Genomic DNA, 72,089 nt, shown 5'->3' on the forward strand with positions numbered 1-72,089 from the left:
CAACAATAGATGAAACTTGGCTTCTTAATCGTTTCTTGATATTATCATACCAGTTCTGAACTGATGTTTAATTTTTAATATTCATGTTTATTAATTTTATTTTAACTGTGAACACAAGGTACTGTGGATCACAGACTGAGTTCTTATAAATTACCTCATAGTAAATAAGTTTATCACCTCACTCCCCTTGACCCTAGACCTTATTCTGGGAGTGACTTGGCAAAAGCCAGGTCAAATGTTCTATGCTAGCAGCTGGATATTCCATAGGTGAGAAACAGACATTTTTTTCTCCATTTATGTTCAGAAAAAAGGCAGCCATCACATTCCTCCTGAAAGAAGAGAAAAAAATTTTGTGGATGGAATAATGATCCCTTTGAGATTAGATAGAAAAGATCCTGACTTCTCACTCTAACCTTTTGAAATGTAAATACATCCTTCTGGGTGCTAGACAAATCACTGGGTATCTTTTAAACTTCTAAGACACAAAGATGTCTTCGAGGTCTGGGCTTCATCTTTCCTAAAATGGAAATACTTTAAGGAGATATTGTTCTAGTCTCCCTGACACCTTGAGTCTTAATGTAAAAACCTAGTCCAAACTATAACCATTTGGCACTCTCAGATCAGAGCAATCAAGCAGATAAATGGCCACAGATCTAATTCTCATAAGTGAAGAGTAAAATATTCCTAGGGAAAGGGAAAACATTGTATATACTGTAAAATGTCTATGAGTCAGGAAGCTAGGACATTATATAAGAGTACTGAGGAATACAGAGAGCTTTTATTTCTCCACAACAGGCTACATCTAGACATCTACCAGAAAATGTTTAAGCCATTGTAATCACATATCTTTTATTAGCATGAAAATATAACTCCAAGTTCATAAAATGTTTGACTTTAAAGTAACAAAAATTTAGATAAAATCTAGCTTCCAGCTCAAAGGACTAGTGACTATCACAGCGCTAGAAACATATGAAACAATCAATACAGGATTACTGAATGCATGGAGAAATTAATGTGTTCATAAAAAGCAAATAGAAGCCACCCAAAATAACCCACATTACACAGCCAGCAAAGGTAGAAGCACAGGACTCAATATAATGGTTGCCTGAATAAATGCTTCCACTTTTACTGTCCTGTTTGGATTGCCCCTACTGTCTTGGTTTTATTTCAATACTAATCCCACACATTTGCATTTCTCTTTGAAAACATTCAATATTACCATCCTCAATATTCACCTAATGCAGGAATCAGCTTAAATATAGCTTATTCAGGGACAAATTGCAAGGTCATCTTAACTAAGTTAAATTATTTTACTATTTATTGCTTTAATACTGTTTATTTAACTTTCAGCAGCAATTATCACATTAAAATTGCCTATTAAAATCAACTAACATTACAGCTGGGTTGAAAGCTTGGTAAGAACCAGGGACACATTCGTGTTACAACTGACTGAATTCCCAGCATTTAGCTCAGTCAGTGCCTAACTTCTTTATTTTTTAAAAAATTAATTCCTCTGTCTCTTTTATTTTTCTTTCACAAAATGTTATTCATTATTTCCCAACAACAGTCAGAAAATGATCTGCTGTAACTTTGGTGGCATTTTTAAAATTGCATTATTTTCTAGCCATGAATCATTGTCCTATGGTTGTCTACTTTGCGACATAGCAGTGGACAAAATTACACTCCACAAAAAAAAGAGACGAAAGCAGATGATATAGCCCTAGAGAACTGATTTCCTGCTTCAAATACGTTTCCTGATTGAAGATTGCACACCTAGGAGGTGAGATGAGAGAGCTATTCTATAAAAGTGTCCAGCAGATGTACTGCAGTAATTCCCACTGTATTCATCATTTACTGAATTGCTCACACACCAGAGGTATAATCCAATGTAAATGATCTCATCACCCATCAGTATGAGGGCTCAAAAATTCAGCTTGGCCTCAAGCTAAAACTTGACATTTCAAGGTTTTCAAATCCACAGTAAGTAAGCAGTATGTTGATGACTTCCAAACGTCTCTTCTGAAACAGCACCAGCTTTTGAGAAATGCAGGTGTTTGGGATCTAGAAATAGAAGTGGCCAGCTGCCCTTGAGGTGCTTGGGGCACAGTTCCATATTTCCTACCCCTGATTTGGCCCTGAGCAAGGAACATTTTGTGCAGAAAATAATAGAGTTGACACCATTTGCATTCTGCTCATACAAATACTAAAGAATTAAATTTAAAAGGTTCATTTTAAAAGTATCCCTTCTTGCAGTTTCACTGGCATTGCTCTATGTGGAAGACATAAGGCATTCTCATGCTGTGAAATCAGAAGAACACAGAGACTCTCCAGATTGGCAGAGAATTTGAGAGACCACTCATGCATGAACACACTCCAAATAAAGGGGTATTGGACCTGAGGTAAGTTCACTAGCCCTTCTGAGTTGTGTTTCTTGAACTATGAAAGGAGAGAACCAGGCTAAATCATTTTACATATTCTTTCTGTATTTAACATTTTCTGATGTCATGATTCTGGCCAAGATTACACTGAGAATAATTTCACTCAGGAACATTATTGATCACCTCCTTCATTAATTCCATGTAAATTTTGTGGTATATTTATTGGACAAAACTTCGGCTTGTCATATATACCTGCAATCTAGGTTTTCTTGTACCATAGCACTTCCCAGCGGTGTGATCTTGACCAAAACACTTATTCTCCTAAATTTTCAGATTTTTTTTTTTTACTGTAAAATGGAAACAAAAATAATTCCATAAGGTTAAAGACAAAACTAGATGATAAGTTCCTGGAGATAACTAATTTTTCAAGAGATGTTCATTCTTTCTTTAACACAATCCCCTTAACAGCTTGTATTTTCAAGCATCTAAAATATATATAAAAAATTACAATAAACACATTTTTATTATGTATTTAACTCATTTCTAGTGGCTCCTGGGTTTTTTCCATTGCAAGCTGCATTTTCTCACTTCCTTATCTACCCCCTGATTGCAATTTACAGCATTACTTTATTCTATAATGTTATGCCATAATGTTAAGCTCATCATTCTTAGCTCCAAATGACAGATAATCAACTTGAATTACCTAAGAATAAAAGGGGTTAAGGTGTTTATTGAAATGACATTGCAGTGGCCTGACAAAGGAAAATCAATAGGTACTAAATAACTCAAAAACCTATGGTTTTAAAATCTTTCTCTTTCTCTCTCCCCTCCACTAGCAGTTATTTCTTATCTTCAGGATTATCCACATTACAGCGAATAAGCCTGCTGGCAATTCTTGTCATAGTCTTATAACTAGTTAACAGGAAAAAAAATAGAACTTCTCTTTCCTAGCTTCAGTATTTAACAAAAAATGCAAATTATTCTGATTGGTCTACTTTGATCATATGTTTACTGCCTGGACCAATCACAGAAGTCAGAACTGTGATCTTATAAATGGCTCAACTTAAGCTACACACCCCCTGTAGCAAGTGGAGATAGAGTCTGTTTCAGCAAGAGGTGAGGTAAAATGTGCAAAATAAACAACACTGTCAGGTGTTCTTGGAGCTTTGTGAAGTGACTAATTGCAATCCTAGCTGTGGACCTCTAGGAGAATAAAACTAAACATATACCAAACAGAATTGCTTATAAAATATCCTATATCCTACTATCTCCTTATGATTTGGAAATTATAATTGGGGGAGAGAATGGATATAAAGTGTTTGTGTTTGTTATTGAATATTATTTTTCCTTTTTGATATGGTAAATGGGAAAAATTACTATAGATAGCCATTTGTAGAAACATGCCTTAATTTCAAGGACATAAAGAAAACCATTTTACTTCTTCAAATGTTTCCTCAATAACATCTAAATTCCCTTTAGTGGGTAAACTCAACAGTCTTGATTTTACATGAAATAGATACTATCCTAGAGGATATAGCTCACTGAGAAATTCAAATAAAGGTAGAAATGATTGAGTCAACTTCTTTTCCAAAAACGAAGTGTAGATGAAAAGTAGAGGAGAGTCTGTATAGGGTTACGTAAAAGGGAGTGGTGTGAGGTATACAATTAAAGATATGATTGAAGATTTGAATGGGAATAGAAAAAGACTGTCTTATTAACTGACTAAAAATAGTTCTGTCCATTAATAACCAAGGATGCACTGAGCTTTCTAAAACTATTGCTCATTTTCTAATTAAACCCAAAAGTATTCTTGTGAAGTGTCTAAGAGCCAGCGGTAATTATCCCCATTTTGTGAATAAAGGAACACAGTGCCTGAAAGGTGAAGCAGTTTAAGTGTATAATCAAATCAGTAACACTTAAGAACAGACTCAGAAGGTGATGAATAGAGTATGCCTTTTTATTTTATTTTATTTTATTTTATTTTACTTTATTTTATTTTACTTTATTTTATTTTATTTTATTTTACTTTTGCGTGTAGAGATGCCAGTACATAGGCAAGTCAGCTGGAGTATGGAAGACAGAAAGTTGGAAGTAGAAAACTTAGATTTAAGTGCGGTTTTCCCACATGCAAAGACCAGAACTTGGGCAAGGCACTTTCACTTTATTTCATTATCTATGAACCGGAAATAACTGATCACTTTATAGCACTGTAGAGATAATTAAATGAGACATGGAGAAGAGGTGATGGGGAACTCATCGTTCCTCCTTTTCTTGCCAACTCTTTCTGCAATGACAGTGTTCCTCTTTGACCAGGGCCAAGAAGTTATTTCAGGCCTCAATCTTAGCAGGTGGCACTTCCAAGGTTTCACAAGGTGTAGTGCCCATGAATGTTACAGTTCCTAGCCATGACCTGAGCACTCTAAAATGTGAAGTCTGCCTGTTGAAATGTAAAGATCTTTTTCTTCCTGTATCAGAACCTTTGGGACAGTTTAAAGAACATTCTGGGTAAGTTCTAAGTCAATTTTCTTGACCCTTTCATTTTACAGACATGGAAGCCCAGAGAGGGTATATGTCATGTCATACCCAACTTAACAGTAAATTAATGAAAAAATTAAGGCCAATTAGATACTCTTTATTCTAAGATCATAGTCCTATCATGTATAGTTTTATATTTTTAAAGATATTCTTTCTCCAGGTATATGAAAGTATTTTAGTCTATTTACATTACTAAAAAGGAGTACTTGAGGCTGGGTAATTTATAAAGAAAACATGTTTTTTTGGCTCACAATTCTATAGACTGTACAAAAAGTGTGGCACTGGCATCTGCTTTTGGTGAGGGTCTCAGGAAGTTTACAATTATGGTGCAAGGTAAAGGAGGAGCAGGAGCATCACATGGCAAAAGGGGGAGTGAGAAAGAAAGTGGGGTGCCACACTCTTTTAAACAACCAGATCTCAAGTGGACTCGAGTAAGAGCTCACCTGTTACTGTGAGAAGGGTACTAAGCCATTCATTCATGAGGGATCTGCCCCCATGACCCAAACACACCCCACTAGGCCCCACTCCAACATTGGAGATTACCTTTCAACATGAGCTTTGGAGCAGACACACATCCAAACAATCTCAGTAAGGAAGATAGGTTGAAGCACTTTTAGTAACACAAAAAATAAAAGTTCAGCATAGGTTCCCTGAGCCAATTATATTTCTCCTTGCTAGAAACTAAACTAGCAAGAAGTCTAACTATAGTATCTCAGCTCCATACTCTACAATACAAAAAATGGTATAGAAGACAGCTGGAATTGTGCCAAGATGCCAATAGAAAGTCTGGCACAAAAGCCAAGGGATGTATGTCATACACATAGATTCCTCTGCATGGTACAGCCCAGCTCATTAGAATTTCACTTGTGGTTTGAGGTCAGAACTTTGAGTATTAATGTTCATTTGTGCAAAGTCTCTCTCACATATCTTCTCTTCAGAGCCCTTGTAGAAGTGGCTCAATATCAAGAATCAGGTAATCCTTGATCCCAGGACTAATACCAACTTATAGCCCTAAATAGAACTAACATACACAAAAACCCCTTGTGAAACATAAGGCATAGCCTAAAACTTTACTCCTAAATCCAGGCTTTCCCTTAGGCTTTCTCAGCTTTAAGGAAGAAAGTGAAATGTTTTCATTTCCTTTAACATTTTCCTACTGAGCCAATTACAGTTTCACCACTCAGGGAATACTGGCTGAAGATATTCTCTCTTATAATGACACAAAGGAAAAAGGCTGGTGAACCTGTGTAGACCATAATAAACCAAACCTCCAAATAGGCTGATCCAACATCAAAATAATTTCCAAAAATGACATAATGTTTTGAAAATTAAAGTGATTCTTTTTCTGCTAATTATCTGTTACTCTTTATTGTCATCTATTTAGTCCATACCATTTGGAAGAGTGATGATTAAGTAGAAGACTTAATCATCAATCGACAATTGACAATCGTCAGTCAACAAATTGACGAGATAAATTCTTAGCCTTTGAATTTCAAAATATGAGTTTGAAATACATGACAGAGACAAATTTTTGAAGGAAAAAAGCTCTTAATTTGTAAGAAACTTAGCTTTGAATAAAAAGACCAGAATCCTGACAGATTCAAAGCATAAAGTCTATACAAAAGCGATAGACATGGAAGAATAAGTGATCAGTCTGATAGTGTTTTTTGCATGAACTCGTGCTAAATGAAGAATTAGAATTTAGACAGAGCCAAAGGGAAGAAATTAGATCTTTGTGTATGCCCAAAGAAAAGTACTTGCACTGTGTCTTTTTATTCATGTCTTCCCTAAACTGATTCCCAGTGTGATGTGGGCAATGAGACTTCTAATTGAATTTTAGGATCCAAGAACTCAAGGAGCAACTGAACTTCAACCTGGGTGAATTTCTGAGACTTTTAAAGTCTTGATAAGCATCCTTCTGCCAGCATGGTGTAGAGACCTATAATGGCTTCCTAGAACTGTTCTGTCAAAATACCACAAACTCGGTGACTTAAAGCAATAGAAGGTTATTATATCACAGTTTTGGAGGCTAAAAGTCCAAAATCAAAGTGTTAGCATGGCCATGCTATCTCTGAGATTCTGAGTAGAATGCTTTCTTGCCTCTTCTTAGCATCTGGCAGCGGCCAGCATCCTCGGTGCTTCTTGTCTTTGTAGATTCATCACTCCAACAGCTACCTCTGTCATCACATGGCTGTCATCCACCTGTGTGTCTCTGTCTTTACATCATCTTCTTATAAAGACACTAGTTATATTGGATTAAGGCCAATTCTAATGACCTCATCTTAATTGGATTACATCTATGAAGACACTATTTCCAAATCAGATGACACTCACAGATACCAGGCAGGGTCTGAGACTTATATCTTTTGTGGGGAATATAATTACAGGGTCATAGAATAAAAATGTTTGTCCTATATGTTTATACAAATGTCCTTTCAAACCTGAAGAGAGTTTTTGTAGGCCAGAGGAAGACTTGAAAACAATTATTTCTGTACCCCACCTCAACAGTAATATGGAAATAGCAACAGACAGGTTTGGAACTAGTAAGCACTCATTAACAGGATAAAGTATATGCGGCTGTCATTTATGCGCCCAAAGACCATTTGAGAACATGAATTTCTCAGCAGATTAAAGCACAGAGACAATGAGGCCCACAGATAAGATGGGATAATGTAAATTTAAGAGAATATCAGTGTGGAAGTTAACTAAGAATTATTAGATTCCGCTATACTTAATTTATCTTAATGCCTTCATGATACTCGAAGCCCTCTACAAAGTAGATCTTATATGGTCCCTAGAGAGAAAAAGCTTTCTTTTTTTTATTTCTTCTAAAAAAAAAAACTGGATACATGTGCAGAACGTGCAGGTTTGTTACACAGGTCTATGTGTGCCACTGTGATTTGCTGTACCTATTGACTCATCCTCTAAGTTCCCTCCCTCACTCACCACCCCCCAATAGGCCATGGTGTGTGTTGTTCCCTTCTCTGTGTCCATGTGTTCTCAGTGTTCCCACTTATAAGTGAGAACATGCAGTGTTTGGTTTCCTGTTCCTGTGTTAGTTTGCTGAGAATGATGGTTTCCAGCTTCATCCATGTCCCTGCAAAGGACATGATATCATTCTTTTTTTATGGCTGCATAGTATTCCGTGGTGTATATGTGCCATATTTTCTCTATCCAGTCTATCATTGATGGGCATTTGGGTTGGTTCCATGTCTTTGCTATTGTAAATAGTGCTGCAATAAACATACATGTGCATCTATCTTCATAGTAGAATGATTTACAATCCTTTGGGTGTATACCCACTAATGGGATTGCTGGGTAAAACAGTATTTCTGGTTCTAGATCCTTGAGGAATCGTCACACTATCTTCCACAATGGTTGAACTAATTTACATTCCCACCAACAGTGTAAAAGCATTCCTATCTATCCACATCCTCTCCAGCATCAGTTGTTTCCTGACTTTTTAATAATCGCCATTCTGACTGACATGAGATGGTATCTCATTGTGGTTATGATTGCATTTATCTGATGATCAGTGATGTTGAGCTTTTTTTTATATGTTTGTTGGCCACATAAATGTCTTCTTTTGACAAGTGTCTGTTCATATCCTTTGCCCACTTTTTGATGGGATTGTTTTTTTCATGTAAATTTATTTAAATTCCTTGTAAATTCTGGATATTAGACCTTTGTCAGAGGGTAGATTATAAAAATTTTTTCCCATTCTGTAGGTTGCCTGTTCACATTGATGATAGTTCCTTTTGCTGTGCAGAAGCTCTTTATTTTACTTAGATCTCATTTGTCAATTTTGGCTTTTGTTGCCATTGCTTTTGGTGTTTTAGTCATGAAGTATTTGCCCATGCCTATGTCCTGAATGGTATTGCCTAGCTTTTCTTCTAGGGTTTTTATGGTTCTGTGTTTTACATTTAAGTCTTCAATCCATCTTGAGTTAATTTCTGTGTAAGGTGTAAAGAAGGGGTTCAGTTTCAGTTTTCTGCATATGGCTAGCCACTATTCCCAAAAGTATTTACTGAATAGGACATTCTTTCTGCATTGCTTCTTTTTGTCAGGTTTGTTAAAGATCAGATGGGTATAGAGGTGTGGTGTTATTTCTGAGGTCTCTGTTCTGCTCCCTTGGTCTATGTGTCTATTTTGGTACCAGTACCATGCTGTTTTGGTTACTGTAGCCTTGTAGTGTAGTTTGAATTTGGGTAGCATGATACCTCCAGCTTTATTCTTTTTGCTTAGGATTGTCTTGGATACATAGTGTCTTCTTTGATTCCATATGAAATTTAAAATTTTTTTCTAATTCTTTGAAGAATGTCAATGGTAGTTTGACAGGAATAGCATTGAATCTATAAATTACTTTGGGCAGTATGGGAATTTTCATGATATTTATCCTTCCTATCCATGAGGATGGAATGCTTTTCCCATTTGTTTGTGTCCTCTCTTACTTCCTTGAGCAGTGGTTTGTAGTTCTCCTTAAAGAGATCCTTCACATTCCTTGTTAGCTGTATTTCTAGATATTTTATTCCCTTTGTTGCAATTGTGAATGGGAGTTCATTCATGATTTTGCTCTCTGCTTGCCTATTGTTGGTGTAAAGAAATGCTTGTGATTTTTGCACACTGATGTTGTATCCTGAGACTTTGTTGAAGCAACTTATCAGTCCAAGAAGTGTTTGGGCTGAGGTGATGGAGGTTTCTAAATATAAAACCGTGACATCTTCAAACAGAAACAACTTGACTTCCTCTCTTCCTATTTGAATACCTTTATTTCTTTCTCTTTCCTGATTGCCCTGTCCAGAACTTCCAATACTATGTTGAATCAGAGTGAGAGAGGGCATCCTTGTCTTGTACCAGTTTTCAAAGGGAATGCTTCCAGTTTTTGCCCATTCAATATGATATTGGCTGTGGGCTTGTCATAAGTAGCTCTTATTATTTTGACATATGTTCCATCAATACCCAGTTTATTTGGAGTTTTTAACACGAACGATGTTGAATTTTATTGAAGGCCTTTTCTGCATCTATTGAGATAATCATGTGCTTTTTGTCTTTGGTTCTGTTTATGTGATAGATTACACTTATTGATTTGCATATGTTGAACCAGCCTTTTATCCTAGGGATGAAGCTGATCATGGTGGATAAGTTTTTTGATGTGCTGCTGGATTTGGTTTGCCAGTATTTCTGAGGAGTTTGCATCTATGTTCATCAGGGATATTGACCTGAAGTTTTCTTTTCTTGTTGTGTCTCCTCCGGTTTTGGTATCAGGATAATGCTGGCTTCATAAAATGACTTAGGGAGTCATTTAGGGAAAAATTTAAAGAATTTTTCAATTCTTTAAAATAGTTTTGGAAGGAATGGCACCATCTACTCTTTGTATTTCTGGTAGAATTCAGCTGTGAATCTGTCTGGTCCTGGGCTTCTTTTGGTTGGTAGGCTATTAATTATGCCTCAATTTCAGAGCTTGTTATTGGTCTACTCAGGGATTCAACTTCTTCCTTTAGTCTTGGTAGGGTGTAGGCACCCAGGAATTTATTCATTTCTTCTAGATTTTCTAGTTTATTTGCACAGAGGTGTTTATAGTATTCTCTGATGGGAGTTCATATTGCTGTGGGGTCAGTGGTGATATCCCCGTCCTCATTTTTTATTGTGTCTATTTGATTCTTTTCTCTCGTATTAGTTTAGCTATCTATCTATCTATCTATCTATCTATCTATCTATCTATATATTTTTTTTTTCAAAAAAACAGCTCCTGGATTCATTGATTTTTTTTTGGAGGATTTTTCATGTCTGTATGTCTTTCAATTCTTCTCTGATCTTAGTCATTTTTTGTCTTCTGCTAGCTTTTGGATTTGTTTGCTCTTGCCTCTCTAGCTCTTTTAACTGTGAGCTTAGGGTACTGATTTGAGATCTTTCTAGCTTCCTGATCTGGGAATTTAGTGCTATAAATTTCCCTCTTAACACTGCTTTAGCTGTGTCTCAGAGATTCTGGTACATTGTCTCTTTGTTCTCATTGGTTTCAAAGAACTTCTTGATTTCTGCCTTAATTTCATTATTTACCCAGGAGTCATTTAGGAGCAGGTGGTTCAATTTCCATGAAATTGTGTGGTTTTGAGTGAGTTTCTTAATCCTGAGTTCTAATTTGATTGCAGTGTGGTCTGAGAGAATGTTTGTTATGATTTCAGTTGTTTTGCATTTGCTGAGTAGTATTTTACTTCCAATTATGTGGTCGATTTTAGAATAACTGCCATGTGGCACTGAGAAGAATGTATATTCTGTTGATTTGGGGTGAAGAGTTCTGTAGACATCTACTAGGTCTACTTGATCCAGAGCTGAGTTCGAGTCCTGAATATCCTTGATAATTTTCTGTCTCATTGATCTGTCTAATACTGGAGGGGCATTAAAGTCTCCCACTATTATTGTGTGGGAATCTAATTCTCTTTGTAAGTCTCTAAGAACTTCTTTTATGAAGATGGGTGCTCCTGTATTGGGTGCATATATATTTAGAATAGTTAGCTCTTCTTGTTGAATTGTTCTCTTCACCATTATGTAATGCCTTATTTGTCCTTTTTGATCTTTGTTGGCTTAAAATCTGTTTTGTCAGAGACCAGGATTACAACCTCAGCTTTTTTTGTTTTCCATTTGCTTGTAAGTTTTCCTCCATCCCTTTATTTTGAGCCTGCTTGTGTCTTTGCACCTGAGATGGGTCTCCTGAATATAGCACACCAATGGGTCTTGACTCCTTATCCAATTTGCCAGTCTGGTTCTTTTAATTGGGGCATTTAGCCCATTTACATTTAAAGTTAGTATTGTTATGTGTGAATTTGATCCTGTCATCATGATGCTATTTGGTTATTTTCCACATCAGTTGATGCAATTTCTTCATAGTGTCATTGGTCTTTATATTTTTGTATGTTTTTGCAGTGACTGGTACAGGTTTTTCCTTTCCATATTTAGTGCTCATTTCAGGAGCTCTTGCAGGGCAGGTCTGGTGGTAACAAAATCCCTCAGCATTTGTTTGCCTGTAAAGGAATTTATTTCTCTTTCACTTATGAAGCTTAGTTTGGCTGGATATAAAATTCTGGGTTGAAAATTCTTTAAGAATGTTGAATATTGGCCCCCAACGTCTTCTGGCCTAATAGAGTTTCTGCTGAGAGATCTGCTGTTAGTCTGATAGGCTTCCCTTTGTAGGTGACCTGGCCTTTCTCTCTGGCTCCACTTTACAGTTTTTCCTTCATTTCGACTTTGGAGAATCTGATGATTATGTGTCTTGGGGTTGATCTTCTCATGGAGCATCTTAATGGGTGCTCTCTGTATTTCCTGAATTTGCATATTGGCCTGTCTTCCTAGCTTTGTGAAGGTCTCCTGTATAATATCCTGAAATATGCTTTCCAGCTTGTTGCAGTCTCCCTGTCTCCTTATGGTACTCCAATCAACTGTAGGTTCAGTCTTTTTATGAAGTCCCATATTTCTCAGAGGCTTTCATTATTCCTTTTCATTCTTTTTTCTCTATTCTTGTCTGCATGTCTTATTTCAGTAAAGTGGTCTGCAAACTCTGATATCCTTTTTTCCACTTGGTCAATTCCGCTGTTGATACTTGTGTATACTTCATGAAGTACTTGTGCTGGGTTTTTCAGCTCCATCATTTATGTTCCTCTCTAAACTGGTTATTCTAGTTAGCAATGCCTCTGTCCTTTTATCAAGGCTCTTAGCTTATTTGCTCTGGGTTAGAACATGCTCCTCTAGCTCATTGTAGTTTTTTATTACCCATCTTCTGAAGCCTACTTCAGTCAATTTGTCCACCTGATACACCATTCAGTTCTGTGCTCTTGATGGAGAGATGCTGCAGTCATTTGAAGGAGAAGAGGCACTCTGGCCTTTTGGGTTTTCCGCATGTTTTCATTGATTCTTTCTCATCTTCATGAGTCTGTCTAGTTTCAGTCTTCAACACTGCTGACCCTTGGATGAGGTTTTTGTGGGGGGCCTTTTTTGTTGTTGCTGTTTTTGATGCTGTTGTTGTCACTTTCTGCTTCTTTTTCTTTCAATAGTCAGGTCCCTCTTCTGTAGGGCTGCTGCAGTTTGCTGGGGATTCACTTTAGGCCCTATTCATCTGATTTGCTCCCGTGCCTGGAAATGTTACTCAAGGAGTCTGGAGAGCAGTAAAGATGGGTGCCTCCTCCTTCTTCTGGGACCTCTGACCTCAAGGGGCACCAACCTGATGCCAGTAGAATTGTTCCTGTAGAGGGTATCTGACAATCCCTGTTGGGGGATCTTACCCAGTTGGGTGGCACAGGGAGCAGGACGCATTTAATGAAGCACTTTGTCCCTTAGTGGAGAGGGTGTATTTTGCTGGGGGGAAAACCACTCATCTGGGCTGCCTGGAAGTCCTCAGAACTACCAGGAGGAGAGGCTAAATCTGCTGGTCCACAGAGACTGAGGCCACCCCTCCTTGTAGGGGCTCAGGCCCAGGGAGATCTGAATTTTGTCCCTGAGCCTCTGGCTGGAGTTACTGGAGATCCTGCAGGGAAGCACCACTCACTGAGGCAGGATGAGTCAGGGTTAGGCCTAAAGAGGCACTCTGGCCGCAGACTGCCACAGCCAGTGTGTTGGGCTGTGGGGACAAGTCTTGGGACAGAGCCGTCCAGCCTCCTGGCTCCAGCAGGGGAAAAGCGCAGCCTGGAGCTATAGAAATGGGTGCTACCCTTCCCCAGTCCAGGGAGCTTAACATGTTATGCAGTTGGGAGTCCCAGTGCTGGCTGGTGCCCTGCCCCCAAGGAGCTCAATAGCTTAGCTAGCAGGCAGCTGCAGCCAGTGCTGGTCACCCCTCCCCGCCCAGAGTTCTGTAGGCTTAATCAGATTCCATCTGAGAGGCTGTAAGAATCTGCACATTCTGGGGTTGGGATGCTAGGCCCCAGTGGCATGGGTTCAATGGGATCTTCCAATCCGTGGGTTGCACAGTTCCATGGAAAAAGCACAGTTTCCCCAGCTGGGTAGCGTGCTCACTCGCTGCCTTTCTTGGCTCGGGGAATAGGGTTCTCCCTCCCTTTGTGTCTCGCAGGTGGGCTGCCGCACCACACTGTTCCTTCTCTCAATAGGTCACACCAGCCTTCTTGTTAATTTTTATGAGAACCTGGATACCTTGATTGCCGGTGAAGGATTCACAGGCTTATTATGGTTTTTTTCGATGGGAGCCTCCAAACACGGCTGCTTCTAGTTGACATTTTGGCCCCACCCCTGAAAAGCTCTTAATTAAATGAATGAATTTATCCCAGAATGACTAAGATTAAATATTTTCCCATTAGACTAAACAAGAAGCCCAAGAAAAAAATTGCATTCTTATTGAGGAAACAAAGAAAGTGACATTTCTTGTCAACTTTAGTTTGTGATCTGAGATTTATGTGTTACCAATATAATGAGAGGTGGAAAAACGCTCTGGGACCCACTTAGGCAAAGCTACATCAATACAAAACTGTCTTACATAAGACATGCTGCCAATGTAAAAATAAAGAACATATTAGACAGAAACACTGAAACATGGAGAGCTATAATTTCATGGGAATCCTGTGGGCTCTAAAGTGTGTATCACAGAGGTAAAGACTATAATCAAACCCAGCTGCTTTTATTCTGGCATTACCTATCATTTTCGTTTTGACAAGGGAAGACCGTTTCACTACATTGATCATGATACAGTTTCCAAACGCTGATTCATTGCACACACACAGCTTGTGCCCCATGAAATTGTGAACACTATATAAATGATGCAAGAAAAGATGGCATGTTTGTGAGTTGAAACATTATGTAGATAAAACCACAATAGGTTTGTGGATACAGAGTTTAGATAATGAGAGTGACAGCTTTACATATGACAAATTTATCTTTCAGCCTCAGTCTCATGCTAGCTGATTGATCTTGGGCAAGTAACTTAATATTTATAAACTTCGGTTTCCTAAGGTGCCAAATGACCATGATAATAGTACAAATCTCACATAATCAAGAGATGTAAGTGAGATAATACATACATAGCACTCAGCACAGTGCCTGGCACATAGTATGCTTCCAACAGATGTGAGTTAAATTATTTTATTCTTTTTTTGTTCATCTAAATCAAGCATTGTCTTTAAAATGACATGTGAAATAAAGGATAAAGTTGCATTTTTGCCTGTTTTAGAATTTATCAAATTATGTAATATTGGGTTTATTAATGGAGCTATTTTTCATGTACAATTTAACTAGATTAGATACTGGGTAGATTAGATACTGGGTGACCTCTAATGCCCTTTCCATGTCTGAAATTGTACAGTTTGTAGGGATAAACAGTTGATCTGATATAGCTGACTTCAAATCATACCGTTTTCTACCTTTATAAGACTTTAACAAGTATCTGTTATTTAACCAAACCCAAGAATCAGTAAGAAAATAAGGCCCTGATCAGTCAACTAAGCTACCAATTACTTTCCCACTGTTTACTTACATTTTCCACAATCTCAGACACACTGCTCTTGATTCTTATTTATTATTCTTCGTTGGTATTAAATGCTAAATTAGAAGTTTCAAACTAATCATTTAGTTACTACATCTAGTTATGCCAGAATGTCAAGATATTTCCTGCTAGGTTAAATATCACAATTAATAAGTATAATTGTTGTCCCTTCATTCTGCTTTTAAGCACATGGAGTGCAAGAATCTATCATTCTGAACTCTGTGGTCATCACGGTCTTCTTGTGCATATTTTCTTTTATCTCTAAGACTCAGAGATATAAGACCAGGGCCCAGCATTTATTTATCCTTATCCCAGGTACTCAGCATAATACTTGGAGTATAATAATTAATGAATATTTGTAGGATCACTTAATAGGAATATGTGTGTGTCTGTGTGTGTGTGTAAACTAATGAATATTTGTAGGATCACTTAAAAGGCGTGTGTGTGTGTGTGTGTACTCAACTTATTTAGTTTATCAAGGTTTAATCATATGAAATTGACTTTTTCCACTCAAAAAAATAGAAAAAATAAAAAATTTTAACCTAAATGGTAAATGCCCATTATAGGCATAATTTCTAACTCTCATTTAAGTGAGGCAGTTATCAATGTTGATGAAAACAAGTTATTCAATTCATGGGTTTTTTTCATCTCACTTAATCTCCTTCTTATTTCTATCTTAATCTGCTTTCAGGACTATGTCTTGATTAAGTGCTATTCTTTAGTTCACTCAACCATTCATTTGAAAAATATTTATTGAGCATATTTGCAACAGGAACACTAGGTTCTAGGGATAAATTTATGAGCAAAACTAGTTGGGGTTCGTGTTCTAATGAAGACTTTAGCCTAGTGAGGTAGACAGACATTAATCAAATAATCACACTTATATAAGCTGAAAATAAATATTGTTTTAGAAGACTGCATCAGAAAAGAATTGATCTTGCCAGATGCATTACTCACGCCTGCAATTACAGCACTTTGAGAGACCAAAGTGGGAGGATTGTTTGGGCCCAGGAGTTTGAGACTAGCCTGGGCAACATAGTGAAACCCCATTTCTACAAAAAATTAAAAAATTAGCTAGGCATCGTGGCACACATCTGTAACTCCAGCTACTCCAGGGGCTAAGGTGGAAGGATCCCTTGAGTCCAGGAGGTCAAGGCTGCAGTGAGCTGTGACCACTCAAGAACAGATCCTAACTGGTAAGTGTAAATGATGGCTTCTCAGAGGAAGTGTCACTTATATTGAAAATTAAAGAATAAATATTAATAGATGCCACAACAACACTTCTGTTTATAAAAATTGAGCCACCAGATATTGATATTCTAAGCATAGCTCCAGTAAACTAGCCATTGTATATTGAAATATTTTATAATAGTTTGAGAAAGAGAAAAAGTAGGTTTTGATAGTGAACAATATATACAAAGTAATGGAAAAGAAAATGGGACATGTGAGAAACTGAGAGAAATATGGTTGAAGGATCTTTGATAAGACTAGAAATGTATGCAGAGACTAGACCATTAGGGATTTTCATCATAATCTTCAGCGAAGTGGAAGGATATTAAATTCTTTAATTATTGGTGCACTTTTATATCACTCTGGCTATAGCATATATGATGGCTGGCGGTGAGAAATGCAGAAATTCAGTTAAGTGGACTATTGCAATAGTTAGAGAGATGAAGTAGTATTAACAACCATGGGGGTAATGGTGGTGATGAAGAGAACTGTATAAACTTGAGAATTTGTTTGGAATACACATTTAACAGAAGACAATGGTAGATTGATTTTGGTCATTAGGATGAAAAATAAGTCAGAAGTAACTGAAAAATATTTTGGGGGGAAAATGTTATGAGGTCACTTTTGGACATGTTGAAGTTTTGTTTTAAACTTCTTTATAGAGATGTTGAGTGTGCAATTAGGTAACCGTATCAGGAACCCACAGTTGAGGTTTGATTAAATAAGTTGAATACACACACACACACACACACACACACATATATATATAGTCCTTTCACTATTTCACTACATATATATAATGTGTATGTGTATTCACTATATAGTGAAATTGTGTGTGTATGTGTAGTATAGTGTTTATGTGTGAGTAGTGTGTGTATGTGTAGTGAAATTGTGTGTGTATTCACTATACAGTGAAATAGTGTGTGTATTCACTATATATGTATATATATACATATGTATATATGTGTGTATATATACACACACGTGTATATATACATATATACACGTGCATACATACATATATACACGTGTATACATATATACACGTGTATATATACATATATAATATACACGTGTATATATACATATACATATATGTATATACACATATATACACCATATATACACATGTATATATACACACACATATACACATGTATATATACACACATATATACACATGTATATATATACATATATAGTGAATACACGTGTGTGTGTATATGTGTGTGTGTGTGTGTATATATATATAGTGAAATAGTGAAAAGAACTGGGGAGAGATCATTGTGAAGTAGATGACAGGTAATGCCTATAGTGTAGATGAAATTGCCTAGGCAGCAGGTTTAAAGTAAGAGGACCTGGAGGAATTTAACATGTTATTAGTGTGAAAGAAAAATAAATAAGAAGCATTCGTAGATAAATACGAAAGAAGAGAGAAGTTTCATGTTTCAGAACCCAAGAGAAAACTAGGTTTTCAGAGGTAGAGTGCTTCCCTGTGTCAAGTGTTTTTGTTTTTTTTTTTTGAGACGGAGTCTCGCTCTGTCGCCAGGCTGGAGTGCAGTGGCATGATCTTGGCTCACTGCAACCTCTGCCTCCTTGGTTCAGGCGATTCTTAGGCCTCAGTCTCCCGAGTAGCTGGGATTAGAGGCATGCACCACCACACCCAGCTAATTTTTGTATTTTTAGTAGAGACGCAGTTTCACCACATTGGCCAGGATGATCTCAATCTCCTGACCTCATGATCTGTCTGCCTCGGCCTCCCAAAGTGCTGGGATTACAGGCGCCAGCAACCGTGCCTGGCCAAGCTTTTTGTGAGATCAAGTAAGGTAAAGACTTGTAATGTTCAGGGGTCTCCAGTGGTCCTAGTTGACCAGATTTCCCAGGAGCAACTTCCCCCCTTCAATCTCATTTGTGCCAAAGATGTGATGTAAGCACCATCTCATGTTCAGTTTGTTTTGGCAGCACTTTCACAAGATGAATAGCGGCAGCAGGTCAGTGGCATGAGCCGAATGCAGTCAGGGGGTCAGATGACCCAGTGACTGAAGTGTCTCCATCTGGAGACCATTCTAAGAGTTTATGGGATTCGTCCCCTTTTCTTACACCTGTATTCAGTCTGGGTCCATTACCAGGTGTTTCTTTCATAAATGGAATTTAAGCATTTCTTGTAAGGGTAAACTTTTTAAGGTTTATGAAAGTTGCACCTGTCCTGAAGTGGCCTGGTCTCCTGAAATCCCCATGCCAGGGTTGGAAATCCCAGGGACGGGTTGCACGATACTGTAAGTGACATGTAGTGTCAATCCAGTGAGACACTTGGGTTGTCCTCATGACTATCATTAATCTTAGAGCCATGATATGTCTCTTACAGTATACTACAACTATAAAATATTTATTGACTATGATTAATTTAGGTCATGTGTCGGCATAGGGAGAGAAGTTTTGATAGTGTCAGTTTAGTAGATCGGGTTATGGAGGGAGTAAGCTGTGAGAAAATATAGACTTCAAGTACAGATAATTTACTGAGGAATTTTCCTTGGGAAACACTGAAGAGGGAAAAAAAGGACCTAGGTTGAAAAGATGTGCATAGAGAAGAAAGGGTTTTTTTTTTTAATAGAATAAACTTGTTTGAAGAGATGATACATGATAATACTTACATACATACATATACAGATTATAACAATCCAATTGAACATAAGAGAGAGGAGAAGGTCAAATGATAATATAAAATGTCTGAGCACTCAAGAGAGAATACGGTTGGAGATACAAGTGAAGGAATTGAGAAAAAGATGTTAGATAACAATATAAAATATATACAATAATGAAAACATTGATACATATAATAATGCTACCATGATGGTATGGTAAAGACGACTGCTATTACTTAATGCTTATTATGTGCCAATCACTGTTCCAATCACCTTTTGTGTTGCAGACAGATACATGTAAGTTGTAGGGTTGCTGCCAAAAAGCTGAAAGCACTTATTTCTGATGATATTATTAATCGCTATACAGCAAAAAGCAAAGTTATATAGTAATAGTGATGGGGACAGTGGGCTTTATAGGGAAAGATTGCTAGAGACCTAAGGAGCATGGGAAAGTTTGAAATTATTATTATAAAAATGAGAGAATGAATTGAAAACAAGAAGTATAGTGAAATTGTCAGGCAATGTTTTGGACATACTTGAAGCAAGTGATCATCAATTTATAGTGATTATCAATCTGCTTTGTGGTATCATTTTCTCCAATATTGCTCAATTGCTCAGATTTAATTAACTTTAAATCAGCCAACATTTATTGATGCCTACAGCACAATAGGGCAGTTTCAGATGCTGTGGGGAAAGTCTAGGCCTATCTCATAGGCCCAAAGTCTGGTTTTACTTACCCAAGATAATTAAAACTCCACATCTTAAGATTCTGGTTCTAAATTCAATGTAGCTGATGTTGGACAAATCCACTAACAAATAGTGATTGTAAACTCTGGACAAATATTAACACATGTATAACTCTTTAAAGGCACTGGGAAGCAAAGAATATCAGGGAGAAAGTACAGGAAATTCAGTCTTTCCTAGAAGTAAATTGCACAAGGTGAGAGCTACACTAATTCAGCCTTTCTCTTTAAAGCACTCAACAAACTACATAATAAGGGGTCCTTTGCACTCAAAAGGAAACTTACAGTCTTATTGACTTGAGAGGTCAAAGTACTGAGTTCAGGCCACAAAAGAAGCTAGCAATTGAGGTATTAAATTCTAGGAAGAGTGATCTGAGAGTTGGGGAGCAAGCCTAACTCTCCTAGAAATCCCTCAAATAATTGAAAGACCCTTGAATTATATGTGGAAAAAGAATCTAAGGACCCCAGTTGAATCTGGACATAAGCTTCAGTTGTCATCCATTACAGAAGACTTTGTCTGGAACTTGCATATCACCAAGTTAGAGTGGCTTGGATATTACCTTAGAGTTTTACTGATGGAAACTACATATACCACAGTCAAGAGAAAAAGCAATCAACACAAACAAATCTCAAGAGAATTTATATTCTAAAACAAAATAATAAAAAAGAACACAACTCAAATTCTAGTATTTAAAAGGATAATATCTGAAATAGATAAATTTCTGAATTAAATTCGTAAAAACTTGGAGACAACAGAAAAGATGCTCAGTGAACCTGAAGACATGTAAACATAAATCATCCTATCTGAAGAGCAGAGAGGAAAATAAATAAAAATACAAAGAGAACAGAACTTCAGTGACCTATAGGACAACATTAAACTAAATAATATACGTGGAATTGTAATTCCACAAAGATATATAAAGTGCAAATGAGACAGAAAATATATTTTTAAAAAGAATGGATAAACATGTATCAAATTGGATGAAACACAAACTGCATATCAAGGAAATTCAGCAAACCCCAAGTAGGATAACAATAAGGATAAGCATCCCCAGATGCATTAAGGTCAATAGGTAGGAAACCAAAAATTATTCAAAAGATCTTGAAAATGGCCAGAGGAAAAAGACACATGATAATATTAATTACAGCTAACTTCTCATAAGAAACTATAAAGAACAGAAAACAATGAGATCATTTAATAGATACAGGTTTCTACAAACCCATAATTCTATATACAACCTAATTATCTTTCAAATGAGCTGATGGAAAGAATTTTCACCTAAGCCAAAGGTTAAAGCATGTGCTGCCAGCAAAAGTACATTATTAAAAAAACTGATAAAAATAATAATAAAAAATACACTAAAGGGTCCATACTGTATGATTCTTTTATATGAAGTTCAAAAATAGACAACGCTTACTCTGGTGATCAAGATCAGAATTATTGTTACCTTTGGGGTGATGGGCCTTGATTGGGAGGAAGCACTAGGAAATTTCAGATAGGCTGGAAATAGTCTATATTTGGATCTGGGTAGTGATTACCAGGATGTAAAAATTTATTGAGCTGCACATTTTAGATTAATGCATTTTACTAAATGTAAGTTGTACCCCCATGAACCATGGTGCGTCCCCTATTTAAAAAAAAAAGAGTTCATAAAATGACGTATATAAAGCATACAATGCTTGATGTGTCATTGGAACTCAGTGTTAGCTTCCTTTCTGTCTTTAAAGATATCAAACCAGGTACCACATTTAACAGGACTATTAACAGACAAGAAGACATCGAAATACAAATAAATGCCATTAAAAATAAATCAGTATTCACATATTCTTAAGTGAAATTAATGAAAAGAACTGAAGACATTGCTTTAAAAAACACTTCAGATAAACTGAAAACATTTTCCAAATAGTTGAGGCTCTCCATGTCAAAGAGGGAGTGGATTTCTTTTCAGTTTCTAGAGTGCCCAGAACTAGTGAAGGAAACAAATTATCATCATCTACCTCTTAAAAAGTGATCTTCCCTCACTAGAGGCATTCAAGTAGCAGCTAGAAGACAATATCAAAGATATGATAAGAGGGTGACAACTCAAGTTGTTTAACCCTACGTTTTCAAGATACTGAGTAATTAACAAAGAAGGTCAGGCAGGGTGGCTCAAACCCTTAATCCTAGCACTTTGGGAGGCTGAGGTGGTAGATAGCTTGGGCCCAGGAGTTTGAGACCAGCTCTGGCAAATGGTGAAACCTCTTTGCTACAAAAAGCAAAACAAAAACAAAGAATTAGCTGGTTGTGGTGGTGCCTACCTGCAGTCCCAACTACTTGGGACTACCTGAGCCTGGGAGGTTGAGGCTGTAGTGAGCTGTAATTGCACCACTGCACTCCAGCCTGGATGATAGAATAAGACTCCATCTCAAAAAAAAAAAAAAAAAAAAAAGAAAAAGGAAAAAAAATGAACATAGAAGTCTCAGAAAGATGCAGAATATTCAGTGTCATCGAAGCATCCAAGGAAGCATATACTTGTACCCATTGCCTTCAAATAACATAACCCAGTTTTCTGAATACAGAAAATTTTCAGGTTCGTGAATATACAATTGACAATTTACAATTGAAGGTAGATAACTTTTGTCCAGTGGGAGGGGAAGTTGACAGAAAATAAGTATGAAGGAAGCATCATTGCATTTAGTTCTGTCTGTCAGATTACAAGGAAACAGGGGGCTCATACTATCTTAGATGACAATGGTTTATTTTAAGGATTCCTGGAAAGTGAGAAAGCACAAAAAAATTATCTGAAGGTAGAATAATTAGCGCTCATGGAGAATGAAATGCCATTCATAATCTTCCATAACATGGGTTCCATAAACTACTCAGAAATTCAATGAAAAGTTTTCTTCCATTTTGTTTTAATCTCCTTTTTAATTATTAAACCTTCCATGTCTTCTTCAATAAAGCTATATACCCTATAGTAAAACCAAAACACTAAAGTGCAGTGAAGCAGAGGATAACCATTATGTAAACCAGTTAGAAAGATTAAATGTGAAAAATATATCAAGACCACAGAACAATCCTTCCAATAACAGCAATGAAGAGGAATAAACAGAATGTATGTTTGCTCTAAAGATGGGTATATGGTTTTGTGGCTCTGACCATACTGTCCTATAAAGTAAATCAATACAGCTATATCTTTCCTATGATAACCAATGTTTTCACTTAAAATATTGGTTGGATTACCAGAGTCTGCCCAAAATACTCCATTCATGCTGCAAAATTCATCCACTGCCTCGGCATCAATTTTCAATGCCCTATCTACCACAGTTTAAGGCAATAAATGAGTCTTTATGTCTTTGATAGAATATGGAAAAAGATAAGAGTTTTATAAACTCTCCTATAGTTTATGAAAGAAGAAAAGAGGGGGCAACAAAAATCTGTACTTTATTTGCTGATAGAAGAAACTTAGATTAGATAAAAAAGCACAAGTGAAGAGCGTCAACATTTGGTCTAACTTTGTGAGTAACAGGAAGCAAATACTGGACTGCTTTCATTAATGGTCAATAAATTTCTTTCTATAAAGAATAAAACTTTTTATTCAGCAGGCATAATGAAATACAAATATTCTTTGGCAGAAAACACAAGGACTTAATTTTCTACTGACATTTAATGCATAGACATATAAAAGCGTATTTGGATGGATTCCGAAAGGATACGTAAATGTTACTACCTTGTACCCAGTTTGTCTTCATGCAGACACTGCTTTAAATCACTACTATCTGATTTATTCCAGAAAGCAGGTTTTAGTAAAGATTTCAGGGACAGAAAAAATAAGGATGCAGAAGATCTGAAAGTGTTTAATGGAGTGCTTGGGTTAAATAAGAGGAAGAACAATATTAAGAAGCTAGGATTTTCTGTTTCTCTATTTTGTCCTTACTACTGGCCCCCATTTAACAAGTTTTAGAATCTATTTTAGAAGAAAGAAGCAACGTTAACTCTTAATCTGGTAGGGTCTCACTTAGTAAATTAAGACCAAAACCACCAAATGGAATGTAATTTCATTACCTTCTTAAGTCAAATGTGTCTACTAAAATCTATGAGTTAAAATAGTGTAAGCTACAGTTTGAACATCACGATTATATGCTGAAAATGTCTAAGAAATTCTTCCAACACCAACACAGTTATTATATGAAAAAATACTTGTATACACATGGCATCAGACTTTTTATGACTCATTATAACTTCAAACTGCCCTTGAGCCAAAACTTTAAACTTTTTTTCATTTCTGAAATATCTACTGCCACTTTTAGCCTTCCCACTTACCCTTCATGCCTGAAGAACATTTACTCTGCATCTTTTCTTTAGGTATTCCTAGGAGCTATTGGGCTAATTGCTGCTCAATGTCATTTCAATTACTCTAGTACAAGATTTAATGAGAATAAAATCATATATTGCTTTTGTTTCATGAATTACCAGAATGGTTATTAGTTCTGGCATCCTTCAAGAATTCCCATGATGTTCTATCTATGGAAAAAATAGGAATTAATTTTAAGACTTGATCATAGCCCAATATAAAAAAGTTACTTTATTATATTGTCTTTCATTGAATGACTTACAAGTTCAGACATGTCAATTGACCTTCTTGAAGATGAATAATAAATGTGTATGTGTATTTCCTTACTGAGAAAAAGACACAATAATTCTCTAAATTACATTTTAAATAGCTTGGGATGTTATATTTCTATTTCAGAATGTTTAGAAAGTTGAAATCATTATACTTGAATAACTTTCTTAATTACATCATGAATTAATATGTCCTTATCAGATATTTTGAGCTAAACTAATATTCTCTGTATTAAGTACATACCATGATATTTCATATGTGTTCTATTGTTAGGATAAATGTTATTATATTCATTACATTATGAAATATATAGTCAGTGCACAACCATTATGATTATAAAAATCTTAATGTAATTCCATCTCTATCCCATATCAACTGTAATCTAAATAGTCTAAATTCAGTGTACTATATTCATAGACTGAAAGAGATTACAACTCTCCTCTATGTCTTTTCCAAGTAGAGAGTAGACACAAATTTATATAGTTATCATAATACTACTGTTTCATGTCAAAACTTTCATAAATAAGTATTTCCTTTCCCATATGTAATAATAGGCATGCATCAGGTATACATCTATATCACTAGAATAAAGCAGTTGACGGTTTTCATCTGCTGGACTCTGTGATTGCTTCTGCCTGGAAAGTCTTTTCCCACTCTGTCAACCTGGAAAACATCTACTTATTCATCAAGAATCAGCCTACCCAGAACATTTCCTGGGTGTTGATCTTGAAGTAACAACTTAGAGCAAGGGTATACAAAAATGTAATATAGGGTATACGAAAATAGGTAAAACTCTAATTATGCTCTCAAAATGATATCAGTCTGTCTGTTTGTGAACTTCAGCAAATTACCTATATTTTCAATGCCACAGTTTCATCAACTTAAAATGAGAATAAAATAGTACCCATATCAGAGGAGTGTTTGGGGTGCTATTTAAGAATATATATAAATTATTTTAAAAGAAAATCGAATACATAATACACAAAAAATGATAGATAGCAATAACAATCATAAAATTAATGTATAAATATATTTAAGAGAAAATATTAAATGTACAAAAAGAGAAGGACAAAGGAATTGCAGTGAGGATTTAAAGATAAGAAAAGACTATAGTAATCAATAATCAGTAACTAGAGTTTCTATCTCCAAACATGATAACTTGAGATACCCATAATTAGTATTAGTTAATATTAAAAGACTAAATTTTCCTCTTGAATACATTTCCCAAAGTATCTTCTTTGGGTTTCTTATTGAGGTATGCTGGGATGAGGCAACTTAGTGTTTGGTGAGCAAAGTTTGCTAATATTGTTTCTCTAACATGCTAAATAACTTGCTCATCATGGCGATAAGGAACTATGCCTATTCTAGCACTATCCTCATTCCATATCACAGCAAAGATGTATTCCTATTTTGTTATTCATGAATTTCTCTACATATTAGTGACCAATTGTGCTGTAGATTGTTGGAAATAGCAAACAATTGGTCAAATCATCAAACTTTGTGTATAGATGCAGCCAAAATCAAACTTTTTTTTTTAAGTGCTTGAGTTGAGCGACTCACAGTTCAAAGTTTACACCCATTTATTCTCAAAAGTTACTCTGTGAAGAAAAATCCATGCTATATTTTACAGATCTACTGTAAGACACACTCACTTTTTTTGCACATTTTTAAATTCCGTTTCCTATGCTTTCTATTATTATTTGGATAGCATTGGGGGAAGAAAACTTTAATCATAAAATCAATACTTTAGATCCAAACTCATGAATTCATTACCATAGACCAGTGAAATGCAAGTCTCAGGCCCTGAAAGTTTTCAGTTCTGTCCCTGATACTGATCCATGCATCCATTAAAGTCTTCTTTTTCAGCCTTTACTAAATTAAGATATTTAAAATGGACTGATGTATGTGATACATGAGAAAAGTACTATAAAGCTAAGGAGCCCAATCAAAGGAGTTTGCAAAATAGACAGCGACTATCAGACAATCTTCTGCATTCACTTGCGCCACAGTGTTCACTACTAAATTTTATTAATAACTGGATAATTTGCAAAGGTACATATGCTTCAGGAGGTAAATGTAATGCTAAATATGCTCTGTGTGCTAGGGCTATGGACACACACCTACTTGAGATTAAACTGATACAAAATTGGGACAATAAGCTTTACAACTATATTAGATCTATATCTCCTTTTTTCCACACTGAGAATCCTGGTTTTCTAGGCTAAAGTTAGAATAGATTAAAATTTCCCATGATTAATAATCTATGTTAGATCTATATCTCGTTTTTGCACACTGACAATCCTGTTTTTCTAGGTTAAAGTTACCATAGATTAAAATTTCCTGTGATTAATAATTTGCTTTATTTCATTTTATGAGTTGAATTGTGCCTCCCAAAAGATGTTGAAGTCATAACTGCCAATACCTGTGAATGTGGCCTTATTTGGAAATAGGGTCTCTGCAGATGATGAAGTTAAGATGAGGTCATTAGAGTGGGCCCTAATCAAATACGACTGTGTCCTTATAAAAATATGAAATTTGGACACAAAGACAGAGAAACAGAGAGAGAAGACAATGTGAAGACACAGGAAGAACCCCATCTAATAGCCAAAGAAAACCTGGGGCTAGCCAGAGGCTAAGAGAAACCATGGAACAGAGTCTTCCTCAGAGACTTGAGAAGGAACCAATCATGCTGACACCTAGATTTCAGGCTTCTAGACTGAAGAAATGTGAGGCAATGAATTTCTGTTGTTTAAGCTAACCAGTTTGTGGTATTTTGTTTTGGCAGCTCTAGCAAACTAACACATTCTGTAATACCAAAAAACAGATATGAAAGTTCAATATTAATATTACTATATCTTTTATAATACCTGAAACTAGTTACATTTTTGTATACCTTCTTCTTCCCCCATTTGTAAATATAGCATGATATCTATATCATAAAAAAATAGCCATCACATACTGTACTCTATCTCTATTAATTGAACTTTCATTTATTCATAGTTTTATAAGTAACCATATAGTTGACATTCATGACCTATTCATAAGTCTATCTCTGTCTATTATTTTGGTTGTCTGAAGCTTCTTATCTAGTAGATTCCTGAGGAAGAGTTCATTGGGAAAGTATTCCCTATTTCATTTTACTTTAATAATTTTTTGATCCTACTATACTATAGATTTTGCTAAATATAAAATCCTTGGCTCACATTTTTTTCTTTGAGTATTTTAAATGTGTTGGTTCCATGTCATCTGGAATTATTACTGTTAACAAGACTAAAAGTTACTAAATTTTCATTTTCTTATAAGTCACCTTTTCTTTTTGCCTAGATATCCAAAGGATATTTTTTCCAGTTATTTCACTAGTTATTCACAGAACATCTCTTGATGTTGGTCATTCTGGGGCAATATTCTCAGGTATGGAGTATGTTTTTTCATACGTATGTATATGTTTGTGTGTGTGTGTATATATACATCAAAAGTTTATATATATATCAAATGACATTTTAGTTTTTTATTGTACTTTTTCTTCTGATACATCTATTATGCGTATGAAGGGTCTTCTTAGCACATATATTCAATAATTGCCATTTTCTCTACTCCTTGTCTATTTGTAAAAATTAAAAAACAAAACAAAACAAAATCAATGTACCCAATATGTTTGAGCTTATTTCAGACCTATCTCCTCTTGAATCCTTAAGCCAAATATTAATGTAAGCTGGCAACTATGTTCTTCTTTTCCCAGAAGTGTTTTCACTATCCTAGGTGACTTGTATTTTCATACAGATTTCAAAATAAGTTCATAAATAAATATCTTCAAGAAGGCTTGCTAGTATGTTTATAGAAATTGTGTTGTATCTATAGAATAATTTAACATCTGATATGGTTTGGCTCTGTGACCCCCACCCAAATCTAATCTCAAATTGTAATTCCCCACGTGTCTAGGGAGGGACCTGCTGGGAGGTGATTGGATCTTGAGGGCAATTTCCCTCATGCTGTTCTGTGATAGTAAGGGAGTTCTCACAAGATCCGGTTTTTTGGTTTTTGTTTTTGTGTTTCTTTTTTTTTTGATAAAAGTCTAGTGCTTGCCCCTGCTCCTGCTCTCTCTCTTCTGCCGCCTTGTGAAGAAGGTGCTTGCTTCTGCTTTGTCTTCCACCATGATTTTAAGTTTCCTGAGGCCTTCCAAGTTATGCAAAAGTGTGAGTTAACTAAACCTTTTTTATTTATAAATTACCAAATCTTACCTGAATATGGTAAGTCTCAATTGATTTAGGTCTTTTTTAAATTTTTTTGAGCAAAATTCTATAGTTTTAAGACCTTTTAAATAATTTGCTAAATTTATGCCTAATTATTTCAGTTTTATTCCATTGAAACTGGTATCTGAAAATTTTAATTTCTATTTATTCATTGCCAGCATAAAGAAATACAACTGGACTTTCTCTCATTGACCTTGTACACCATGAGCTCAGTAAATTAATTTTTTAATTCTTGTAGTTTTTTGGCAGACTTTTTAGCACATATGCATGTATGATTATGTCACCTAAAAATTTTCGAAAATTATTTTATTTCAAAATGGTTTGCTTTTTACTAACTCCCCTTCCAATTCTTAGTGGGCTAGGATGCTCAGTGTAATGCTCAATAGAAAAATGAGAGAATACATACTTACCTTGTTTATGATATTAGGAGGAAAACATTCCTTTTTTACTATTAAAGATGATGTTAGCTGTAGATGTTCTGTAGATTCTCTTTATCGGATTGAGGAATTTCTCTTCTATTCCTAGCATAAGGAAAGCTTTCCTCATTTATGGATATTAAGTTTTTCAAACACTTTTCCTGTCTTTATTGAGATGAACTTTTTATTGCTTTTTCAGTTAATATGATAATTGCATTGATTTTTCATTTAAAATAAGGCTAACTTTTGATGTTGGAGGTAAACTCCACTTGAGCATGGTGTGATTTTTTAAATATATACTGCTGCAATTTGGTAATATTTTGTTAACAAATTTTAGTTCTATGCTTGGAGCAAAAATGATATATGGTTTCTTTCCTTTTGATGTTTTAAATCTATTTTTAGTATCAGGGTAATGCTGTCTTCATAAAATGACATGGGAATTGGTCCCTTCTTTTCTATGTTTTGGAAGAGTTTGTGTGAAATCAGTATTATTTTTTATGCTTGGTAGAACTAGGAAAGCTAGAGGAACCCATAGTTCTTCCCCTTCTGAGATCCCAATTACCTGAATTTTGGATTATTTGATAATTTTCCCACTGGTCACTGAGATGTTGCTTTTTGTTGTTCTTAATTTTCCTCTGTGTACTTTATTTTAGATAGCTTATTTGCTTATATTTTAAAATGCACTGATTTATTTTTTCATTGTGTATTATTGTTTCAGTCTCATGCAGGGATTTTTATTATAAATATTGTATTTTCATCTCTAACGGCTCTATTTTCTTTTATTTTGCAGTTCCATTTGGCTTTTCATTATATTCATATTTAATTTGGAGGATATTGATTATATTTATAACTACTGTTTTAAAATTATTGCCTGGGCTGGAATCAGTGGCTCATGCCTGTAATCCCAGCACTTGGGGAGGCCAAGGTGAGTAGATCACTTGAGCTCAGGAGTTGAAGACCAACCTGGGCAACATGCCAAAAGCCCCATCTACCAAAAATACAAAAATTAGCTGGGCATGGTGGTGTGCACATATAGTCCCAGCCACTAAGGACATAGAGGTGGGAGGATGGCTTGAGCCCCAGAGGTAGAGGTTGCAGTGAGCCAAGTTTGTGCCACTGTCCTAGGTGACAGGGCAAGACCCTACCTGAAAACAAATAAATAATAATAATAATAAATAAAATAAAATTCTTGTCTGAAATTCCATCATTTCTGTTACATCTGAGGCATGATTTATATCTCTCCCAGTTGGGGGTAACATTCTCCCACTTTTTGGCAAAATTATCAGTTTTGTCAAAAATAGTTTTGATTAGTCAATATTTGATTGGTGAGTGTTAAGCATTGCAAATATTACATTATAGAGTGTATCAATTTTGTTTTCTACTCTTATAATGTGTTTGGCTTTGATCTCAGAAGCAGTTAAACTACTTGCAGCTCATATTTATTAATTTAATGTTTGTTCTTAGTCTTTGTTGTAGAGTTTAGACTATGCTCTACTTTAAATCTAGTTGCAGTCCTAAAATAGGGCATGATGATTCTGGGAATCTGTCACAAACCCTAGTCAATCAGTGAGGATTGTAGATCCTGACTTACTGAAGCTCTAAGATTACATTAATTCCATGTTTTGCAATAAGAGTTGAAAATTATTAAACTTATAGCTGCCGTGTCGATTTTTGTCCAACCTTGTGGCATTTCATGCTATTCATTCCTGAGTCTTAGTCCCAAGATGTCCCAGTGCAAATTTTTAGGTCATTTTTTGGTTTTGGTTTTGTTTTAATGTTGTAGCTCCTTCTTTTCTGAAACTCTGATCTAAAATATTTAGCCAGTTCAACTTCTTAAAGTTTGATCTCTGTTTCCTCAACTGAGTAAAACTGCTGTGCTCTGTTTAGGATACCCCTTCATGCACCATGGTCTAGAACGTACCTTAGGCAGGAATCCAAGTCAACTGTATGGCTACCTTGTTTGTTTTTTTCTTTTCTCAGGAATCATAGTTTTCTTTTTCCTGCTTTCTAATATCTAAAATGAATTTTTAATGTATCTTATTTTATTTTCTATCTATTTTTTATACTAAGAATGTAAGAATGTAAGTTCAATTCTTGTTAGTCCATCTTGGGTAGAAGAAGTTATCTATCCGATTTCTCTTTATTTTTTAGAAATTTCCACCTTTTCACATTCTATTTCTCTTAAGTCACTCTCTGTTCTATTTATTTGGTCATGTGTTTTCTCTAGTTTAGTACCCACTTATTAAAAACTTTTATTTCATTTCTAATTATTTATAGACTTTCATTATCTCATTTCTGAGGATTTTTCTGGTTGATGTTGGTCTTTCATGTTTTGTGTTATTTTCCTAATATCTTTTAGGTAACTTAGCAAATGATAGGCTACAGTATGGATTCATTTTGGGTGTGCCTCTCTGCTTTTTGTAGTACTTTCATGGAAGAAATGCCATTTTACTCTTAATTTTATTTTTCCTTATGATGACTTCAAAGGAAATTTTACTTCAATACTTTCCTATCGTTCAATGTGTTTCCTGAACTTTTAAGTGGTGATTTGTTAAGGATACCTTTTCCACTTTCACAAAGCTCCATTTTCTGCTGTTTTCACAGTGTTAAAACAAAGAAACAAACAAACAAAACTCCTTGCTTTTTGGCCTTCTAAAATTTCCTACCTTTGTAACCCTACTTCAGTTTTACTTGGTTGTTCTCTTTCCTTCATCTGTCCTCTCCCTATTCTACTTAATTTTGATACCATTTCAGCAACTACTCCTCAGTGTGGTCCTACATCATGTAAGAGAAACCAGGCTGGTTAAGGTTTAGGAATCATAGGGTCTGGTATGCTTTAGCCCCTTCAAATCTCTTCAGTGTCCCATGTAACCACCCTATATGGGATTGGACAAAATTCATCCCAAATTACCCAAGATCTGATAAGATTTCCTAAGACTCTGGCCTCAGATTCACCAATGAGGATTTCCATGGAATATCTGTTGATCCTTTTACAAATCTCCTGTTCTCAAGTCCTGCACAGACTCTAATATGACAAGAATCACGTAGCCAGTAGTGTTTTATTCCTTATGTCTTGTAATCTGTGATTCACAAGGATACTTTCTCACCTAATTGTGTTGCAAATGTTTTTCACCCATTGTTGGTCTTAATATCTGATTGATCTGTCTATTTTTACATGAGGATTTGAAGTCGCTCAAAATCTGTTTTGCTACTACCACCATACCCCTAGGATCCTCCAAATCAGTAATTTTTTGAATGAAAAGTGGTGATATTAAAAGTTACTCTATAACAAATGGCATAGATTGGAACTGCTCTAGTCAAACTGAAATGTATGGCCATTGTATCCACAGCCTAAGGATAAAATTCACAAGCCTTAGCTTGGCCTGCAATATCCTTAAAGATTTGGTCTTTACTTACCTCTTCATTACATTTCCTTCCATCACTGACTCAAATATATTCTATGCATTAAACATAATAATGTATATACAAATAAAGTTTCACAAATAAACAGTGTTTCATGGTTTTGGTGTTCTTAATTACACCAAATTAACCAGAGTAATGGAGGAGTTTTAGTATGAGCCATTATCCCTCAAAGACCCTGGAAAACTCATACATACCCCTTATGATACTGAGTCTTAAGCATTGTTGATGGAAGCAAGGGGCATGGAGAGTGTTACAGTGTTACCTTATCATCAGTTTCTTTTGGAGGGGCTTAAGACACCAAAGCTCACCCTCTCAACTTACATAGTATAGTATATATCCTTAGACCAAAAGCTGAACTCATGTGAGTTAATGGCTTAAGTAGCAGAAACAGCTTTTTCCTTATATCACTGACCAAATTTACCTTGGTGCAGGCAAGCTAAACTTGCCACTCTGTATATTCAGGTGTTTAAAAGTGGAAGCTTATTTGTTAGGAGACATACTGTCTAATCTCCCAACTTGGATTCAAAATCAAAATACTCCCATCGTGTGGGAGACTCCAGTTGTCAGAGAATATAACATTAGTGACTTCTCTTTGACAATGCCTTGACTATTGCTTAGCCTCTGTCTATCACAGCTGGTCCAAGGGGCTGAGCTGAGTTTCAGAGCATGAAATTAAAAAGTAGGATATACATTTCTCAGGCCAAGCTTATGATTATTGCTCAATTGATTAAGTTTCTTTGTGTGTGCCTCTGTCTATATAAAGAGGCTTTTCTTGTTATTGGTCCTTCTTATTCAGTTATGGTACAGAAGTCATAACTTATTTAGAATCAGTTTATCCACTCCTAAGACTAGTTTATTATCAAGATAGATATCTCAGTCTTAGTGAAACAGAGTTTATAAGCACTGAAGCAAGACAAGGAAGCACTTAAAAGAATGAGAGTTTGTCTAATTTCTTCATTTAAAGGAAGCATTTCAAGCCTTAATATTTTAACTTTATTGAAGATTATTTCTCCCTTTCCCAAGAAAATAGAAATATTATTTAAGAAATCTATCTATGCTGTCATATACACTTCCATGTTTTCTGTAAATTCTATTCTATCCTTAAGATTCTTTAAAGACTCTCCACCTAGTCCTTCAAATTTGTAATAGATATTTCTTCTTTATCCACCAAGATTTCAATAATTTTTTCACCTTTTGTATGCCCATAGTACTTCGTTAATACATCTGTATGTACATCTAATTTTATTGTGGTAAAGTAATTTGAACAGATTTTTTTCTTTCCTGCTAGCCTCTCTCTTACTTCCTTATGAATAGAGGCTGTACCTTATTCATCTTTATATCTCTGAGCATAACATAGTTGCCAGACATATGGTTAGCATTCAAAATATATTTGTTGAATAATAAATTATTTAATTAGTAAAAATGATAACTAAATTTTAATGAGCACATGTACTATTCTGTGGACACTGCTAAATTTAGAACAAATTTGCAAAGTACATGGTATTATTTTATCTACCTCAAACTGAAGAACATGAGGCCCAGCGAAGTTAAAAAAATTGCTTACCATAATGTGGTTGATATAATCTCATATAATTGGCTATATAATCTTAACAAAGTTACTTAAGAAAAAATATTTCAAGGAAATGAAAAAAAATGTATAAGGGTAGGTATGCTTAGAAAAAGTAAGTAGATATTGCATCCATCAGGGCCCATTCAAGAAAACTGAAACCTTACCAGCCATTTCAACAGAAAGAATTTAATATTGAGAATTGGTTACACAGGCATTGGAAAGCTCAAAGAGCCTAAAGGAAATACTGAGTAAATTCCAAGATAGCAATTGAAGATAATAGCTATCATCTGTATTATTTGGGTAACTAAAGAGAAGAAGTAAAATCACCAAAATTTAGAAGCTCAAAGAACAAATTCTATAGACAGAACTATTCTCAGATCTCTGAGGTGGAAATATCACTTAGCTGCTCCTGCTACCTTTGAGGGGACATTTGGTGCTGGCACTGGGAATCCTGAAAAAGCAGGAATCTAAAAAAGAAATGTCCTTTCTGCCTCACTCCTGTCTTTCAATCTTCCTCTAGTGTCTCTTATTGACAGAACTCAAAAAACAGAAGCCACTGGGCAAGGAAGTCTAAGAAATGTCGCTTTCAGAGTTCCAGCCACAGCATCATAAAGCAGTCTAGAAGTGTTGGTTTGGAATTCAGACAATAGGAAAATAACTGACATGCCTAATCTAGATATAATTTGAATTTTTTTGATGAGTTTATGTGTGAGGGAAAAATTCAAAAGGTAAAAATGACTCATTTTTTCAAATATCTGCTAAGCACCATACACCATGTTAAGCTCTTAAAAATACTACTTATTCAACAAACATTTATTGACTGTATACTATTTCCAGCCACTGTAAAAGACCCTTTAAGTGTAATGGTGCATAGAATGACATTATAATTTTTTCATGGATTTAGAGACTTGAAGGAAAAATGGGCAAATAAATATGTGTTTATAACATGTGTACCTATATAACTTGAATCAGGTAACAATCTTGAAAAGGAGTCAGAAAAGAAATTAAGAATAAAGAAGTGATTTAAATTTTCAAGGGCTTTAAGGACTAAGTAGCACAGACAGGATCTGAACATTGAAATGTAAGAGCTGAGGTCTATGTCTGTTCCCAAGGTACCACTCTTCTTGGTGAGTGAGAGAAGTCTAGAATGGCATCTTGACTGCTGAGTTCTGCAGGCTCATAGAGGGAAAAGCTAAAAAATAAGTTAGTTGATTTTACTCTTATTCTTTAGCTTCCTCAAAAATTGCAAATGAATATCTTACATGGATACCATGCCAAGGGAAAATAAATTCTCATTAGTTTTATCAAAGTGTTTATACTTTACATTTGTAGAGCCACATTACATGTGTGTTTCTGCGCTTTGGACTAACTAGACATCCTGTTGATCAATAAGGTTAGGGGAGAAAACCCCCTTATTTCATCCTCCAGTATGATTTCCTGAAAAAGCATGGTACTAAAATTTCAACTACAAGAAGAATTGCTAGAGGCTATAAAAATTCTCTTTTGTGCTAGATAAATGATGTTGAGTGTTTTGGTTGTTTTGTTTTATCATTTCAAAACTCTATTAGTTATTTCTCATGACTGCCTAGTAGCTATGAGCTGTATGACCTGAGTCACTGGGAAAAGAGACAGAGCAGAATTCATTAGAGCTGAAAGAATCTTTAAACCATTTGATTTACACATAAAGAAACTGTGACACTGGAGAAGTTAAGTGACTTCTCTCAGTCTCCCATTATTAGCTTGTTAGGGGGAAAAATCTATTAAATATTGAGATCATGACCACAGGTCCCAGCCCTTTCCACAGTGTCATATATGTTAAATATATTTAGTTCTTCATAAAAGAAAAAAAGCAGTTAAATGAACTGGTGCAAAAGGTTTAACAGCACTTAGAGACTTCAGTAATGAAGATATTGTTTAGAAATTCCTGGGACCTAGGAAGTAACTCCCAGTAATCTCATCACTTGAAGCCGCTGATTTGAAAGATAATTTTGGTTGGAAAGAGGAATTCACTGTTAATAATTTAAAATGGAGGACACAAGTTGGTGGGATTGCAAGATGAGAACGTTCTGGCAATGTAGATTTAGGTAGTTTCATAGAGCCCAAGGAAATTCATACAAGCATCTTGGCATAAAACTCTGACACTTGTTAAGTGCAGTACAAGAGATTGAGAATATTAGGGAAAGGTGGTTATGTCCAGGGTAGAACCACCGAATAGGATCTAAGTGACTTTATGTGAGATCTTCATGAAAAGAGAAACATTGAAGCCTAAGTTTCATAGACCTATATGTAGCTCCTGGAGGTTTTATTGACTGTAAATGCTATATTGACCAGTAGAATAAATTTGCCTGATATTTTCTCTTTGCATTTCCCAAATAGTTTCTGAGTGAACATGGAAAAAAATAATCAGTTACTGAGATACTAATACCTGGCATAAGCAAACAAAAACTAAGCTTATGCCATTAAAAAAAAGATTCTAATAGGCTAAAAACAAACCAGGAAGCAGAAGCCCATTATGAGTCCTCCTATTCTAAAAATAGAGTGATGATCTCCACAAGTGGAGACCATGTGTTCTATAGGGTCTCCAAATTCAGCCCAATTTAAGGAGTATTGTCCTGTCTTTGTTTTTTGAATCAGAGAGAGCTAGGTTTCAATCCTGGAACCTACATTAAGGCAGTGTGACTTCAAAGAATTTACCTAATTTTCTGAGTCTTACTTTAAAATAGAAATAACTGGCCAGGCACAGTGGTTCATGCCTGTAATCCCAGCACTTTGGGAGGCCAAGGTGGGCAGATCACTTGAGGTCAGGAGTTGGAGACCAGCCTGGCCAACATGGCAAAACCCTGTCTCTACTAAAAATACAAAAATTATCTGGGCCAGGTGGTGCAGGTCTGTAATCCCAGCTACTCAGGAGACTGAGGCAGGAGAATCACTTGAACCTGGGAGGCAGAGGTTGCAGTGAGCCAAGATCGCTCCACTGCACTCCAGTCTGGGAATAATCAATACGGTTCTTAAAGAATTCCTATTACATTTTTTGAAATATATGAAAAGAAAATTTTAGAAAGAATAGTCCCTGATATATAATAGAAATTTGACACACCAGAATTACTGAAAAGAAGTTGTTTCAATATGATGGAAAAGATACATATGGAGTAGGCAGTTTGCTGCCTAATGTTCAACATAATTTGATTACTTTTAGCACTATGTTTGGACTTCCTAAACAGAAAGGAGAAAATCATAAATAGCTCTCATTCTGAAAAGAATAGATAAAAAGGTACTGTCAGATAAGGAATGAGAGAAGATGAAGATTGTTGTGGAGATTGACCAGCTATAATATTTCACATATTAATTAGCTTTTGCTTGTTACTTGCTGCTTCCCTAAGAATATAGGTCTTATCGGACACCTGAAGCCAAGTCAAATAAAGGGCATTAAGTAGGTCAGGCAAAGAACATTTAATTGACTTTATTTAATCATTCCACATCATATACACATATCAAAACATCATACTGTGCCCCATAAACACAGACAACATAATTTGTCAATTAGAAATAAAAGAAAAAGAAAATATAAATCTTTTCAAACTTTGAGAAGATAATAAAATGAGGTGAGTTTTATTCATGCTTTCATTTATTCAATATTATTAAGCAACTATTATATATACTGGAGATTTCATGGAAAACAAAAATAGTCATGTACCTGACTTTCTGGAGCTTATAGTTTAGTTTAGGAAACAAATAATAATCAAAATCCCATAAATGTGTAATTATAAACTGTAATGAATTCAATGATGAAAAAATACAGAAAATGTAGAGAGTATTTCTGAAAAACCTGAGTAAATCCAAAGGCCAGAAGGACTCCCATGAGGAAGAGACAAACTGGCTGATATCTGAGAGATATAGAGGAGTTAACCAGGTGGAATGGTAGGAAGAGAACTACCAAGGCCTAGAGGGAGGAAAGAACATGGGAATGTTTAAGGAACTACACAAGAGGTATTAGGCTGGAGCACAAACAAAGAGGGGCATGGAGGCAAAATAGGGTCTTGGATGCAAAGAGAGAAGCCAGATAATTTAAAGCATGTAGATCTTGGTAAAAATTTTATTTCTTATATTAATTAAGGGCTTTAAACAGAGTAGTGACATTACTGAAATTGCGTTTTTAAGTGCTGACTATTCTTAAAGAATGACCTGGAGAAAGATAAAAGTTGTTACTGAGAGAATTATGAAGCTCCTGCCATTGTTCAGTAAACAGATATGATAGCTTCATCTAAGATGACAATAAAAACAGAAAGAAGTAGATAGATTCAAGTTGGGAAGCTGGCTTATGTGCTTAAACTTCTTGGTAGACTAGATGTGGAGGATATAGATATGGAGGGCAGGAGGAGGTGTACTGAGAGCTGAAGGTTTGATTTGGGTTAGAAGAAGGGAGATAGAAAAGACAGCTATAAGTGTAAAATTACCCTTATCAGTTGACATTATGCTCTGACTGAGATGTCCTCATTGCTTCAAGGAATCCCTACTGGGAGAAAGTAGGAAACCATATATGTAAGCAGGATGAGCTTGGCCCAAATACACTGCCCTTCTTGTCTTTTTCTGATGGATATGAAGAATCTGATGGTCTAGATAATCTTCTGAGTATACAGATGCAGTTTGTGGTGGCCAGCCTACACACCATCCCCAAAGGCCCTGTAGCAGGAGAATCTAATACCTGAGACCCTATAGAACAGATGGTCTCCACTTGTAGAGATCATCACTCTATTTTGGGGATAGGAGGACTCATAATGAGCTTCTGCTTCCTGGTTTGTTTTTAGCCTATTAGAATCTTTTTTTTAATGGCATAAGCTTAGTTTTTGTTTGCTTATGCCAGGTATTAGTATCTCAGATATTAGTTGACGCTAATACTTAGCGTCAACTTCATTGGATTGAAGGATGCAAAGTATTGATCCTGGGTGTGTCTGTGAGGGTGTTGCCAAAGGAGATTAACATTTGAATCAGTGGGCTGGGAAAAGCAGACCCACCCTTAATCTGGGTGGGCACAATCTAACCAGCTGCCAACACGGTCAGAGTAAAAAGCAGGCAGAAGAACATGAAAAGATCAGACTGGCTTAGCCTCCCAGCTTACATCTTTCTTTTGTGCTTCATGCTTCCTATCCTTGAACATTGGACTTCAAGTTCTTCAGCTTTGGGACTTGGACTGGCTTCCTTGTTCCTCAGCTTACAGATGATTTATTGTGGGATCATGTGATCATGTGAGTTAATGTTCCTTAATAAACTCCTCTCTCTCTCTCTCTCTCTCTCTCTCTCTCTGCCTAAACTCCTTGCCTCTCATGAGCGGTGAATCAGGAGTGTTAAAGGCATTTATTTTGCATAACTTTCTAAACAGTTAATACCAAGGACTATCAGTGTTCTGTGTGTGTGTGTGTGTGTATATTTATATATATATACACATATATATACACATATATACACATATGTGTATGTGTATGTGTACACACATACACACATATATACACGTGTGTATGTGTACACACATACACTCATATATACACGTGTGTATGTGTACACACATACACACATATATACACGTGTGTATGTGTACACACATACACACATATATACACGTGTGTATGTGTACACACATACACACATATATACACGTGTGTATGTGTACACACATACACACATATATACACGTGTGTGTGTGTACACACATACACACATATATACACGTGTGTGTACACACATACACACATATATACACGTGTGTGTACACACATACACACATATATACACGTGTGTGTACACACATACACACATATATACACGTGTGTGTACACACATACACACATATATACGTGTGTGTGTACACACATACACACATATATACGTGTGTGTGTACACACATACACACATATATACGTGTGTGTGTACACACATACACACATATATACGTGTGTGTGTACACACATATATACGTGTGTGTGTACACACATATATATGTATGTGTATATACACAGATATATATGTATGTGTATATACACACATATATATGTATGTGTATATACACACATATATATGTGTATGTGGATATATACATCCACATACACACATATATGTGTATATACACATACACACATATATATGTGTATGTGGATATATACATATATACATATATAGTGTATGTGTATATATACATATATACATATATGTGTGTATGTGTATATATACATATATATGTGTATGTGTATATATACATATATATGTGTATGTGTATATATACATATATATGTGTATGTGTATATATACATATATTCATATATATCTGTGTGTGTGTGTGTGTGTGTGTGTGTGTGTGTGTGTGTGTGTGTATATTCTATTAGTTCTGTCCCTCTAGAGAATCCTAATACAGATTTAGGTACCAGGAGTGGTTCTAGAGGAACAGAGTATTAAGGGTGGAGTTCCTTCATGGTTTAGGGGTTTCTAGAGTTGGCTGCCTAATATGATTAGACCCAAAAATGCTAAGGACTCTACTTCTAATAGTATGGAGAACACTGATAGTCCTTGGTATTAACTCTTTAGAAAGTTATGCAAAATAAATGCATTTAACACTCCTGATTCACCACTCGTGACAGGCAAGGAGTTTAGTGACTCTATGCATAATACCTTTGACTATATGTGGAGAACCAAGGAACATAATGAAGTTGTTTGGTTGCTCCTAAGTTCACTGGACCATGATGAAAGAAAATGATGAACTCGGGGATTCTAACTCCTGGCTTCAGAAGCAGATACTGAGTGTCAAATCTGCTAAGATTGCCCTGAGTGAGAATCTTATCTCCTGTAGAGAAAGAGCTGAAATTGTGGAAAATCAGACACAAGTTCTTCTCGTGCAAGTGGCTGACTGGCAATGAAAGGTGCATGCACAGCCTCACCAGGTGTCTACTATTAAAGTGAGTGCATTGATTGGAAAAGAATGGAACCCTACAACTTGGAATGGGGATGCGTGGGAGGACCCTGATGAAGCTAGGGACACCGAGCTTGTAAACTCTGATGTACCTTTTTTTTGCCAAAAGAAACAGCTTCCCCATTCCCAGTAGTGGCAACACCCCTCTAAACCCATGCTACCATCAACGTTTCCACCTTTGTCTGAGGAGACAAACCATGTGCTGCCTGAGGTAACAGTGATGGCCTCTCCTGAGGCAGTTTCCAGGCAAGATAATGTTGATTCTCCTCAGGAGCCACCCCTAAGACCTCTGTTTGCTTCTAGACCTATAACTAGACTAAAGTCCTAGCAGGCCCCTAGAGGTGAGGTTCAGGGTGTGACCAATTAGGAGATATGCTACATTCAAAAAGAACTGCTTGAGTTTTCTAATTTAGATAAGGAGAAATCTAGAGAACATGCATGGGAATGGATACTAAGGGTGTGGGATAATGGTAGAAGGAATATTGAGTTGGATCAGGCTGAATTTATTGATTTGGGCCCACTAAGCAGGGATTCTGCATTCAATGTTGCAGCTTGGAGAGTTAAAAAAGGGTCCGACAGTTTATTTGCTTGGTTGCTTGGTTAGCTGAAACATGGATTAAAAGATGACCCCCTGAGAGTGAGTTAGAAATGCCCGATCTCCCTTGGTTTAATGTAGCAGAAGGCATCCAAGGGCTTGAGGAGATTGGGATGCTAGAGTGAATTAGTCACTTGAGACCTACTCATCCCAACTGGAAGGGTCCAGAAGATATACCCTTAACCAGTGCTTTGCAAAATAGATTTGTGAGGGCAGCACCTGCATCTTCAAAAAGCTCTGTGATTGCTCTTCTCTGTATGCCAGATGTAACAGTGGGAACCACAGTCACTCAACTACAAAATTTAAATGCAATGGGAATAATTGGATCCTGAGGTAGCACTCAACCTTCAAAGGCAAGGTGGGTGTAGCTACCATAATGGACAGCAGAGGCAAAGCAGCAATCAGAATAATCTGACTTATGTAGAGCTCTGGCCTTGGCTAATTAATCACAGTGTTCCTAGATGTGAAATTGATATGAAACCTACTGCATTTCTACTTAATTTATATAGGCAGAAAACTTCCAAGTCGATTGGACAAAAGACTAATTTGAATTATAAAGGCAAAGAGTCATGGCCCCTCAATTAATTTCCAGACTTGAGCCAGTTTACAGATCCTGAACCCATTGAGTGAAGGGGAGGCCAGGTCCGCTTCAGGAAGGACCCCACTAAACTACCAACAATTTATACTATTAATCTTTCTCCCATCCTTCTGCAAGGAGACCTCCAGCCTTTTACCAGGGTAACTGTGCATTGTGGAAAGGGAAATGATCAGATATTTTGAGGACTACTGGACACTGGTTCTGAGCTGACGTTGATTCTAGGGGACCCAAAACATCATTGTGGTCCTCCAGTTAGAGTAGAGGCTTATGGAGGTCAGCTAATTAATGGAGTTTTACCTCAGTTTCAACTTACAGTTGGTCCTGTGGGTCCCCGGACTCATCCTGTGGTCATTTCCCCAATGCCAGAATGCATAATTGGCACAGACATACTTAGTAGCTGGGAGAACCCCCACATTGGCTCCCTGACTGATAGGCTGAGGACTATTATGATGGGAAAGGCCAAATGGAAACCATTAGAGCTGCCTCTACCTAGAAAAACTAGTAAATCAAAAACAATATCGCATCCCTGGAGAGATTGTGGAGATTAGTGCCACCATCAAGGACTTGAAAGATACAGGGCTGGTGATTCCCATCACATCCCCATTCAACTCTCCAGTTTGGCCTGTGCGGAAGACAGATGCATCTTGGAGAATGACAGTGGATTATCATAAGCTTAGCCAAGTGGTGACTCCAACTGCAACTGCTGTACCAGATGTGGTTTCACTGCTTGAGCAAATTAACACATTTCCTGGTACCTTTATGCAGCCATTGACTTGGCAAATGTCTTTTTCTCTATTCCTGTCCCTAGGGCCCACCAGATGCAATTAGCCTTCAGTTGACAAGGCTAGAAATATACATTTAGTGTCCTACCTCAGGGTTATATCAATTCTCCAGCTTTGTGTCATAATCTTGTTCGAAGAGACCTTGATCACTTTTTGCCTCCACAAGATATCTCACTGGTCCATTACATTGATGACATTGTGCTGATTAGATCCAGTGAGCAAGCAGTAACAAAGACAATGCACTTATTAGTGAGACATTTGTGTGTCAGAGGATGGGAGATAAGTTCAGCTAAGATTGAGAGAACTTCTACCTCAGTAAAATTTCTAAGGGGCCACTGGTGTGGGGCCTGTCGAGATATTCCTTCTAAGGTGAAGGATAAGTTGCTGCATTTGGCCCCTCCTACAACCAGGAAAGAGGCACAATTCCTACTAGGCATATTTGGATTTTGGAAGCAACACATTCCTCATTTATTATTCACTCAGCCCATTTATCATGTAACCTGAAAGGCTGCCAGTTTTGAATGGGGTCCAGAACAGGAGAAGGCTCTTGGAAGCAAAAGATCCAGGCTGCTGTGCAAGCTGCTCTGCACTTGGGCCATATGACCTAAAAGATACAATGGTGCTTGAGGTGTCAGTGGCAAACAGGGATGCTGTTTGGAGCGTCTGGAAGGCCTCCATAGGTGAATCATAGAAGAGGTATCTAGGATTTTGGAGCAAGGCTCTGCCATCTTCTGCAAATAACTACTCTCCTTTTGAGAGACAGCTCTTGGCCTGTTACTGGGCTTTGGTGGAAACTCAACTTTTGACTATGGGTCATCAAATCACCATGAGACCTGAATTGCCTATCATGAACTGGTTGCTTTCTGACGTATCTAGCCATAATGTGGGTCATGCACAGCAGCATTCCATCATCAAAAAGAAGTGGTATATACGTGATCGGGCTCGAGCAGGTCGTGAAGGCACAAGTAAGTTACACAGGGAAGTGGCTCAAATGCCCATGGTCTCCGCTCCTGCCACACTGCCTTCTATCTCCCAGCCTGCACCAATGGTTTCATGAGAGGTTCCCTATGATCAGTTGACAGAGGAAGAGAAGACTAGGGCCTGGTTCACAGATGGTTCTGCACAATATGCAGGCACCACCCAAAAGTGGACAGCTACAGCACTATAGCCCCTTTCTAGGCATCTCTGAAGGACAGAAGTGAAATCTTCCCAGTGGGCAGAACTTTGAGCAGTGCACATGGTTGTGCACTTTGCGTGGAAGGAGAAATGGCCAGATGTGTGATTATATACTGATTCATGGGCTGTAGCCAATGGTTTGGCTGGATGGTCAGGGACTTGGAAGAAGCACGACTGGAAAATCGGTGACAAAGAAATTTGGGGAAGAGGTATGTGGATGGACCTCTCTGAGTGGTCAAAAACTGTGAAGATATTTGTATCCCATGTGAGTGCTCACCAAAGGGTGACCTCAGCAAAAGAAGATTTTAATAATCAAGTGGATAGGATTACCCGTTCTGTGGACAGCACTCAGTCTCTTTCCCCAGCCACCTCTGTCATTGACCAACAGGCCCAGGAACAAAGTGGCCATGGTGGCTGGGATGGAGGTTATGCGTGGGCTCAAGCAACATGGACTTCCACTCACCAAGGCTGACCTGGCTACAGCCACTGCTGAGTGCTCAATTTGCCAGCAGCAGAGACCAACACTGAGCCCTCAATATGGGACCATTCTTCAAGGTGATCAGCCAGCTACTTGGTGGAAAGTTGATTATATTGGACCTCTTCTATCATGGAAAGCGATGAGGTTTGTCCTCACTGGAATAGACACTTACTTCGGATGTGGGTTTACCTAACCTGCATGCAATGCTTCTGCCAAGACTACCATCCACGGACTCACAGAATGCCTTATCCACCATCATGGTATTCCACACAGCATTGCGTCTGACCAAGGCTCTCACTTTACTGCTAAAGAAGTGTGGAAGTGGGCTTGTGCTCAAGGAATTCACTGATCTTACTATGTTCTCCACCATCCTGAAGCAGCTGGATTGATAGAACAGTGGAATGGCCTTTTGAAGTCACAATTACAACACCAACTAGGTGATAGTACTTTGCAGGGCTGGGGCAAAATTGTCCAAAAGGGTGTGTATGCTCTGAATCAGCATCCAATATATGGTACTGTTTCTCCCATAGCCAGGATTCACAGGTCCAAGAATCAAGGGGTGGAAGTGGAAGTGGCACCATTCACCATCACCCCCAGTAATCCACTAGCAAAATTTTTGCTTCCTGTTCCCAAGACATTATATTCTTCTGGCCTAGAGGTCTTTGTTCCACAGGGAGAAGTGCTGCCACCAGGAGACACGACGACGATAATTCCATTAAACTGGATGTTAAAATCACCACCTGGACACTTTGGGCTCCTCCTCCTATTAAGTCAACAGGCCAAGAATGGAGTTATGGTGTTGGCTGGGGTAACTGACCCAGAGTATCAAGATGAAATCAGTCTACTACTCCACAATGAAGGTAAGGAAGAGTATGCATGGAATACAGGAGATCCGTTAGGGCATCTCTTAGTATTACCATGCCCTGTGATTACGGTCAATGGGAAATTACAACAACCCAATCCAGGCAGGACTACAGATGGCCCACACCCTTCAGGAATGAAGTTTGGGGTCACTCCACCAGGAAAAAAACCATGACCTGCTGAGGTGCTTGCTGAAGGCAAAGAGAATACAGAATGGGTAGTCATTAATACTAGCTATGACCATGTAACCAGCTGCAAAAAGAGGACTGTAATTGTCATGAGTATTTACTCCTTTTGTTAAAAACATGTTTGTGCATGTATACACTTGTACTAAGAAAATAGCTTCATTTTATTTCCTTTTACCTTTCTCACATGACATAGGATTTATTGACTTCATATCAGCATTTAAGTGTTGTTAACTTTATAATAGCATTTGGATTGGGGCTTGGTTCATTTCTGGTTGTAGGAAGGATAGTTATGTTAGGTGTAATTATGACATTATTGTCTTTATTTGAAGATGATATATGATCTCAGGAGATGCGTATGGGTTCAAGTTGACAAGGGTGGATTTATGATGATTAATACCGAGTGTCTACTCGATTGGATTGAAGGAAGCAAAGTATTGATCCTGGATGTGTCTGTGAAGGTGTTGCCAAAGAAGATTAATATTTGAGTCAGCGGGCCGGGAAAGGCAGACCCACCCTTAATCTGGGTGGGCCCCATGTAATCCGCTGCCAGTGAATATAAAGCAGGCAGAAGAACATAAAAAGGTTAGACTGGCTTAACCTCCCTGCCTACGTCTTTCTCCTGTGCTAGATGGTTCCTGCCCTCAAACACTGGACTCCAAGTTCTTCAGCTTTGGGGCTCGGACTGGCTATATTAGTCGGAACCCTATATTAGTCAGGGTTCTCTAGAGGAACAGAACTAATATAGGCCCTCACTTCTTTGTATTTCACACACACATATAATTAACACTGAATGTGGGCTGGCACCCATGTGACCAATAGAACACAGTGGAAGTGATGAGTTTATTCAATGAATTGGTAAACATCTAGTATATTCCAGGCACTCATGAAAGCAATGAGGAGACCATAATGAAATACACCATGAATTAGTGAGCGTAGAAATAGGAATGGTAACATTTTACATTTGATCATGTGACAATTTTGATGAGATGTACGTTACTGGGGAAAATTTTTAAATCTGATATATCTTTAATATGAACAATACTTACTGCTTCTCACCCAGAATAATGCTCTATACCTAGCAGGCACTCTGTAAATGTTCAATGAATTAAATTGATTTGGCCATAGAGATCTTTCTAAATATGTCAATTAAATTACAAAAGGATAAATGAAAAAGAAGAATTATATTCTTCATTGAGCATTGGGATTTATGCACTGCACTTTATTTACTTACTGCCAACAAATTCATAACTTCCTGGTCTTTGTAGACTTCTATGATTTCATACCTATATAGAGTAAATGGAAGCAGGCCAGCATCTCGGATGTCAGGTTGATAACAGCTCCTTGGAATACTACTAATTCTGGAACTAGTCAAGTAGTTTCTCACATTTGGGTATAGATAATTCCTATCATATATCATGTATGTTGACTATTATTTGCTGACAATGATATGACCTTTTCTAAAAAGGACAAGAATAATAATGGCAATTAGTATTGGGTGGAGAAATCAATAAAAGTATTATACACATACACACACACATACACTACAGGGTTTAAATAATCTAATTAAAGAATTGCATTAACAAATCATAAATTTCCTACATAGGTAAATTTGAGCAAGTTAAATTGGTTTCCTTAGATGTATATTAAACTCAAGAGCTGAAGAAAATGTTCTGGTCCCAATTTAACTAGTTTGTTCTACCTTGAGAAATTAACACACTGTGTGCCTTTTTAATATATAAGTATGCCCCATAGAATTTTATGTATATATAATCCATTTATATATATACATATATATGGACTAGAAGCCTACAGTAGCAAGGACTTGCAAAATATTAAGTGACTGAAAAAGTCATAGAAGTGAAAATTAATGTATGCTATTTTTAAGCACTTAGTAATGATATGCATGAAGAGGTAAAGAGAAATTTTTTAAACTACAGAACATACTAAATTAGAAGTGTTACCAGTGCCAAGAAGGAAAGAGCAATCATAAAGAAGGAAAAGTAAAGATTAGACATATGGGGCAAGAAATAACAAGATGAGATGAAGTTGAAATGTACAAAGTAATGCATAAAAAATAATAATTTAGAATATAAACCTACCACAGTGTAGAGAGATAATTAGAAAGTTGCAAGAAAGAAAAGACTGGGCAACAAAATGGACAATGAATCGAATGAGAACAATAAGGTAAGATTAGAAAACATTGGAAAAGTGTCATTGGCTTGCGTATGAAATAACTCAATGTAGATTATTAAATTATAGCATGTGATTCTATATAGTATGTGCCATCTTTCTGTATGTGCAGGTAACTGTGCTTTACATATATTGTAATCTCTGTAGACAGCATGCAGGTTATTAGGGAGAAAACCAAAAAATAAAAATGAAAATTTAGAAAATCATTTTTTTAAAGTATTTTAAGTCTGGGATACAAAAATAGCAAAATCTTGAAATTCATGAGAGTCTTGAGAACTTTTCAAGCATTAGGAAAGCATATAATTTACCTCTTAAATGTAGTACAGCAGCTTCTTCAGCGTTAATGTAGAAAGGGACAATGCTACAGTGAGATTCAGAGAGTAACCACACTTCCACCCACACTCACTAATGACTCAGTTCCTAAATCCAGTGCCATGATTCTAATCTGTGACTCACTAAAGTGGCAAATTATAAACTGCAATATGTGATCCACTTCTGGGGTCATATGCAGGTAGTTTTACCTGGTAAATATCAACATTTATACTAAAATATTCTGGTGTAATTATCGAAATGCAAACTTGCAGCTCTGGACTTTGTATTTTAATAAACATTGAAGAATATTTGGGTACAAATAGCCCCTAGCCTACACAAGGGGTTAATATTAAGTGTATAATTCTAATGGGATACACAATACTTTGATCCAATGGTAGCAAATAGAATGATACAGCACCTTCCAAGGACAACAAATTGGCCACTCAGTTACACGTGAGCTGAAAACAAAACTAGCGTGTTGTATAATAAAGACATTCCTAAAGGTTTTAGTGTAACTGTAAGACAAGGAAAGAGAATAATGGCCTCTCAAGTTGACTTCTAAATCAGGATTTTCATAATAGTACAGATTATCTGTGTAAGACAGTTCAGACTTTTTTTTTTACTTTTTTAACTGAAAAGCAAAAATGCTTTATATATATTATAATATAGGAAACCATACTTCTTTAGCAGAACTAGTAATAATTATGGTTCTAAAGATTGACTTGTAGGCTTTCATTCAAACACCTTCATTTCTCATTATTATTGTTACAATGCATAAATAAATCAATATACAGCTTTCATTATATCGACTGTGTTAGAAAAAATTTACCTAGTAGATACTTGGATAAATGTCTCAGTGTTTTGTGCTTTTTTCCAGTAGAATTGTTTCTGTTATTAAAGAATATAAGATGAGTTTGCATTACCTTCTGCATTCCCTGCCTTGTGTCTCAACGTTAGATACAAATCTGCTCTAACCTTGGGACTCAGTAGTAATGAATAAGCTATTAACTAAACTGAGTGTGAGTATAGCAATGTATAATCTCAATAATTCTGTAGCATAGGCTATTAAAGTTACAACTGAGAAAAGAAACCAGCCAAAGTAGTAAAAAAAAAAAAAAAAAAAAAACATAAAATTAAATAAAAACAACGCCCATTTCTCCTGATGTTGAAAGACTGAGAAGACTCACAGTGCAGGACAAGCAATTTAATTGAAGAAAACCAGTGTAATCATTCAAAATTACCCCACTTTGCTTATGGTTCTGTTTTAGATAATAGTTTGATATCAACATTACCTTAGCTAGTGCTGCTTTATCTTTCATATTCTAGAAATTATTGTACATGCGGATTTCTATTTTTTTTGGTCCAAAAATGGCACCAACAAAAGGTGAAGCATTCCAAACCTACTACTTCAGCTCACTGTAAGGTTTGTCTGTAAGATGAGATCTTTTTCATTGCTCTTCCAAATAAGGTAGGTGGCCTGGTTGCTAGCCAAATGGTCAAAATCGAAGCAGAATCTTAGGGCATTTGTACTAACATAAGCTCTGCTACCTCAGGTCATCTGAAAGAGGTGAAGATGGAGGGAGCACGTCTAGGTCTTCCAGGAAGAGCTGAGAGTCTTGAACACCAAGTGCAAAGGTAAAGATAGAATCTGAGTGGAAAGAATAAAGTTGTAAAACAGAAGTGGGGTTATAGCCAGACAATAATAGGCAGAGTTTAATCCAGATGTTTACTGCTAATAGCCTTAGGGTACCTTTCATTAATAGAGTGACTTTATCACTTCAGTTTATCATCCATTATGAGTTATAGAATATGAGAGGGAGGAGAACAAACCAAATTTTTCTGACTCCAATTAAAAGACATCTTGCAAGATAGAGTACATGAGAAATTTGCAATGTGCTTACTTAGTGCCTCTGCTTTCCAAGGAATGAGAAGGACCTGACCAAATGGTCCTGTCCACACTCCAGAAAGCAGAAGCTATGTTGCTCCATTGCTTTATGAGAGTATATTTTAGAATTTAAAAAGATGTCTGTGGTTATCCTGGCATACCATATTCAGTGATTGCTTTTTTCATGTTGGGCTATCAGGCTGTCTCAGTTGTCTCAGTTTACAGTCAAGAGATTTAAAGGAAATTAAGTAAGAAATCTGCTCTGAGATTCCTTAAGTGTCTTTGAGGAGCTTAATGGGAGGAGGAGGATAAGAAAGGCAGAATCCAACCAGTCACCTTTGCTTGTGGCAAGGTTTGTTTTTAAAACCACAACTTTCAATTCCTTATCTTCCTGATTCTCATTTAAAAGTATTATGCAAAATAGAAGATAACAATAAAACAGAACAAGGTTAAGATATTAGTTTATGCATGGGGAAAAATCAGATTATAAAAACAGACAGCTATGGTCAAACATACAAATTGATCCAAATATCAAACAACCTTAAAGAATCAAGCAAGGACTTTTATCTGAATTTTTAGAATTTCTTGGAGCAATGATAAGTGCAAATATAAAGAGCAAAGATAATGGAAATTCTGAAGTCCCATAAAGGGGCAATTTTAGATAGGCAACACTGCATGTAAAATTTTTATCAAACTTAAGATTTCAGATTAAAAACTAGAGGCAGAGGGATCCTTTCAAGGCACTTTCAGGACATGATAGAGTGTCATTTTTAAATGCATAGTTCTTCTGAGTTCTGGCCTGCTTCTTAGCTCTTTGGGCTCAGGTAAGTCCTTCTGAGCTTTCTTTTTTTTTCATCTATAAGGTAACAATTAAAGAACTACCTATATGCTTTTAGACCAGTGCTGTGAAGGTATAAGGGAAAAAAGAAATACACAAAAGTGTTACAAAACTGAAATGTGCCACACAAATATGAGTTGTTACTGCTTACCTGAGGAGACAGTCTTGCTTCTGTGCTCTGTAGGACTCTAGCTATTGCTTTCTACAGCCCCATTTAATAGTCTGCCACTTGCAACATCTTCTAGATATCACCTTCTTATCCTTTGACCACTTCATCTTTAGTCTGTCCACTTAAGCAAATGTCATACCCGTTAGCACTCCTTCACAAACTAACAAGGTTTAAGAGGCAAAAATATACTAGCAGGTGATTATATGAGTAATTTATGTTTTTCTTGGAAAGTGATCTCATCTCTGGTGTCTTTTGAGAAATCGTGAGTGTCTTCTTGGTAGCTGAATTCCATAATGCTCAGGAGACCTAAATGCTGGGATTGATCCCTTTCCACCCCTCTATCATCTTTGGCCAATTAAGTTTTCTCAGTTTCATAGTTACAGATGTCTCTTCTCACCCCAACCAGCCATCTCAACATGATTGCCCAGAGTCAAAGGACATTCCAGAAGAAAGATGCTGGAAAAGCCATTATTCTCAGCAAACTAACACAGGAACAGAAAACCAAACACTGCATGTTCTCACTTGTAAGTGGAAGCTGAACAATGAGCACACATGGACAGACAGGGAGGAGAACAATACACACTGGGGCCTTTGTGGGCGTGGCAGGGGGAGGGAGAGCATCAGGATAAATAGCTAATGCATGCCGGGCTTAATACCTAGGTGATGGGCTGATAGGTGCAGCAAACCACCATGTAACAAACCTATGCATCCTGCACATGTATCCAAGAGCTTAAAATAAAGTAATATAAACTAACATTTAAAAAAAGAAAGACGCTGGAAAAATCCAGTTTCCAATGGTAAAAGAACAATATTAGAGAATCAAGTTGATTGATTGTAGAGATGAGGCCTGCCTATATTGCCCAGGCTGGTCTTAAACTGCTGGGTTCAAGTGATCCTCCCACCTCGGCCTCCCAAAGTGCTGGGATTACAGGCATAAGCCACCATATCTGGCCTAAGAGTCAAATTTAAATGTCAGTATAACTTCAATTTCTTGAGCACCTATAGTGGGACAGGCATTGTGACAGTGCTTTAATAATGCAGGACAATACTTTGAAATATTAATTTAAGTCTTTTCTTTCTCTTTATTTTACTCCTTTTAATCCCCACTCTTCCCAACCTCCATTCAGCACTGAAGACAGAATTTCTGTTTGCTTTCTTCAAAAAAATTTGGGAAAGAGTCATTTATTTTCAGAATTTCATACCTACCAAGGAACTAATACTACAGAGAAACATAGGGAAAAGGGTATTTGTACTTTATATAGACTAAATAAATATCTGGCAGAAGCAGGATTCTCTCCATATGTGTAACAGTAAAAGCTTTTCTTTGGCTTGAGTCAGGAACAAAAGAAGAAAGAAAATTCTATGGATCCTGAGAGTAGAGAAAACCTATCCCCTGGTTTTCAGAGACAAAGGCAACAGAACTGGAGAAGGGGCACCTAAGAGATGATCCTCTGGGAACCACATCAAAGATTCTTCACTCGAGCTTTGCAAAGAAGAGAAAATTAGAGATCTTTGGGATCTGAAGGGGCCATGCACACCGATGTAGTGAATATCTCAGGGGCCATCAGTATTGACTTATGACTTCAGATCAGATTTGTTTCTCCCCAACCAAGACCTGACGGCCAAAATCTTAGCACTGTATAATATCCTCAAGTAGTAGATACTGCTCCCCAAAGAGAGTGGGTATAAAATTTCAGGTACAAATTATATTGAGTTTTTATATTTTATCCCTACCAGCCTAATAGAAGATTTCAGTCAGAAATTACAATGAGTTAAAGAAAATGAAGAAAGCTTGTTTGCTTCGATCCCTGGATACATCTGGATTCATACCCAATACATATTTGATGCCTCAATTAATTCCTACAACAGAACTACAAAAAAAGAAATTCCTCTACCCCTTATTACAGATAGAAAACCTAGAAAGAAAAATTTAAGTAGTTTCTTAAGATAGCACAGCTAGTTTATGATGGTGCTGGGAGTCAACCCTAAGTCTTTTCAAATCTAAAATCATCATATCTGTTATCCTGTAGTACCCATATCACAAGGTTGAGTAGGCTGGGAAAAATCTGCTATTGGCCAATCTGACTCTTTTTAAGTTACTATGAATCTGGGATGCACTCTTGCCTCTTCATGTGAGTAGAGAGACAAAGCAGATCTTTGGTGTTCGGTCTCAAAAGTAAACTCTACTAAATAATATATTTCATAAACACAACAAAACACCAAATTGGACTCCTCATAAGCATTTTATAGCCTAATTTCTTCGCATAGTTCTGCTTTGTAGTGATTCTGAAAGGACAAATCCCATGAGGAATAAAGATCTATCTGTAGTAATTGAGAAATTTTCTGAAGATTAGAGACTTAGCTGCTTTGAAGAAAACTTTGGCAAGCCCCAGGAGTCAAGAAATCAGCTGGGAATAGTTCAGGGGCACTCACTGGCGCTCCACATGCATTGGAAGGAGGCTGGCACCAAATGGTTGCCCAAAGAGCTGCCAGTCGAGATTGGCACTTGTGCACCAAGACTAAGGGGGAAGCAAGTTGCAAGACAGTGGTGCCAGCTGGAAAAATACTGCCTGTGAAAAGAAGGAGATGAGCTTCTATGGAGGTACCAAACAATAATTTCTGAAGTGTATACAAGGATGGCTGAAGTGTGGACATGAGACTGGAAACAGAGGCAGGGCAATGATGCAAATAAGCAAAATGGAAGGCAGGACAAAAGGAACGAAGGAGAAGGGGGACGAAAGGAGAAACGGCCTTAATTAAGAAAGCCAGCTAGGTAACAAATTTCTGAAAAGGCAGCTTGGTTTAGTTCATGTTGTATTAATTACACTGAAGTATCAGGTACAGAAAAGAATGAAAGTAGAGAGACAAAATCATTACCTGAGGAAGGGAAAGATAATACATGAATACATATTGAAAATCAGGTCAATATGATTTTTTTATATCAGATTAGATATTATAAAATATATGACTTTGTGGGTCCTTCTGTAATCATTTTTAAACATCAGTTTAGTTTTCTCATTTGTAATAAGCAGCTGATAATAAATAAATTATAGTTGATATTATTACTATTAAAAGATGTGCTCTAATAAGTACATAATACGTGCTGCATGCTGTGCTAAGCATGTTAAATGAATTCTCTCACATAATTACTCTATAATAACTCACATAATAACCGAATGAATTACCATAATAAAAGAGTTTTGTAGGGTACCAGATTCATACTAGGTACTCAATAAATGATGGCTACTGTTAATAATGCCATTAATATTGGTTCTTTTTTGCTAATTAATTCCTAATCTCAAGTATTCTTTTAATGGATGTCTGTTACAATTCTGATGCTCAATGGGGTTGGGGGTCATGTAGTGGAAAGGAAGGATTTTATTTCTATTCCCTACATAAATTTCAGATAGCCTCCTTCGCAAAGGCATGCAAAACATGTAGATCGGCTATAAACACCTTGAGCTCAGACAAGGTTTATAATTGTTGTGTATCTCAAGCTACAATTTCCCCTTTATGCATGCAGTCCTCTCTCTGATGTCCAGACAGAATCTTCTTTCTTTCTACTATCCACTGAGAGGAAAGCATGCTCTTTACTCTTCTCTTTTTACACACATTTCTACTGAAAGCTATGTGCACATGTGCTGTGAGAAGGTCGTTGATTGGATGTTCATAATAACTACACTTTTTTTGCATCTGCAGGAAATAGAGTACTCTCTCTTTAACTCAGGAATGGTCCACTCCTTTTCATCACGAAATGTCACCTTTTTAGAAAAGCCCCGGCCGGGGCGGTGGCTCACACCTGTAATCCCAGCACTTTGGGAGGCCGAGGTGGGCAGATCACGAGGTCAGGAGATCGAGACCATCCTGGCTAACACGATGAAACCCCGTCACTACTAAAAATACAAAAAATTAGCCAGGCGTGATGGCGGGCGCCTGTAGTCCCAGCTACTCCGGAGGCTGAGGCAGGAGAATGGCGTGAACTCGGGAGGCGGGGCTTGCAGTGAGCCGAGATAGCGCCACTGCACTCCAGCCTGGGCGACAGAGCGAGACTCTGTCTCAAAATAAAAATAAAAATAAAAGCCCCTTCAACTAACCAATCTAAATTATTTTTCCCTGTTAATTTCCATCTGATTGCCTTGGGCATTGCTTTTAAAGCACTTCTTAAAATTACTCCTCAGGATTTGTATACTATTTTATTTGTTTGTCTACTCACTTGTATTTGCCTTTAGTCCTTACTACAAAGTAAATTTTGTGAGGGCAGAAACCACTTCTGTATTCTTCTGCATTCAGAAATATTCATTAAGCACCTACTAGGCACCAGGCATTGTTCTAGGCACTAGGATACAGCAAAGAACTGGCATTCTAGCAGTGAGGAACAAACAGCCAAAAAAAAAAATGCAGGTGGTGATGTTATGAACCACATAGCAATACAAAGGCATAAAGAGAGCACCAAGGCTGCAGCAATGAGAAGTTATTGGGATTCCATTTCATCAAAGATAATCAGGAAAGGCTCCCTCATGTATTGACCTATAATAATTAGGGAAGATAATTCTAGGTAAAGGGAACAATAAGTACAAAGACCAAGAACTTGTTGGGTATGTTCATGAAACAACAATCAGGCTTTGTAACTAGAGTATGGTGAACAAGGAGGAGAGAAGGAAGAGATGATATTTGAAGGATTGTCAGGCATCATGAAGCTGTAATATGACCTTTGATTTTATCCTGGGAGAGGGGGCAACAACAATTTACTTTTAAGCAGAGAGTGACAAAATCTGACTTATGTATTAAAAGGATTGCTTTTCCCATTATGTACAGAATAGCCTGGAAGGGGTTGGTCAAGGGAGAAGAGTTGAGACTATTGCACTAGTTTAAGTGGAAGATCCTGGTGACATAAAATATAGTGATTGTTACCAAGGTGAAGAGATGTCAGATTCTGTATAAATTTTCAAAGTAGAGATGACTGAATTTGCTGAGGAATTGGATGGGGTCATAACAAAATGAAAAGTACCAAAGATGATTCCAACTTTTATGGCATTTGAAGTTTAAAGATTGGAGTTGCACTGACCAGGTTAGGAAATACTTGGAGAAAAAAAAGTTTAGGAGGTAGAAATTGAGAGTTCAGTTTGAGATAGGTAAAACTTCAACTACAGAAAAGCCAAGTAAGCAGTTGACTATACACGTCAACAAGTGTGGAATTAAGGAAAGAGTTTTGAGGCTAGAAATATACATTTGGAAGTTACCAGAATATAGATGGCATTTAAAATCATTAGAGTGGATAGATTCACTTATGAGGAAGATAAACAAAGTAACGATCTGAGGACGGAGTCCAGGGCCCTCCAACATTTAGTTCTAGGGAGGATGATGAGAAAATAGCAGAGCAGGACGATAGGGATTCCTCTCTGAGGCAGGAGAAAAACCAGGAGAGTGTGGGGTCCTGGAAACCAAGGGTCTGCAGCAGCTGATTAGTTAAGTAATAGAACTGTGAATGCAGTACTGGGTTTGGCAATATGGCAGTGCCTGACAACTTTGATCTGAGCAGTTTTGTAGGGTTGAATGGGTAAATGGAACAGTTTCAAGAAAGTTTGTAAGGAATGAAAGTGGAATACACACAACTTTTTCAAGGGACCTTGCCATAAAAGAGATTAGAGAGCTGGGTCGGCAGTGGAGACGGCTATGAGATTACTGGCATATATTTCATAATAAGCATGTTTACAAAAGGAAATAAAATTGATGTTATAGGGAGAAGGAGACAATCACCAGAGTGAAGTCCTTGAACAGGACAGAGGATGGGACACATTAGCCAAGTGAAGGAGGAGATTATGGGTAGGAATTGGAAGAGTTCTTTCACTGTAACAGGAAAAAGGGAAGGTGTTTGGGTATGGGTGCACTTGTACTGGTAGTTTCACCATGTGAGCACATGGAACGTTTCCCCCAATTCCTTGATTGAATAGTCAGTAACTTTAACACTGCCTGACACATAGTAAGTGCTCAAACCAGGTATTGAATGAATGGATGTGCATTATTAAATCTGCTTCCAAAAATTTCCTAAGAAAATTTTCTGTGTTGGGGCTCTCCTTGCATTTTAGCTTCAGCCTGCACTATAAAATGGAATAGTGAGAGAAAAAGAGAGAAGCTTTTCAAATAAGTTTTAAAGATTTACTTCATAGCCTCCACCCCTAGCCTTTCCTTCTAAAACAAAGATGTGGACAGAAAGGTATAAGATGTTGTAATTTTATTATAGAAGTAATTGGATAGCTGTGACTCCTCTTACCCTCTCATAATATCTATTGGATATAACTCTTGGCTTTCTCATTTTGGCTACATTCCCAGAACCATATGTAAAATGTTTTCCTGAAATATTGAAAAGGAACCTACATTTTAAGTTCATCATCTCTTTGCCTGAAAAGTGGTTTATTCTTGTCCTGCTGCGATTACATTTTGCATGATATCTTTTCTTTCTTCACTGTTAAGATTGTATTTAGCATGGGCTTTTCTCTTCCTTTACTATTAAGGTTAAAAATTGGAAAATTCACATTGCATACAAGCTAAGCATATTGTCATAGATGGTAGAGATATACACACAAATAAGGAAAAAAATGAAGATGACTAGAATTCATTTTAATGTGAATTATGAGAAGAGAAGAGAAGGGGTCTAATGTTCACAGAGACTCTACCAGGTGCTAAGCTGTCTACATTTATTATTTATATTTAGTCATTATAAAAAAACCCAGAAAGTAGTTATTATTTGTTATAAAATATAAGTATCTAAGAAAAAGTTACAAAAAGTGCAAAAGAAGTTCAAGATTAAAAAAACAATAGTTTTAACTTTTTAAGTACCTTATTAAAAATATATCTGTACCAAATATATTACTAAGTACTGCATATGCAATATCAGCTTTAACCTTAGAATAACTATAGAATATATATTTTTGCCCCATCTTAGAAGATGAGAAATCTGAAGCATAAAGAAATTTAATAATTTGCTGAAAGTAACACAACTATTAGGGGCTTAAATCCAGACTTGACTCTTGCATGAAGACATGCCCCTTCTGCTGTACCACATTGTCCCTTGAGGGAACCAGAACGGCCAGGGAATTGGCCAATACATGAAGATAAAGCAAAACATAATTACTGGATAATTTTGATAAACAGCATCACTGGTTCAACAGTTTAGTTGATTATATTTACTAGCTAAGTCACAATCAGTTATATGTACTTACATCTCTCCAGACATAAAGAGATACTTGTATTTCCAAGTCTCTCTCAATATATTCTGATTTGAACATTAGCAAAAATGTACCAGTATAGAATAGATTCTTAAAACTCAATCGAAAATGGGAAAGATGTTTTTTTGGTCTTATAACAAGTGGACAGCTAAATTATAATGAAAAATAAATAAGAAAAACCTTATTTATCCTATGTAAATGTATACACGTATGAATATACTGTGTGGTTTTTTTTCAAGAAATAATTCCTTCACAGGCAACCTAGGAAATATAGTAATTAAAAATGCACTCTTTAAAATCAGAATTTTCAATCCTGCCCTTGCCAGTTTTTGGTACGAGACTTGCACAAGTTACTTTGACAAGCTAGAGAATTCTGAAAGACCTTTTTTTTTTTTTTTTTTTTTGAGATGGAGTCTCACTCTCTAACCCAGGCTGGAGTGCAGTGCCACGATCTCGGCTCACTGCAAGCTCCACCTCCCAGGTTCACACCATTCTCCTGCCTCAGCCTCCTGAGTATCTGGGACCACAGGCGCCCACCACCACGCCCAGCTGATTTTTTTTTTTTTTTTGCATTTTTAGTAGAGATGGGGTTTCACCATGTTAGCCAGGAAGGTCTTGATCTCCCGACCTCGTGATCTGCCCACCTCGGCCTCCCAAAGTGCTGGGATTACAGGAGTGAGCCACCGTGCCCAGTCCGAAAGACATTTTTTAATGTTGGTTTTAATTTTCCTTACTGAAGTCCATAAAAGTCTTAGCCAACTCCCCAGATTTGTGTAATTGCTACAACTATTGCACTTAGGTGAGGAACTCATGTGAATTCTTAGAAAGAAATATTTATTTCCTTCCAGGTATCATAACAATGCACACCTTCAGCTGAAGGCAGAACCCTGGGAAAAATCTTCACTCTCAGGGTGTTATTTCCACAAACACAAATACTATTCTTTTTTTTCATGTTTCCATTCAGAGTAATCCCCTTCATGAAATTTTCCCTGTAGCTTCACCCAGATGTGTGAACTGGTTCTCCTTTCCTAAATTCATATGGTATTTTATTTCTTTCTCCCCACCCTCCACCTTTACTTATCTGTATTCCGTCACTCTCACAGTACAAGTTTCAAGAAGGCAGGGGCTATTTTTTTATGCATCCTATTTCTACACAGACGTTAACATAAACTCCTCATGAGTAGCTTCTTCCTCAGAGTTGTATTAAGCATTTGATGTGTTCTAGACTCTAGCATAATAATCTCTTACATTTTATTGAGTGCTTCATCTTTGCCACAAGTATCTGATAGGGGCTTTTAGAACATGATCTCATTCAATTCTCAAAACTACGCAAAATCAGTCACATTATTAAACCTGTTTTGTAAATTGGGAGGCTGAGAGGTAGAGAGTATGGCCCACGGACCTAGGATCCCGCATTGGCAACATCCTACTTGGTCTCTGCTACCTCAGAGTCCACATGCTTGACCACTGTGTAAACACCACCCCTGTAGACATTCAGGAGATACTCAATGAACAAACAGATAAAAGTCAAGGACTATTTTCCTTTTCCTTTTTCTCCAGCTTTAAGATAAGATGTAAGCAAGTGATCATATTTTTTTCAAAAGATCAAGAAATTTCTTCATATAAAGAGTATTCAGGCCAGGCATGGTGGCTTACGCCTGTAATCCCAGCACTTCGGGAGACTGAGGGTAAGGGACACTTGAGGCCAGGAATTTAAGGCTGCAGTGAACTATGATCATGCTTCTGCACCCAGCCTGGGTGACAGTGAGACCCTCTCACTAAAAAAAAAGAGTATTCAAAGAAGCACATGTAAATATTTATTTGTCCTTTGAGTAAATGCAGTGACACATAATATATCTTGAGTGCTACAGAGAACATTCAAGTTTATTCTTGGTGATTTGTAAACTGCCAGTTACTTAGACCTAATGAGTTATGAAAGTCTTGGCCTTGCATTGAAAGTTGCAAAGTGAAGAAATAATTGCTTTGTATTACCTTTGGGTAGTCAGACCCATTACTTAAGCAATTAACCTTCACTTTCTGTTCCACTTCAAGAGAGGTAAAAGCAATGGTTTTAAACATTTCTTAATAATTATTAATCCTTACATACATTGATCCATATTATGAACAGCTGTCATTGCTTACCAATACTATAGACTAAAACTTTTCACCATATTGGAAAAAAAAATAGAGGATAGATGTAAGACTTAAATAGGTCAATTGTGAAGAAGAGGCTATGGCTAATTTGATGAGTAAATACATCCAAGCTGCTCTCCAAGTACAGTGGACTCTGAATTATTTTCTCATTTTGACCTTCTAAGTGGGAATTTAATGAGACACTATTGTAGTTACTTCAAAGACTGAATAAATCTAGGATAAGACAGACATGTTTCTACTAACACTGGATGAGCTGGGTTATCTGAAAATTGGGATTCATATTCTGTAAGAAATATGTGAAAAACCTATGCTTAACAGAGGAAAAAAAATTGACAGTGAGATTACTCCTTGGAATATAAAATACACGTGTTAACTTCCTCAGATATATAAATGGTTAAAATACGCAAAAAAAAAAAAAAAAAAAAAAAAAAGTCTGTCAATGTTAGAGTCCTAGCAATCTCTAAAGACTCTTAGAAGCATACATGGTCAAATATCCTAGGAACCATAGTTGCTTGGTGGGCTCTGGAGTCAGACTACCTGGCTTCCAATTTAAGCCCAGCATTTATTATTAGCTGTACATCTTTAATGTGACTTAGCCTCAGTTTCTCAAATTACAGTTCTGGGAGCACAGTTATCTGGAAAATAGTATGTGATCCAAATGTTAGCTAGTATTCCTCTTATTGCCTATTTTTAACTGACCCAAATGTTTCTAAAACTTTACAAATAAGAAACCGAAACTGCATAAGAAAAATGAAAAACCACAGCTATTGCTTGTAGAGCTCATAATATGATGCCATATTCATTTTAAGCCAAGCAAAGCCAGTTGTTATGGGTAAGTGGGGAGTGTGTTAATGCTGTTGCTTTTCGTATTTTTCTTTTCTTCTCTTTTCTTTTCTTCTTAGAGGCCTTGAATATGTGTAAAGAGAAATCTGTTATAACAAATCGGCCAGGCGCGGTGGCTCACACCTTTGATTCCAGCACTTTGGGAGGCCGAGGCGAGCAGATCACTTGAGGTCAGGAGTTCGAGACAAGCCTGGCCAATGTGGTAAAACCCCATCTCTACTAAAAATACAAAAATTAGCCAGGCCTGGTGGCAGGTGCCTGTAGTCCCAGCTACTTGGGAGGTTGAGGCAGGAGAACTGCTTGAACCCAGGAAGGGGAGGTTGCAGTGAGCCGAGATCATACCACCGCACTCCAGTCTGGGCAACAGAGCAAGACTCCATCTCAAAGAAAAAAAAAAGGAATCTATTATAACAAATCTCAGTGCTGTATGAGTGACAAAATTACTATCATAAGAACATGACAAAAGGCAAGAAAAAAATCCAGTCTAGAAACAACTGTCTACAAGATACGTTGCCTAACAGGATTAGTGCATATTTTTTCTGTTTAAATGCTCTAGGAGAGTTCATTATTTTTACGAGATTATTCTAATAAGGTCACTCTCTCCTTTTCTTGTTTTCCTCCTCCTTCTTCTCTCTTTCTCTTTCTCCCACCCTCTCTTCAATGATCTATGGTCAAAAGCACTGGGTGATACAGCCTATTACCCACTCAACAAAGATGAGTAACAGGAGCCAGTTTCTGAGAAGAAGGTTCAAATGGGACAGACATTCTAACGCATTCCATCCCTTACCTAGCAAGCATTCTTGTCGCTGTAAATAAATCAGAAGTTGCTTCTGTGTAGCATCAACATCGTATCTACAACTCTTGCCAATCTCAATGTTTAAAAACATTTGTTTTCTAAATAATCTGAAATCTGTAAGAATTTGTTTTCCAAAAGTTTTCTTAATCACATCTACAACTTCTAATCAGAGACTTCTGTCAAATAACTAGGTTTATGAAGTTTATTAATATAATTCTAACTTAAAGCAAATGAACTTGACCTCTTTATTAGTATGTTTAACTTTATCTCAGGTAAATGTGACAATTTTTAAAAGTTTTTACAAATATTAAAGAGACTAGTACTAAAATCTACTCCAAAGACTGCCTTAAGGGACTGAGGTTTGAAAAAGGATAAAGTCAATTCTAAAATTCACGCAATAATGGGATTATTTTATAGGATAATGGTCAGATAGAAAATGGTTTTATGCCAAGTAACAGCACTGATATCAACTATACCGATCTGTGTTTCATCTCAAGAAGAAAAGGGAAAGAAATCACACTTGAGAAAACTATGAAGCTTTCCGAGATAGAATGTTGTTAGAACGCTCTGTAATTGATGATAATGACCCTTGGATGAGTCTGTTTATATGTGATTTGTGTATCACGATTACACAAGCAGGAAAAATAAGCCACCGCTTTATGAAAGATGGGTGGAGATTTTCCAATCATTTTCCAAGGTTAAACTCAGACTCTATCTATGTAGTATCAGAATTTTTAGTTGACTTTTTTTTTCTATAATATCTATTATGGCAATGTATGTGGGACTTGCCCAAGATTTGTTTGTTGTTGTTGTTTTCTCTTGAGATTTGAAGCCAGAAACTGGAAAATTACCTAAATTACCCAGCTTACCCCACTGTAACTGACATCATTACCAAGGGTGGCTGATCTGGAAGCCTGGGTTCTGAAATGAAGTTAATGTTGAATAAGGTTCAAATCAGATGGATGATAAATATGTAGCATGAGCAAGAAATAAACTTTTAATGTTTTAACCATCTGAAATCTGGGTATTTTTGTTACGGCAGCATAACATAAACTATCTTGACGTGTACAGGGCATATAGAAGGTGCACTTAATCCAAACATTGGAGGGAGGCAGGAAATGTTCCCTTGTGTATTACATATACATGCACATGTTATTTCCATAATTATCTTATCACCTACTCAAGTGTAAACTCTGAGAACATAGCACCCTGCATAAAATATTTGCCCAGTAAATGCTAGTTTAAGTGAAATCAGTCAAAAATAAAGCTAGAGTTTTAGAAATTCAACTTTAGTGCTCTTTTGCAGGGCTTATTAACCAGAATACTGGTTCTAGATAAATCTTGGCTCTGCTACACTATATAATTGGGAAATTTCATGTTTCTTTATTGAGATGGATATCATATCCCTCATCGGTTAAACTACAATGATAATTGCATGAAAATATGTATTGTAATTTCAGTTCAAAGCAGATGATCTACAAAAATGCTATTTTTCTCTCAGAATCACTGTTCTCTATCTCTTTCACATTCCAATGATGATAAATTCTAAACTAGGTTTTGAAACCAAGAAATCAATTTGTTTCCACAAGATTAGAACAAGGACTGTTTAAAAGATTGAAAACATGATCACTTTTTGTTAAAATTAACATACATCAAGTGCCTTTCCCTTAAAATAACTTGCTATTGATACAATATTGGTAAAATGAAAGACTATGTTGCAAATTTGACTTCAAAAACACTTTTGGATTTTCCATTATGAGATTTGCCATGTGTCTTGCCTAGAAATATCTACATTTGTTTTCTCTCATCAATATTATCAGCTTCTGAGGGATCAAAAAATGTACATGCAGGCCTAAATCAAATTTAAATCTATGCAATACTTCAGACATTTTAAAATTAATAGGAATTTTGCATTGTAATTTTACCACAGTTGGGTACTTAATGAAGAAATTATATATTTTTTTATTTTTTAAGTATCCTATGTGCCTTAGCACTCTCCTGAGTGCTACTTCAATTCCTACTACTCTTCGCAAAGCTAAACTCTGACTGCTTGTCTCCCATGAAATGATTTATAAAGAAATCTTACATTATCCTTGCTGATAAGAATGCTTCCCAATGCACACTGCTGCATTTTCAAATAGATATTCATCTGAACGAGGGAAAAATCTTTTTTAATGATTATATTGCCATGATTTACAGTTGTTAGCTGAAAGAAGATTAATCCAAAGAGACTTGATGAAGTCTATGCCAAAAAACACAGTAACAAGTATTCAAATGAAACAAAACACTTTAGAGCTGTGTTTTACCTTTGATGGACCTCAGGCATACTCCAAAAGATCAAACCAAATGAAGAAACAGATTGAATCTTTATAAGTTCCCTACATCAACTTCCTATTGAATCATCAAATGTAAAAAAAGAGAAAAAAACCCTCAAAAAATGACTGAAAACTTCTTTAAATGTGTGTTTGAAAGAGACAAGGAAGCTCTTCGTAAAATTTGTTCAGTTAATCTAACTGAGGCCCATTTAAAAATGTACCAATCAGCTTATATGTTAAATATCTAAGAAACTGCATTTAGGTTTTTCTCAACCTGAATCTGCAGACTCAAGCTATCCACATACAATTTGTATGAGCACAAGATTAGCAGCCATACTGCTCTGATTCATCTGATTTTAATGGAACCCTTGGGGATTGACTCAATGCAGCTGACTGGTTTTTTCCTATATTAAATTGTCCCTAATGTGACTGGCTACATCATAATATTATAGACTATGGACTATTTGTCATAGATGTTTCTATGTTTGCTTCTCTGCAAATTTAAGAAAGTTAACTATTTTCTTAAAGTTTTGATTTCTAATTTCTCGATTTGGGCATACGACCACCACTAGCAAATGTCATCAGAGTACAAAAAATGGAAACAGAGGCTATCATTAATAATACATTACTTCACTATTGACGGGATGACCGTGGGTTTTGAAGCTTATGAGTTCAAAAGTCCTCTTTAAAGTATTTTTCAATTCTGCTCCCGAAGTGGGTGAGTGTGTGTGTGCACACATATGTGTCTGTGTGCATCTGTACAGAGGTTTCAGCCTGGCTTACATTTAGCACAGTAGCTTCCTTTACAGGAGACTTTTTGCGAGCATCAGTGTTTCATTTCACAACTCACCATGTGTACTAATGCTAAAGATACAGATTACAGTGTAAGAACTGGAGTAATTATAGCCTTCCAAATCCTAAACTCTCAAACTTCCTTATTTCACAGGGCACCATTAGTTTACTTCCCCAAAGCTGATTTCAGCATTTTAGCAGATGTTTTGTGAATGTTGTAAATGGGTACAAAATGGAGGACATCCTAATGTTGAGAGTAGTAAATATCATTGTCATGAGCCTAAGGCTTCTCTATACACATTAGAAGAAAGTACTCTCTAAAGAGAATGGTTAGAAGTTAACAGGGAATACATCACTATTGTAATAATCATAAAAAAGCAATTGCACGCCAGTGTTAGACAGTCTCTGGGTAACCAGGTGCTAATAATTTTACTATATTAATGAAGACTTCAAGTCATACTGGTCTACTCATTTGGACAGTATTTGCTTCAGCACTAGGAAGGCTGATGTCTTCCTTTTAAACTCGAGTTATTAACTTGACCCTGCTATTGAGAGCCTGCAATCCTTAATTTAAGGGTAATTTACAATAGCATCTATAACAGTATACACAAATGGTACATTAGCTAAGGATGAAATGGAGAACATTCATGAATTTGTATGCTCTGTTATGGCTGACAATGGATCAGGCCTGTGGCACAGGTGGTAGGCATCCTGCCTCTTCCTGCCCCTGATCAACTCACAAAACGTACACCACACAGACCAAGCAGAGAAATACAAATGCAGAAGGCTGAATTGCTTTACATTAAGTGCAAAGATCTGAAGCATTATTTTTCCACAACGTTAAATAAGTTCCTGCAGAAGTATATATAACCCTGAATTATATATATACACATGTATACATTATATGTATATGTATAATTTTTAAAGATCATCTAACTAGAGCCTTTTAGTTCAGTAATTCATCAAACACTTACAACATGTCTTTTTTTTTTAGATTTGAGTTCATTCTATTTTGATTTTTACAAAAAAAAAAAAGCCAATATCAATAAAAGTTTGGTAGGGATGGGATCACTGAACTATATAGTCCATAATGGGTATTCAATATCTTCAAACCAGAGCAAATATTGGCATGACAAGTCAGTAGAAATTCCAAGGAAAGCTGTCATCGCTTATTTTTCACTATGGTAGATAATAAGGAAGTTCCTGCTATTCCTCAATTTGTCCTGATCCTTGGCACCCGTCATAACAAGGTTAAGAATTGGTTCTATTCACCTTAGTGCCTCAGTGATTCCCAGCCTTGGCTATATGTTAGAATCATCTGAGATGTTTTGAAAACACATTTATGTTTGAATCCCACACTAGGCCAGCCAAATGTGAACTTCAGTGGGACCCTTAGACTTTTCAGCCCCCCAAGTAATTCTAAAGTTCAGCTAAGGTTGAAAGCCTTAACTACTTAACTTGAGATGTGAGAAGCAAGAAAAGCACTCCATGCCAAAAGTATCCCTTCCACTAGCTTGCTCTAATGTTTTAATTACACTATTAAAACAACTCATTTTATGTTTCCTACAAGCTGTATTCATTGACAAATAAATACAGTAATGTCAGTCAACATAATATTTTTAATTACAGTCACATGCCTCATAACAATATTTTAGTTGATGACAGACCACATATAGGACAGTGGCCCCATAAGATTATACTATTGTATTTTTATTGTACCTTTTCTAGGCTTAGATATGTCTAGGTACACAAATGTATATGTACAGAAATGTGGCTACTCCAAATTGAGAGGTGCTGTGAGAGTAAAGTATACACTAGATTTCAAAGACTTTAAGCAGGAAATAAAGCACGTATAAATACCAAAATAATAATTTTAATGCTGATTTCATGCTGGAATGATAATACTTGGGATACAGATTAAATAAAATCTACTAATAAAATTAATTTAATTTGGCCTTTTAAACTTTTGTATTGTAGCAAATAGAAATGTACATACGTGACTGGAAATTGCTATTCTGGGAAAATGATTTTGATATGGAAAAGATATTAGCTTGAGAAATTTGTACTGATCCTGATTTGTTTACAGATTAGCCTATTTAAAACTTCTAGTTCCATTGCCATAGTGGCAGAGCAACAGACTTTGAGAAAATGGAAAACATGACAGGCGAATGCTTCCATTGAAGGCAACACTTAAGAGTCTAGATTGTGGAACATTTCTTTGGTTTGGAACAGGCCTGCAATGCTGGGCCACTGTAACTAGTGACATGAATTAGATACACTCTGAGTGCTTCACATCTGAGTCATTCTTGTTTTCCTCTTTCAGTTAAAATTAAACAATACTTGGAAAAATGATATTCCCTTCTTCAGGATATCATAGTGGAAATACTATGAACCTCTTGATTTTGGAGACCTGGTAACATGTTTTGGCTCTTAACAGCACTGCCTATATTATCTTAAGAATGTCACTTCACCTCTCTGATTCTGTATTCTGCCATTTATAAAATGGAGATAATAATACTCCTCCCAGATTAACTAAATGTTATCTTATGTTAAATGAAATTCAATCCAGTGTCTATCATAAAAAGAGTTTAATAAATGACTTTCATTCTTTCTTTTCCTTCTCTATATAAAGAATACCTATTTATTCTTCGTAACTCAAATAAAAGGTCACCTTTCCTGTGAATCATAGCTAGGCACTTCGCCCCTCTATTTTCCATGAAACGTCATCCACATTTTAATTATTTGGTGCCATATCTGTTTCTCCCAGTGGACTCCTGTGAACTTCTTGAGGTCAGGGCCTTTCTAATTGAAACCCCAGTATTTAGCACAAAATCTGAAAACCAGACCGTACTCAAGATGTGTTGGATGGATAGAATAAGAGAATGGCTGGGTGTTTATGGCTCAGCCCTTGAAATCTTTGGGGCTGGAATACAAAGAAAGCATTTCAATGATTCTCTAAATAGTACTATTCCAGAAAGGTGAAGAAAGGAAAGTATAACATCTGTTTTTGTGTTCCATTTTTGTATGGCTTCCCATCTGGCAAGCAGTCCGTAAGGGACTGCACTATCATTGCTGGAAAAACATAGAAAATCAAATACTCTTGGCACCGTATCACTCCATGGCCTTACATAAAAAATAAGCCACTACACCAAGAAGCCACTACACCACTGTCTCTAAGCCTCACCTCCCTTTGCTAAGCATTGGCTCCACTCCCAACCATACTCCACAAGCCTTTCCCCAGCCAATCCTGTGCGCCTTCTTTTTCTGTGCCTTTGCTCATGCAAATGTTCCACCTGAAGTAATCCTTCTCTTCCTACTCGCACTTCTCTACTCTGCCCCCCAACTTGAGCCTTAGTAAATGCCATGTCCTTTAAGATACATTTCTAAGCCTGCTTCTGCTGTCTTCCCTATTCAAACCAATGTAAATGATCTCTACAGCCTTTCTCCTTATACAGCACATTGTTTGCAGTTCCATCTGGCAACTGAAAAGCTTTTCTTGATCCACCAGTTGTTTTTGTCAAACCCTTTAGAATACAAGTTCCAGGCTGGAAGGAACTAGATTCTATTAACTGTATCCATTGTGATGTCTGGTTCAGGGACTTGTACTTTATAGGCATTAAGAAATTTGTAGTACGACTGAAGTGAATCCCAGGATAAAATATTTAAGCCAGTGGATAGTATGACTTCCTAAAACTTCTTAGCATTTTGTTTTTACAGACATTAATTCTGATTCTATTTGCATATTATTTACCTGAGTCTAATATCTCATATCTTCTGATTCTTTTCAAACAGGGAATTCTAAGTTTCCCTTCAACAACAAAGAATGTAACCTGGACTCCACATATCTTGCAGGCAGTGGGCATCACTGAACCGTGTGAGGAATGAGAGAGGGTGGAACAAATTCATTGTTACCAAGAGCAGCAACTGGTGAAGATGTCAAGGCCTACTGGGCAAGGTAATACTTTAATGACCTACAAAATAAATGTTTTAAATTATATATTCAAAATTTGTCTGTTGAGGTATAGAAAAAATTACCTGTTTTAATAAAAGGTTGAATCCATTTATGTTTAAAAGGAATATGTTACAAACACTCAACATAACATTTTTAAATACAGTCATACCCCTCATAATGATGTTTTAGTTGATGACATATCACACATAAGACAGTGGCCCATAAAAGTAAAATACTGTACTTTTTGCTATGCTTAGATATGTCTAGATACACAAATACTTACCATTGTTTTACAGATGCCTACAATATTCAGTACTATAACATGCTGTACAGGTTTGTAACCTAGGAACAGCAGGCTATACCATATAGCCTAGGTGTATAATGGGCTATACCATCTAGATTTGTAGAAGAATACACTATTTTATGTTCATACAATGACAAAATCACCTATCAACATATTTATCAGAACATATCTCATCATTAAGCAACACATGACTGTATTTGGAGTTGTTGTTCAGTATTTATTAACTCCTAATTAGATATCATTAGCTAACTCTAACTCAGGATAGCTATAACTATAGAAATGAAATTTTAAAATCTCACTCTATGTAAACAGCATTATGTCATTCATTATTCACTTTCAAAATTTTATTTCATGCGATTATCAGATGACTGTCAAGTATCTACTGTGACTTTTGTGGCATAGCTTGTAGCAGTCAAAGGTAGAAACCTGAGTTAACTGGCAACAGTTATTTTTCTGGTTTATCTCAGCAATGTTTTAACTTGAAGATTGCTTGAAGATTAAGTCCAAGGCTACTTGCTGCCTGGCTGGCCAACCTCTTCAGCCCTCGTTGGGAGCCAAAGATAATGTAGTCAAGGCCCCAAACCTATTGATCTAAATGGTGATCAATGTAATTATTTGATTCTGTATGTGGGCCTGAACACCTAGCATTAGTTTCAAAAACTTCCACTATAAAATAGTCATGATAACATATTTACTTCTCAGGGTTGTTGTCAGTATTAAATGAGACAATTGTTTAGGACTATGAATAGAATCAATACTCACTAAACATTAGGCGATTACTTCACTAAGTAGGAGAATAAATGAGAAGTAGGAAAAAAAGCAAAGGCCACTTTATAAATGTGAAAGTGTCTAAGAAAACATCACCTGAACCTCAAAATGAAAACCAAGCAGTGACAGTCAGTGAAAAGGATTTTCAATCAGCCAGTTGTGGTTCTAAATCCCAGATTCACAATTTACAAGCTGAATGATATTAAACAGATTGCTTAAGTTTTCTGAGCCTCCATTTTCTTATCTATAAAAAGGACCTGATAAGGACTGCCCCATAGGTTGTGAGAATTAAGGGAGATAGCATATGTAAAGCCCTGAAATTTAATAAACCCCAAGAGGAAAATGTAAAAGGGTAAAATTAGTGCAACGTTTGTATATGGGCTGGCCCACCATAGCTGTTGATATGAAAGATGCTCTGTTTATTTTGTGATTCTCCCTGAAATAAAAACAGCTTCCCAGACTATTTTAAAGTAATCTAGCCAAGCTACAGCCATGCCACCTTGTTATCGCTGTTTGGGCCAGGAATATGTTTACCTGTTGAATTTTTTAGACAGGACATCAATAAACAGGCAGAGCACTTTGAAAAGCCGATTGTACCATGAGCAGTCCTCAGGGAGAAACAGAGTAGGCTAGATGGATTACCGGAATGCTGCGTAGAGGTCAATGTTGTTTGGAACCAGACTTTAAAGAGATCATGTCTCAATGCTTCACTGTGATAGAGTTCGTGAAATGTCTTTTCTAAAACACTCACAGCTTCTTCCTCCTGGGTCCTCACGATTCTTTTATAGCTCCAAAAAGCCTTTATTCTTTATTTTGTCCCACCCCTTCAGATAATCCCAAAGATATAATTAGCTTTAAATCTCACTAATTTGTTCAACCCCAGACCTTGGACATACTAAGTATCCAGAGAATGTTTATTGAATAAAAGAAATAATTTATTCAAAATACAATAACTATATAGTCATGATGGCAGAGTAAATTGGTATAACTTCTTTAAAAAACAACAGACAATTTATAACAAGAGATATTAAAATGCTTACTCCCCATGACCCTGTAATTTAACTTCTATGAAATAGTTCAATAGAAAAATAAAGCTGTATTCATGATGATGTTCTGTACTGGACAGTATTATTAGGAAAATTATAAATATTTAACAAAACAATTACTCAAGTAGATTATGGCATCCCTCATAATGTAATATTATGTCCACACTAAAAGAAATAATTACAAAGATATTATTACAATATTTTATGAAAGAAATTGGCAAAAGCAGTACCATATAAAATTTCAATTATGCTATGTTAATAACTATATAACATAAATATAACCTCATATAGCTCCTACAAAAGGAAGCAAAAACATGAAAAGTTGTTAATTCAGGGTAGTCCAATTACTGATATTTTCCTTGATGAAAATATTCTTTACTATTGTTTTTATTTTTTAACATTAAACAGAGGAGAAGAGCCTTATAACTTCTCCTGTTATACAAAATATTAAGTACCAGGAAAGCAGAATTAAGTATCATTGAGTGTGTTCCTGTATCAGACCATCACAGAAGCCATATACCCAGCATGGAAGTCATTATGCTTTGTGATGATGACTTACTTCAGTGTCTTTCTTCTTCACTGGATAGTAAGCTTTTTC

General features: G+C 36.4%; 2 long non-coding RNA genes across 2 annotated transcripts in view; both read left to right on the top strand.

The window, feature by feature from the left end:
- Positions 1–2,247: 2,247 nt before the first annotated feature.
- LINC03106 (long intergenic non-protein coding RNA 3106) lies at positions 2,248–53,981 on the top strand. Its single transcript, NR_170894.1, has 7 exons — positions 2,248–2,399; positions 27,934–28,020; positions 30,066–30,200; positions 45,526–45,712; positions 49,957–50,038; positions 51,702–51,819; positions 52,423–53,981. It is a non-coding gene; the product is annotated as a long intergenic non-protein coding RNA 3106 (long non-coding RNA).
- Positions 53,982–68,565: 14,584 nt separating this feature from the next.
- Positions 68,566–72,089, top strand: part of LOC107987027 (uncharacterized) — a 14,624-nt gene continuing 11,100 nt past the window's right edge. The window contains exons 1-2 of the long non-coding RNA XR_001746564.1: positions 68,566–68,842; positions 69,274–69,376. This is a non-coding gene — a long non-coding RNA (uncharacterized LOC107987027). The remainder of the gene's footprint in view (positions 68,843–69,273; positions 69,377–72,089) is intronic.

This window comes from Homo sapiens, chromosome 9 (assembly GCF_000001405.40).
Source record: "Homo sapiens chromosome 9, GRCh38.p14 Primary Assembly".
Lineage (NCBI taxonomy): Eukaryota > Metazoa > Chordata > Mammalia > Primates > Hominidae > Homo > Homo sapiens.